The sequence below is a fragment of the Megalops cyprinoides genome, chromosome 6 (assembly GCF_013368585.1).
Source record: "Megalops cyprinoides isolate fMegCyp1 chromosome 6, fMegCyp1.pri, whole genome shotgun sequence".
NCBI classification, from domain to species: Eukaryota; Metazoa; Chordata; class Actinopteri; order Elopiformes; family Megalopidae; genus Megalops; species Megalops cyprinoides.
The window spans coordinates 16,196,710-16,257,502 of NC_050588.1; the positions used below are offsets into that span (position 1 = coordinate 16,196,710).

General features: G+C 41.3%; 3 protein-coding genes across 3 annotated transcripts; all 3 read left to right on the forward strand.

The window, feature by feature from the left end:
• The first annotated feature begins 7,436 nt into the window (after positions 1 to 7,436).
• On the forward strand, positions 7,437 to 9,377 carry LOC118778975 (adenosine receptor A3-like). The gene is made up of 2 exons (XM_036530778.1): positions 7,437 to 7,768; positions 8,621 to 9,377. The coding sequence occupies exons 1-2, from the start codon at positions 7,437 to 7,439 to the stop codon at positions 9,375 to 9,377; spliced, it is 1,089 nt and encodes a 362-aa protein (XP_036386671.1).
• A 1,875-nt stretch (positions 9,378 to 11,252) lies between these two features.
• Positions 11,253 to 23,239, forward strand: LOC118778976 (adenosine receptor A3-like). The gene is given in 4 exon segments (XM_036530779.1): positions 11,253 to 11,584; positions 12,392 to 12,945; positions 17,667 to 17,712; positions 23,125 to 23,239. Coding segments are annotated over 4 exon segments (1,047 nt in total).
• Positions 23,240 to 29,777: 6,538 nt separating this feature from the next.
• LOC118778977 (tubby-related protein 1-like) lies at positions 29,778 to 57,513 on the forward strand. Its single transcript, XM_036530780.1, has 14 exons — positions 29,778 to 29,917; positions 38,473 to 38,608; positions 50,862 to 50,982; positions 51,507 to 51,611; positions 52,046 to 52,168; positions 53,666 to 53,779; positions 54,184 to 54,384; positions 54,489 to 54,574; positions 55,086 to 55,253; positions 55,660 to 55,772; positions 55,878 to 55,986; positions 56,233 to 56,331; positions 56,858 to 57,029; positions 57,380 to 57,513. The coding sequence occupies exons 1-14, from the start codon at positions 29,778 to 29,780 to the stop codon at positions 57,511 to 57,513; spliced, it is 1,821 nt and encodes a 606-aa protein (XP_036386673.1).
• The last annotated feature ends 3,280 nt before the right edge of the window (positions 57,514 to 60,793 follow it).

The window sequence follows — 60,793 nt, forward strand, 5'->3', positions numbered from 1 at the left end:
TGTTTAAAAGAGTATCCTGTGTCAGCCTAAATGGTTTGGTCCGTGTTCTTGGATCTGTGAAGTGAAGTAAAATGACAATGAATCACATTTGTCTTAAGCGTTCCCTGACAAAATGAACCACAGCCTTGAACTACAATCAACATATTATTCAGGTGTAACTATATATGTATATATTATTTTTTTTGTACATCTGAGTACATTGTTACTGAATCCATTGCATTGTTCATTTTCAATTGATGGAGTCTACGATCTCTGAAGGAATTATAGTGTAATCAAAAACGGTATAGTATAAGATCAAGAGGATCGATATTTTACATGACTTGACCTAGATCATTTAAATTAGCACAAAACCTTTCTGCACAAACCAGCTGTGAAACATTTCACTTTGTGATGTTTTTTCTGTCCTCAGTTCCCAAAATTGGGATGTGAAAACATCATACACACAAGTGTGTGACCTTCGAATTTTTCTGAAACAATACATCCTCTGTGCATAATAACATGAAACACTATTACAGCCAACAGTCACCTGTACCAGGAGACATTGACCTTTTATTTAAATAAGTTTGGTCTAACCAGACCTTCACTGATTCCCTATGAAGAAGTTAATAACTCAAAGACAGTTATTCATTATTGTCTTTCATATAATTTTTTGCATGTGACACAATGTGTTGAAATAAAAAATAACAATATTAGAGATGTTTTCAGTATGTCTAAGATATACTGCATATATTATAATATTAGTTCATACTTACATATCTAGTGTTGCATTTATGCAAATCTGTATGCAAGGGTGACTGCAAAATGGTATGCACTGTAACTGTAAAATAAAAATGTAATAAAATAAAATGTATAATAACACATAGAAGTGACAAAAACTGACATGTAAATTCTTAAAAATGTGTTTTTCTAATTTTACCACATGTGGACAAAAACAAGGTGACCTGTGTGTAAAGTATATTGTGGAACAAGGGAACAATGGCTCTTGTGTTGAAAATACTACTTGAAGTGAGGTGGTTTTGAATTCTCACAACAACTAGTAAATAATCAAATAAAATATATAATCCAGTAGTAAATCACAGGAATCTGTAAACTTTTTACAATCAACTTGTTTAGAATATGGGTATTTAATCTGTCTGCAATTCACTTTGAAACCTAAATATTATGTAAATATACTTTGAATTTACATGAATTTATTGCCTATTTGTACACACACAGTCATGCACGTGCCATGAATAAAGCACTGTTTCCCAGTATTGAAAGTAACATAGGATTCACCCTGGTGGCAAACATGCCGCTATGGGGGTGGCAGTGTGGTGAAGTGGCAACGAGCAGGACTAACCAAAAGCCTGCTGGTCCGGTTCCTCGCTGGGGCGCTACTGTTTTTGGTGCAGGTACTTAACCCACAATTGCCTCAGTAAATATCCAACTGTATGAATGGATAAAAGTGTAACCTATGTAAGTTGCTCTGTGTAAAAGCATCTGCTAAATGACAATGATGGTGATGATGATAATGTGGATGACAGTGATGCCCTAACTGGCAGCACCTAAACGTGTCCTGCCTAGGCTGGGCCCATTTACAATAATACGGCTAGTAAAGACCCGTGTCTTTATAGGTAGACCTGGTACAAAGCTCCAGTGGCTTTCTGTGACATCTGATAGGCAGGAGGTGGTAAGGGCTTCGCTGTGATTACATTTTGCATATGCTGATAAGGGAATGGGGGTGCACTTCAGGGAATCTGAGAGGTGGGGGCGGGGCCAGGTTCTTGTGCTATGACATATAAAGCACAACACCCCAGCGCAGGTGAGTTTCTCACCTCACTCTGATTCTGGCAGCTCTCTTAACTTCGTGCCTTGCTCCCAGCTGGGTGTGCATGTGTGTATGTGTGGTGTGTGACTGCCACGCTTTTGGCTCTGTTGTGACTCCGTCTGCAAGCCTGATCCTGCCTATTGGGACTCTCCAAGGTACTCATACTAATACATCTCAATGGTTTACAGTACTGTTTGCCATGCAAGCTCTGTGTGGATGTTCTGCTGTGCTCAGGGCACATTGAAATCTAAATGCAGTTCAGTGTGACATCTGTGTAGGCTTGTAACTTTGAGGTTGTCTTTATGTTTTTTTTTTTTTTTTTTAGTGTCCAGAAATTTGTGTGATATACAAATTGTTGTCATTAGGATCATTCTTTCTTTGTTTTTGCTATTTTATATAATAATGTCTTGTTGCAATATAATAGCACTAAGTTGTATGGTACTGTATTGATCTACAGTATAACAGCATAATGTAGTACAGTATGGATCTACAGTATAACAGCTTGAGGCAGTGGAGCACAGTATTGATATGCAGTGACACAGCACCAAGTAATGTGGTGTCAGTATTGATCTACAGTGTGACAGCATGAAGTCTATCTTGTTGGTACTCAGTGTTTTTGTCTCTGTGTTTACTTTTACAGATTTCATAATCAGCAATGCTGCCAACCCTTGACTCAGTGAGTGTATCCACAGATGTGTATCTGTAAATGCAGCTTTAATAATCATATTGAGAACCTTGCCACTGATTACGCTATTTACTGTATACTCGTGTGTTTGCTCAGCAGTACTCCATACGGCATGACTGCAGGGGTTCCTTAAACTGTAGGTTATTTGATCTTGTCATTCACCTGGATGTGGTTTTGGATCCTCTTTGCCCATGGGAGTTACATCAGTAGCAATGTGCCCTAACTCCCTATCCTGGAAATCCCCAAAAGGTGTACTCTGTGCCAGATGCAGAGAGTGAAATTGATTGAACAGAGAAACACTTTTAGATCCACACCTGACAGCAGAGTTTGTCTAAAAATTCTCAAAAGTAACTAAAAAAAATCATTTGTATTGTGTGTGGTAGAGAGATACATTTTTTTCCCTTTTTTCCCTTTTCCAATAGTAATGTTGGAATCACCATTAGACTCGTCTCACAGTGATATCCTCTGCTCTTGCCTCAGGTCACAAGGACATAGCAATGTAAATGCAATCTTCCAATGTGCACGTATGCCAACCATGAATATTTTTCACACTTCAGGTTCCACGTGTCACCAGGGGAGCAGGGTGCCGAAATTGTGCCAAAATCCACCTTATCCTAGCAGAACAAATCTAATTGTTTTGTGCCACCGCAGGCTCCTGGGCTTTGTCGGTGAATGACACAGCTCAGATTCAAACACACTGTCTGAAATGTAGGCCTAGAATACTTAAGCCAATTGAGTCACTTGGGAGCAGAAGCCACCACCCACTATAACATACAGTTATATCCCTGTGACCTGGTCACACACTCGTCAAGTCAGTGACACAGGTTTCAAAGTGCTTATACTCCTCCTAAATAAATGACCCCATCCCCACTTAGAAAAATGACCAGAAGGACCTAGTTTGGCCAGATTGTCTAATGAACTGGCCTGTCCTCCATCACCATTCAGTCAGGCCTATGCTTACATATGTGCTGCTGTGGGTTTTCAGATGCAGTGCTTCCAGAACTGTGGGCCTTGGGGCTGGGGCTCAGAGGTGGATCTTGATGTGATTGAGGAGTACCTTCAGGAAAATTTAGGTGAGGTCCAGCCAGACCCAGAAGCACACTGTTGGAATGAGGAAACACCCAGCAGCACAGGTAAGGGGGTAACATGCGTGACTTCCAGCAAGTACACATGCACGCGTGCACGCACACACACATACACACACACACAGTTAAGCACGAACCCAGTGACAAACACATATATTCAGCATGTATTCATGCACACACAGCCACAGACACACAGCCATGAACAGCCCTCTTATACTTGGAAATCCTTATCATTTTGTTGCTGTACCAGTTGTGGTATCCACTTTTTTCTGTATAAAATAGAAGCAATAGGGTCTTGAAGCTGATTTGGAACACCTTTCACTCTGATTGCACATTGCAGAGAAACACTCTCCTTATATCTACTTAAAACACTGGATATGGGCCAGGTTCCTAATGTGTACTGGCTCCTTTCCCAAAATACTTCTTCCTGAATCAACTATAGAGCTCTTGTTGACAAAGTACCAGAACTTCTCCTAATCACATTACACTGCTCAATTCTGAATTTAAAGAGTAACCTCTTTCACCCTATTGATGAAACTGCAGGATCTGGGTCTGGTCTGTGTGTGTGTGTGTGTGTGTGTGTGTGTATATGTTTGTGTGTGCGTGTGCGGAGGGGTAGGCTGTGTATGTGTGTGTGTGTGTCTGTGTGTGCTGGATGGGAGTGTTGCCTTCTAAACTCTCTGCAACACACACCAAACACTGTTGTCCGTAAAAGTATAATTTTGCTATTTGCCTCACACGCAGAGAGTGGCTCGGGGCAGTTCACATGTGAGTGGCACTACTGGTCCCCGCCTGGCAGTGAGGGGGAGTCCAGGGATCACTCACCGCTGCAGCAGGCAGCATGGCTCAACCCCTCCAGCACTGACCATGTGAGTCCGGATTCTCTGTACACAATACACACATCCATGCATCTCTGTCATCATCACCATTTCTACTGTAACTCTGTGTATTTATCATTCACCTGCACCATTACTGCAACTCTCTGTGTATTTATTATTCACTTGTGTCATTATTGTAAAATGTGACCAATGTAATCAGCTGGCACCATGTTTAGGGGTATTACCAGTGCATATACAATGGAAGCCCCAGCACTGACTCTGACTGCCAGTCCACCAGCTCAGGGTGCACTGATTACCCTTCCTCTCAAGGCACGGAGGGAGCGAACAAGTGTGACAGCGATAGCCGTCCCCATGCACCCATCAAAGGTACTGGATGCTCCATTATGTCCAAAGTAAAGCCAGATGAGGAATTTCAGTGCTGTCCGTGGTATAATATGAATGCTTCTGAATGTAATCTGCGTCATTGGTTTTATCACCTGGTATGAATGAGAGCATATACAAACTGTGGGCCTCCCGGGGGCACTTTCATTGATTAAGGCTCATTGCCCACGGATACAACAGTCCTGTAGAACTTAGCAGTTTCGCTTACAGGCCACATCCTTCACTATAATGCAAAAAAGGAACGATAAACTACAAGAAAAAATGTATTACTGTCATACATAATAATAATAATAATAATAATAATAATAATAAGAAGAAGAAGAATAGTAATAATAAAACTCATATTTGGTTACATAATACATGAGAAATATATTGAAAGAGTAAATGAGGAAAATAATAAATGTTTTGTAATAGTGCAGTCTTAGTATCTGAGCCACCCATTCATTGTGCCCCCTCTGGTGGTCACGTTCCCCTCTCTTCAGGCAGGAAGAAGAACAGGCTCTTCCACTTCCTGTATGAGATGCTGCAGGACCCCAAGATGCGCAGCTGTATCTGGTGGCTGCAGGCGGGTGACGGGACCTTCCAGTTCTCCTCTGAGCACAAGGAGAGGCTGGCGCAGATGTGGGGCTGCCGCAAAGGCAACCGCAAGACCATGACCTACCAGAAGATGGCGCGTGCCCTGAGGAACTACGCACGCAGTGGCGAGATCTGCAAGGTCAAGAGAAAGCTCACGTACCGCTTCAACCAAGGCACCCTTAGGGGCCTCCGGGGTGACAGAGAGCATTTGGGCAACGTTTCGCCGCTGTTGCTGTCATCCTCAAACACAATGTGCTAGCATTGCCTCTGGCCACAGAGGAGTGAATTTAAATACTGAGTATTTATAAGATGAGCACTTTGTGATGTAAATTCTTGTGGAACATTTTTTTTATTCAATTGTTGAGTAATTATGGATTTCATAATTCGGATTATGTGAAGTATGACAAGAGAATCATGCCTAATGGTGTGAATGTCACTGTTATTCTGATAAAGGATGGGTCTGATAGGAGAGGAGGAAACTAGAATCACTTAAAGGAAGTTTGGTGGGATTTGGTCCTACATGTAAATGTAAGGATTATTATCTAAATTCTGCTTAATAAGTAGAAGATATGTTCCCCTGGAACATCTGACAGCTTTATTTAATATGATGGAAAAGGACAATGTAGGTTTGTGTTACCATGTGCTATGATGATCTTTTCTTAAATGCCCATGTATTTATAATAAAACTCACAGACACAACAGCCCTTAACAAAGCAGCTAATAAATAAGTCGCACAAGTCAAACGGTAACATGTGTTCTATGCACTTCTTCACCGCTTCCAAGGTGCTCAGAATAGGAGCTTACTGACAGGTGTATTGAACAATGAAACATCAGGTGTGACAATTGTTATTGCTTGTTGTCATTATCATTATCTACAAAAAAACAGCTTTATTAAATATTTGATAAATGGTGTCTGTTCATGTGAAATGTAGTAAGAATAACATTCTCAATTGACTCTAACAAAAGAATTTTTCTTCTTTTCTGTAAAATAAAGTTTGAAGGGTTTGAAAAAAAATGGGTTGGAGAAAAAAGAAACCAAATAAGGTCTTTGTTTTTGTTGGCAGAATAAAAATTAACTAACTTAAGAAGATTTAAAAAAGGAAAGAAGGAGGTTTTGCTCCATCAGGTGATGAAACCAGGAAACTACATCACGAGTGCTTCAACTTACAGAGTATAAGACCAGCTAGGTCAATACCTCATCAAAACAGTGGCCACAATATTGGCAGTCTGCTTACATTAACTGGAAGAGACAAGTAAGGCTTCATTTTACTTTCAGATTAGTGATCTGAAAAAAAGATGGAGAGGGAATGTAACAGGTCACATAGTCAGTTCACTTTAGAAGAGGGATTAATTGAACGGACTGTTACTTTGACCAGACCACTGGCAGTGACACATATACAGGACAATAGCAGTGATACATCATAAGTGTGGTGAGATCTATAACGTCCACAGTGAGTCCTGAAATTGGTGAAAAGTCAAATATGAAGAATGGGACCCCCTACATATCATGCACTCTTCTGGGATACTGCATTTAATTGCAGGGGGAAGAGTTTCTCTTACTGGCCCACTAACATGATTTTTTTTCTTTTTCTGGGAGTTTTCTATTAAACATGCAAGATATCTGCTGGCATTCATGGAATACGCTTCGTATAAAATTAGGCTTTTACAAGAAGCAACTAGCAACTTCCTATTGTGGTTATGATATCATATGAACCTTTTTAGGTTTGCAGCTGACACATGCTGCCCTATGTCCTGTATTGAAATGGCAGTGCAGATTCTGTGTGCTACCACAGGATGTCTGTCCAAAAAAAAAAAAGGTGTCAATAAACCATACGCTGCCCTTTGCTGTGCGAATATAAACCAGCAGTCAGTTCAACACGTAATGAGACCTAAGCAAAACTTACACCTGAGTGATTAATACAGACAGGTATAGTAGCCCCAGGGATATATTTAAGTTCACTATATTCAAATATAACATGTGCTATTGAAGAGCTTCTTCAAAAGCCTGAGGATCTTTGACTCACTTTCTCTGAGGCTTTGACACTGAAAGGAGTCCCTTGCACATGGCTGATGAGGCGGGCGCTGTCTACGTGGTAGTAGAGGTGCTCATCGCTGTGGCGTGCTGCCTGGGTAACGCACTGGTCATTTGGGCGGTGTGGGCCAACAGCTCCCTACACCAGCCTACCTTCTGCTTTATAGCATCGCTGGCAATCGCCGACTTCCTGGTAGGCGCGGTGGCCATCCCAGTGGCTGTGTTGGTGGATGGACGGGTACAGATGTCCTTCCACGGCTGCCTCTTCATCAGCTGCGTCGAGGTGTTGGTTGTCCAGAGCTCCGTCGTCTTCCTTCTAGCCATTGCTGTGGATCGCCACCTCCGTGTCCACATCCCCCTCAGGTGAGATTTACAATATCAGTGCTTCAATTACCATTGAATTACCATTTCACTTGCATGTCTGACTGTAGCTGATGTTTCCTCATGTAAGGCCATAACAACAGCTATAATGCACGTGCCTTTTGAATGTAGAGCAATCAATGCCTGAAGTGTGTGGCACTTTGCCCCTAGTGAGGCTGCTTGTTAACATTCAGCTCTGCTACCTACAACTACCTTTTTATAAAACACCAGGGCTATAGGTTTTAATGTATAATTGTAGTTGCTTCACCTCCTACACGGAGAGCTTTTGAAAATGTGTTAGCAAAAAAGTGCAGATCCTTTCAATACAGTTGCTGTGTAATACGTAGACCATCATTCCATTTTCATCTACTGTTCTAAAAAGACAGGAACAACATTTGACCACTCCCCAGTCTTCATTACTAGAATGCCTATTTCAGCATTCCTTGTGAGTACTTTGAGTTAATTGCAGTTTATTCAGCCATATTTGTATTTCTGTGATGGCCCATTATAACTGTCCTATTCTGCACTGCGCACTGCCATACAGAACATATTTACTCTCGATCTGTTCAATATTTTTTGTGTATTCCATATTTTTCTTCATATGGGTGTTTTGACTTAGCTCTTGGCTCTAAGCAATGTTGCCATGTGTTGAAAAATTATGTTCGCAAAATAGTATTGGCAAATGAGAAGTGGTGAGTAATCTAGTGAATGAAATCAGACCTTTATTGATTTATAGAAAGCTCCTGCTTTCCCTTACAGATCTTTCTACATGCAAATTAAAAATCGAGGATGCAAGCGAAACTACCGAGCACATCAGTGCGAGGTTAGTTAATGACAACCCTGTGCATTTTACAGGTACAAAGGGACGATCACACAGAAGCGCACCTGGGTGGCCGTGGGAGCATGCTGGCTGGTTTCCTGTGTGTTGGGGCTAACCCCCATGTTCGGGTGGTATAACCACGACACCCTGGCCTCGCTGGGCAACTCCACCACCATTGTGTGTCAATTCATAGCTGTGATCCCCATGTCATACTTGGTCTACTTCAATTTCTTTGGGTGCATCTTGCTCCCCCTGCTGGTCATGGTGGCTCTGTACGCCCATCTCTTCCACACCATCAGGATGCGCCTTATGGAGAGCAGGGCTCGGAATGCTGAATCGCAGGCCTACTATGCCAAGGAGAAGAACCTGGCCAAGTCCCTCGCACTGGTCCTGCTTCTCTTTGCTGCCTGCTGGTTGCCGCTGTGCCTCATGAACTGCATGGCGTTCTTCGGCAACCCGGTCAACATCCCCCATGCCGTCTTCTACGTTGGGATCGTTCTGTCTCACGCCAACTCAGCAGTGAACCCCATCGTGTACGCTTTTAAGGTCCCCAAAATCAGCAAGGCGTACCTGCAGATCTGGAGCAGGTGTCCTCCCCATTTGGTCCCTCAGAACCACTTGGGCCCTGAGAGCAACACCTGCGGGGACGCCACCAGTGCTGTCCAAAATGACAACGAAGTGAAGACAATGAAACAGGCATTTTCAACAGTCTGGATAAATTTCAGAGCGAGCCACACCTGGAACAGTGATCCACATCTTAACCCCCACTCACAAACCAGCATGCAGAGTTAGAAAAGTCATTATACCATGCATTGTAAGGAGATAAAAAAAATCTGCTATTTTCTTATCTGTAGCTCATGCACAGGGATGTGAATTGTCATACCTTTATGGTACCAGTAAAAGTAGGATGTTTGTTTGTACTATGATGAATATTAGTTGAATGTTGTATTGAGCTTTGTGTGCCTGTACTTTCTGGTGTTATGTTATGAAAGAGGTAATCTTGAAGCAGTCAAGACATGTGTATAATGTCTACGTGGCATTGCTGGTATACTTTTAAACTAGTCCTGATGCACCTCTGCCCGCATGAACAAGAAGATTTTATATTCATTTGCTTAAAGTGTGAGTGCCTTGTCTGTCTTAGCTGCAGTTTTAATAACAAATATAACAAATATTTGTTTTAAGATCTATTGCTGATTACAGTAACAGCCCAATATTAAGGGCAAAGTCAGAAAAATTGGTACAGGAAAAAAATCTGAAAATCTGAAAAAAAAAAACTGCTTCTTAAGTTGAAGATATGTTCCCCTGGAACATCTGTCAGCTTTATTTCATATGATGGAAAACGACAATGTGGGTTTGTGTTAGCATGTGCTATGATGATCGTAAATGTCCATGCATTTATGATAAAACTCACAGCAAACATGACCCCCATATGGTATGCAAAATTCCCTTTCCAACAGCCCTTAACAAAGTTGCTAATAAACAAGTCACACATGTATCACGGTAACATGTGCATAAGTATGACTGTGGCTTTCAACTTTGTCAAAACATGCTTTCAAAAAAGGAAATCCTATATGGATCTATCTGTCACTATTTTTGACATGTTTGTATTTTTGAGATATTATTTTATCAGCTTTATTAAATATTTTGAAAATATCTGATAGTGTCTGTTCATATCATAAGATCTTACAAAATAAAGAAGAGTTATTTTGTGTAAGAAAAACATTCTCAGTTGACTCTAATGAAAGAATTGTTCTTCTTTTCTATAAAATAAAGTTTGAAGAGTTTGAAAAAATATGTTGGAGAAAAAAAGAACCTACTGAAGTCTTTGCTGTTAGAATAAGCCAATTAGTTAAGAATTATTTAAGAACATTTAAAAAGGGAAAGAAGGGGTTTTGTTGCATCAGATAATGACACCAGCTTGATCAACACCTCATTAAAACTGTGGTGACAACATTGTCATTCTGCTTGGATCAACTGGAAGAAACAAGTAAGGCTTCATTTCACTTTCACATCAGTGATCTGAAAAAAAAGATGGGGAGGGAATGTGAGAGGTCACATAGTCAGTTCACTTTAGAGGAAGGATTAGTTGAACAGACTGTTACTTAGACCCCAACACTCGCAGTGACACACATACAGGACAATAGCATTAATGTACTGTACCTGCATCATAAGTGTGGTGAGATCTATAACAACCAAACAATGCATTCTGACCTTGCTGAAAGATATATGTAAGATATACATGCAAAATATATGTTGGCATTGCCGCAATAGGCAAACAAGTCTGGCTTTCCTAAGAAGCTTCATGACCAGCGACTTCGTACTGTGGGTATGATTTCCTGTGAGCTGACACATAATGCTCCTGCATTGAAAGGGCAGTGCAGCATCTGTGTGTCACCACAGACTCCTATAAATAAAAAAGTGTTAACCCTCATGCTGAAGCTCCTTTGCTGTACAAATGTTAATCAGCAGTCAGTTCAACATGTAATGAGACCTAAGCAAAACATATATTTGAATTGTTAACAGAGAGATGTTTAAGTAGCCCCAGGGGATATATTTAAATTCATTATACTAAAACATAACATGTGCTATTGAAGAGCTTCTTCAAAAGCCTGAGGATCTTTGACTCACTTTCTCTGAGGCTTTGACACTGAAAGGAGTCCCTTGCACATGGCTGATGAGGCGGGCGCTGTCTACGTGGTAGTAGAGGTGCTCATCGCTGTGGCGTGCTGCCTGGGTAACGCACTGGTCATTTGGGCGGTGTGGGCCAACAGCTCCCTACACCAGCCTACCTTCTGCTTTGTAGCATCGCTGGCAATCGCCGACTTCCTGGTAGGCGAGGTGGCCATCCCAGTGGCTGTGTTGGTGGATGGACGGGCACAGATGTCCTTCCACGGCTGCCTCTTCATCAGCTGCGTCGAGGTGTTGGTTATCCAGAGTTCCATCGTCTTCCTTCTAGCCATTGCTGTGGATCGCCATCTCCGTGTCCACATCCCCCTGAGGTGAGACTCTGCCCAGGGGCACCTGTGCTCCTGCCACCCACATCACCTCAAGGGTGAGCCTCATACTTATAATATCAGTGCTTGAATTACCACTGAATTATCATTTCACATGCATGTCTAACTGTAGCTGAAGTTTTCCTCATGTAAGTCCATAACAACAACTTTAATGCACATCCCTTTTAAATGCAGAGCAAGGAATCAAACTGGCAAGCTAAATAGGTTTATGGTATCACTTTAATGTCTGAGGTGTGTGGCACTCTGCTCCTTGCGAGGCTGTTTGTTAACATTCAGCCCTGTTAGCTATAGTTAACTTTCTGTAAAACACCACTGCTACAGGTTTTAATGTATAATTGTAGTTGCTTCATCTCCTACACAGACAGCTTTTGAAAATGTGTAAGCAAAAAACTCTTCACAGTCACAGTCTGTAAAAAGTGCAGACCCTTTTAATAGAGATACTGTGGAATAGGTGGCCCATCATTCCAAAAATTATTAATATTCATTTGCTGTTTCATAAAGACAGGAATAAGATTTGACCATTCCCCAGTCTTCATCACTAGCACGCCTATTTGAGTGTTTATTCAGCCATGTCAGTAGTTCTGTGATGGGCCATTATAACTGTCCTGTTCTGCACTGTGAATTGTCATGCAGAGCGTATTTACCCTTGACTTGTGGTTGAAATTGGACTGTTCTAGATTTATACAAGGCTTCTTTTCTTTGCAAATCTGTTTACATGCAAATTAAAGTGTAGCAATGTGATCAAGCTTATCAGAGCAAGGCTAGTTAATGACAGCCCCATGCATTTTACAGGTACAAAGGGATGATCACACAGAAGCGCACCTGGGTGGCCGTGGGAGCATGCTGGCTGGTCTCCTGTGTGTTGGGGCTAACCCCCATGTTCGGGTGGTATAACCACGACACCCTGGCCTCGCTGGGCAACTCCACCACCACTGTGTGTCAATTCACAGCTGTGATCCCCATGTCATACTTGGTCTACTTCAGTTTCTTTGGGTGCATCTTGCTCCCCCTGCTGGTCATGGTGGCTCTGTACGCCCATCTCTTCCACACCATCAGGATGCGCCTTATGGAGAGCAGGGCTCGGAATGCTGAATCGCAGGCCTACTATGCCAAGGAGAAGAACCTGGCCAAGTCCCTCGCACTGGTCCTGCTTCTCTTTGCTGCCTGCTGGTTGCCGCTGTGCCTCATGAACTGCATGGCGTTCTTCGGCAACCCGGTCAACATCCCCCATGCCGTCTTCTACGTTGGGATCGTTCTGTCACACGCTAACTCAGCAGTGAACCCCATCGTGTACGCTTTTAAGGTCCCCAAAATCAGGAAGGCGTACCTGCAGATCTGGAGCAGGTGTCCTCCCCATTTGGTCCCTCAGAACCACTTGGGCCCTGAGAGCAACACCTGCGGGGACGCCACCAGTGCTGTCCGAAATGACAACGAAGTGAAGATGATGAGAGATGAAACAAGCATCGGATTATCGTCAGAGTGAGCCACATCTGAAACAGTGATCCTCAGCCTACCCCCGCCTCATCACAAACAAGCCAAGATGCACACCTGCACATGCACAGCTAGAAAAGTGACTATACTATGCATTCTACGGAGATAAAAATAAATAAATAAATAAATAAAAAAAAATGTGCTATTTTCTTATCTGTAGCTCATGCACAGGGATGTGAATTGTCATATCTTTTTGGTACAAGTAAGAGGAGGATGTTCGCTTGTTTATAGTATTATGAATGTCAGTTGAATGAATTATTTAGCTTTGTGTGCTGGTAGTTTATCAGTTGCATCTTATGATAATTGTATGATGTGTATGTGGCTATTGCTGGTATACATTTAAACTGGTCCTGATGCACCTGCCTGCATAAACAAAATATTTTTATATTCATTTGTTTAAAATGTCAGTGCCTTACCTGTCTTAGCTGTAGTTTTAATAACAAATATTTGTTTTAAGATCTATTACTGTATGGATTACGGTAACAGCTCAATCTTAAGGGCAAAGCCTTAGTCAGAAAAAAAACATTGGTATTGGGGAAAAAACCCATACAGTACCAGTCAAAATTTTGGAAACAGCTTTTATTCTTTAGTTTTATTATTTTCCACAGTTTAGAATAATAGTAAAGACACCAGAACTATGAAATAACACAAACGGAATTATGCAGTGACCAAACAAGTGTTAAACGAATCAAAACTTCAATTCTTCAATCCTGCAATTCTTCAAAGTAGGCAAAAAATGTTTACTGTTTTTTGGAAAGACTGTCTTGGATTGTGTTTGATATTAGATTCCAACGTGATACAATGTAAAATATGGCTTATATAAATTTGTATTTGTTTTACTTGCAGTGCATTGCTGTTATTCTTCACCTGTGACCCTAGCCAACACTCAACATATTCCTGTTATTGCAGTCCAATTTTATTGTAATAGAGCAGTGTTATACTGAGCTGTGTGGTAGAACCATGAAGAATCGCAAGGTATGGAATGTATTGTAGCTTTCCTGCCCAAAATAACCTCCAAAACTGAACTGTTTGAGTTTGCTGATATTACATTTACGAGTGCGGTCACACATCGGTCAAAGCGCGTTGTAGTGACGAAAAATGCAGACAGGTCTTATTGAGTCATAGTTGCACTGTTTTCAAACCGAACCGCTTTCGTGTAGCATCTACTTTTTCGTGTACTTCTGTGGGCAGTCATGTTTCCGCTTTTTGTTTCTGGTTTACGGGCGATCTGTGGCTGCACGGCCTCGCGAGCCCCAGATTTAAAGTGCTAAAAAAGGTTGGAATTGTTCATATAAAATGGGTATTCGTTTAGCTGTGTATTACGCGTACACAACCTAGTATTTTTAGTTTCTCGAAGGAGTTTTTAACATATAGCGTAATAGTTTAAGGTGTATTCCACTTTAAATTAGCCATTGTTGACAAAATCGTCTTACTAATGTCTTTAAGATCCAGAGTTTTGACTTTTTAACGTTTTTCCATCTTGTATCATAGGTGTTTAGTTGTTTTTACCCAATGCAAAATTTGCCACTTGGTGGCGCTTCAGTCATACTATGGAACAAAGTGAGGTTAAAAACACGTGCAAAATATATTTACACGGTAAAAAATATGCATATATATATATATTTTTTTTTTTTTCTGTCACAATTCACAGTAACTGTATCACACTTTTCATATTTTAAGCGTATATCCCTTGGACCGTTGTGACATTACAGGCTTTCTCATAATATACACAACTGGAGCAAACTAAGTATGTGAGGTTAAAACAGGACAAGCTGTGTACTATGCAGTAAAACAGTATGCTGTTGTCGGGTGTGCTGCTACAGGAAGGTGACAGTGCAACCAACCCAACTGCTGATTGAACAACATTTGCAAATGTTTTGTTACTAAGGTATGACTGTGGCTTAAATGTACCTATACAGACACATGATTGCACCAGTGTGCCAGGCATGCTTCTATTCTGATCTATGTCTCCAAAAGGTTAATAGTGTATTAATGAAGAACATGATGAAGATTACAGTGATGAAGATTAAGTACCTCCAGGAGGTTCGGGACTGGCTAATGTATGTTAGACAGTTAAATCTCAGCTGTTTTTATGTCTTTAGCTTGCAAGTGGAGATATAAACACACGCACCCACGCATGCACACACACACACACACACACACACCTATCAGTTAGTGCCAGTTCTTACCACAGTGTTCCATGAGAATAAAAGAAACACTGGCAATGAAATCAAGTTTTACAGCTTACACATACCACTCCTGAGTCACCTGCTCCAGTGAAGAGTTTGTTACCTTTATCAAGCCATGGCTTATCGTTATCAGACCTTTCTGTTGAGCACGGACACTATCTGGAGTTATTTCTGTTTACTTTACCCTAGGTTTGAGAGGGTTTGTCCTTGTTTAACCCTCGGGCTCTGGCGCTTTGTGTTGAACTGGTACAGGTCGTAAGGAGATTGTGTAGTCATGTTGTGCGTTGCTACTTGCCCTGTTGGTTATAAATATAACTGTGTTACCAAGACACCTGGTAGTGTTTAGAGTCCTCTCTGGAAGCACAGCTTCACTTTCAGCATTTAAGAGTGAAAGTTTATTTAGGGGCAAATGGTCTTAAAAAGGCAGATTTAATCAAATTCTATGGAAGCTGTTCAAATTAAGAGTCTAAAATTACAATGTGTCAGACAAAAAGGATGTAGGTCAGTCACTGGTGGTACATTTACACATCTAGGCAAGGTCTGTTAATCTTTAATTAAGGAAATGTTTTAAATTGACAGGAGAAATCAGTATAAAATACAAGAAATGTAACAAATTCTCTGTGATGTAGAATAAATGCTGACAAAATTGTATCTGCGTTATGATGCTTCTTAATTACCTACTGATTAAAGCATTAAAAACATGGTGAGGCACAGGTTGCAAATTGTCATTAATGAAAAAAAGAAGTGTAGTGCACTATAGCAACCTGTGATTGTGCAGTGATAATGTGTATTTGCCTTTTGGGGTAACTTCATGTGGCATTAAATATTGCACATAATGGCATAAATACCTGTCTCTGTCAAGCACTGAAGAACATGGTCTGACCAATGCAGTTTTCCTGCATATTAAGGTGTCAGTCTACTGACAGATTTAAATGTAACGCAATTTATTGGATAAGTAAACACATATTTAAATAAATCAGATGAGATTATGTGTACATATGTGTGTATATGTTTGTATGTATGTATGGTATGTATGTACTGTATGTTTCTGATTGTGTGTCCATCTGAGTGTACATAAAAACATGTCCATGTGTACATGTCTTCTTGGGCAGTAATCAGGAAGTCACACAAAATCTGTCAGATAACTCTTGCAGTGCCTCCTGCTGGCAACATGCCCAACCACAGACACTGACACTGGCACAGGCCTTGCTACTAAGGTCTGTCTGTGTCTGTGGGCCTGTGTCTGTCTATGACACTGATGTCCTGATGAGCAATCTAACCCACACAAACTGATCCACAATCAACAGGCCTTATTTGCAAGTACAGAACACGTGTTAAGATTAAAATGACCAAAAAATGGTTTTGATTCTAGACACATTTCTGTCAACTTTCATTAAGTTTGTTTTCATTATTGTGACAATCTGTGTGTCATTATGTGTCAGGACTATGTGACATGACACTAAATGTGTAACACTATGGCTTTACTTGTAACAGGAACCTGACTTCATTCTGGGAAGTATTGTGTCCAGTGCAAGCTTTTTGGTGCATTGCATTTTTATTGTGGTAATTTCATCATTTTGACCAATGAACAAGTGAGTGCCATTAAATCCAATGATCATAATTCATTTATCGCCCTTTTGATTGAAACATCAAAAAACGTAACACTTCTACACATTGCAAAAAACCAGCACCTCTTAGATTCCGATTAGTATATATTGTTAGCTGTAGCACTTACTAGGACTGTATCTCACAGAAGTAGCGGTAAACATTGCCATAACGTACAATCAAACCCATTGAAATCTAGACATTTTGTACTGTATGAAGGCTATGTCCAATGGCTGCATTTCCAAGGGATTCCGCTTGCTTCTTGTAGCCCACCTTGCAGTCAGTGTGTCCCATGAGGAAGGCAATAGACTGTATAGTTATCACCTGAACAGGGTGCAATCCCTCCCACCAAACTATACAACCTACTACCTCACGTCATGAGGGCACGGCAGGACCTGCTGACCTGGAAATGAAGGCCTCACACACAAATACCAAGACATCTCGCTGGACAGGTCTTCTCTCGATCAGTGGTCACACTGCAACGCTCACAAAATGTTTAGTAGCTTCGGAATGAGCCAGTATTGCTTCATCAGTGCCTTGTGCAAAACAATGAGGAGAATGAATTAACCCCGCAGAGCTGAATACATGAGTTCCAGAGGTGTGGATGAGCTCAGTCCTTCGCAGCCGGGACGATTTGACCGTCTCCTTAGGAAAGACAGTAGATTGTATAGTTATCTCAGAGGGAGGATACAAACCCCACAACTATTCAATCTACTACCTCAGCCTCAAGGACAGTGTCTACAGCATGGCCACATGAGTGACGACAGAGCGGGATTTCTGAGAAACAGAGAGAGAGAGAACATTGAATATTACATCAGCTATAACCCTGTATGTATATATGTTTTTAACTCTACATAGTTACACTTAACTTTCTTAATTTTTGTTATACTATTGCTTTAGCACCATGCATTTGTCTGACCTGTCAGTAACACATTGACCTAGACTGGACTGAACTGAGAGAGAGACTACAGAATTGTCGACAGTACATACTACAATAGGTAACACCAAAATCAACAAAACAATAAATAAATCAATCACTTCATCAAATGTAGCTGAACAAAATGTCCTTCCCAATGAAAACTGTCACAAACCACAAGAGATTATAAGCAATTAAATACAGAAGCCAAATACAAAATTGTTTATTTTCTGGAATAAAATGGCACAGATACAAAATGATGATAAAAAAGCTTCAACTTGTGGTGCTATAGATTGAAGTTGACCTCATCCATAGAGTGGGAATGAAGGTACAATTAAAGTTTGATATTTGGCTTCTGTGGTCTCAAGGAATGATGGCACATGATGAGGGAGAGTGGGGCCTCATTGTTGACCACTATTGGGAGTAGTTTGCTGAAGTTAAGCCCCAATAAGGAATTGTCGTGACCTTGCTGTGATAGCTCAAATGTGTGCAAATGCTGCTGCCAGCACTTGACTTATCTGAGGGTCAGTGTTTTTCAGCGAGCATCATTTCAATAATAAAACCAAGACAAAAAGACAAGTACGCACAAGCAGCAAAGATGGCTGTCATTTTGGAATTCTTTCAGGCAACATTCGCTAGTCCAATACACAAGCATGGCTCGTCCAGCTGACATGGCCCCAGAGCAACGGAAGGAGGCTTTTGGCAGAGACTTTACAAGGAATTACCTCAAAGGCTGTGATTTTCCTTTCTTTTTCCTTGCCATTTTTTACTCCAACCCTCGGCCCGGTTGGTTCAGAACAGCAATTAAAGGATGAAAGCTATGAAAGCTCGGCAACCACCTTTCGGTCAACTACGGAAGAGCTCAATAAATAACTACTGTCGAAAGAATCAGTGTGGACTGTAATAAGAAAAAAAAGACCCAAGCACAGGTGTATCATTACCAAACCAAAAAGTGGGAACAGGATAGCTGTGGCTATTTAGGAAAGAAGAATTTTCAAAAAAGGCAAAACAAACACAAAATGCAACACAGCCGCCACAGAAACAGCGATAATTTGTGAAAGCCCAAAGCGTAACTCACTGGCATCCAGGAAGGCTGGCATGTGATCGAGGGAAGCTGCTCGAATCTCTGCCAGGAATTAGTGCCCATTTTTGTCAAAAAACCTGGTCCCATTCCAGCCTCGCGACCCTGTGTGCGGAAACAGGCTGTTTAACAGAAGTATATAGGCGAATTTAAAAATGGCTTCCCCCAGCTGCCTCCCATTGCCTACACAAAGCTGTGCAGAGTCTGCTTCACGAAGGAGAAGAAAAAAATGAAACAACAAAATGGCTGCCCTTCAGCCATTTTAGGGTGCTGGACTTGGCACTACTCAACAGCATCATCTGGGGGACAACCTGGCAAATTCTTCTTTTCTGTTGTAAGTGGTCAGAGCGTCTGGCCAAAATGACATCTGTTTTTTTTTTTTCGTACAATAAATAGGGAATGACAGGTTAATTTTTCCACTAAATTACTTGATCATTCATTCAATTAAGGAGCTCCCAGCTCCGCATAGCTATCATTTCTACTCACTTGGAACACAAGAGACACATCTGTAGCTTCTTCTTGTGCCCTCCTGACGCATCAGGAGTGATGAAAGCATGTTAAAAAGCATGCCAAGTATTATAGTACCCATAAACTCTGGTAATTTCACTTGAAATTGTGGTGTCAATTTACGATCCTCAGTCAACCTACTATTTGAAAAGCAGGGTATACCTTTGTCACAGTGGCATAAATGGTCAACAACAAACCCTATTTTCGGTGGAGAAGCTCTTGGAAAAGCAAAAATGGTCAAAAAATTGAACAAAAATCACTGTAGTTTGAACAAAGTTATTCAATTACTCAATGCAAACTGTCAACAAAATGCTCAGATGTGATGTTTTAGGTGGGAAAAAAAATCATCAAACCACTTGAAGTCTTAAAAAATCATCAGTCCACTGCAAGAGTTTAAAAAAATCATCAAACCACTGCAAGACACATCTTGAAAGAAGCTATTAAAATAGAGTGGGGCTATATACGTACTGTATACGCTGTATATACACTGCAAATGATCTGTATTCTGCTGTTTTACAGCCCAGTTGATTTCTCTGTATAATGAGACCTATACATGATCTAAAACCTTATTTGTCTATATCTCTTACAGTGTAACAAATTAAACAAAGTTCTCACACAATCACACAGACATAAGACTCTATCTCTAAGAACTACCAACCTCATGTGGTAAACAGTATGTGTTGTGTTGATCCCTGTGAATGTGCGCCAGTCAACTTTCCAGCTTTTAGGGCATCTTGTCTCCTAACCAGATGGTACAAGAATATCACGCAAATTGTGACTCTGACACCTGCCATATCTGTTAAAGGACAAAAGAAGGATATAAGTTGCGGGCACACTCAGCCTGTCCTCTGTCAAGAGTAACAGCCGGGCAGCGAATGGCAGGCACTCATGGCAGGGTGCGTGGAGGGTGAGGAGGGTCAAGGTTTGAGGGTGAGTTAGGGGGAGGGTCTGCTGTGGCATCATAGCCGAGGGGGACTTGAAGGAATGGGTCAAGCTCCACAGAGGGGCATGAGGGGATGAGAGGGTCTCGTTTTGCATAAATTAGCATGAGAACCGAGCACACTGAAAGGCAGTCGTGCAGCTCATTAACATTCAGGATTCCTCTTTGGCCTAATTAACACGGACAGTGATTGAAATGTTTTGGCAAGGAATTAGGCCCCACAAGAGCCAGAGCCATGCGCAGTGGGGCGGAATGAAAAGGAGGGGGACGGGGCAATGGGGGTGCGGGGCGGCCCTTAATTGAGATGTTGAATTAATTAGATGGGGAGTGGCACCACAGTCCTCTGAGTGGCCATTACACGGCAAGGGGATGTACACGGGGTGGGGGCAGAAACTGATTTATCTTTTATTCTGAAGAGATGCATGGAAGACTGTGAGACCAACGCTCAAAAAGTCAGAGAAAAGCTATGTTTGGGTCATTTCTACAGAAAACGTTTCAATTTGTTTGTTTCTGTAGTGCATTTGTAACAGCATTAAAGCTGAGCCACTATTATGGTCATTTCATTTACATTTCAACAGAGCTCTGTTTATGAATGGCAAATGGAAAACTAATGCGTTTTTAGAGAAAAATACTCCAACATTATGTTTTCTCTTGTATTTTAAGAAAAAACGATGCATTTGTTAATGAAAAGTACAACACCTGAATAAAAAAAGACTTCCTCATTCATTCTCTTTCTCACCTCCAAGGAAAAATGTGTTTTGTGTTAGTTTACGTTTACATTGCATCCGTACTTTGGAAACGGTAGGTTTTTCCTCAGGCTGAATAATTTCAGTTAATATAATAGTAATTCTATACAAATATCGATTGAGTGTTTTGACTGATATCTTGTTGCTTATTGTACATAATGGCATATACATTGCAAATTAGCAAGGGGGTCTGTGCAGGGCTTTCCAGCTGTCACAGCTCCAGAGGGAGCTGGTGGTGTTTTGTCAGTGAGATTGTGGATTCTGTAATCTGCCCTGCCACCTAACAGTCACGCCCACCCCAGGCACACATGACGAAGTGGGGATCAGAATAGTGCCCATGGTATGCACCGTCACCCCCACGGGGCGAGTCGGTTCAACTGAGCTGGCATGTAATCCTGGTGAAAAACCGGCCCTGCAACCTTTCTGTGACCAGGAATTCAAACAGAGAGCAATGCTGCCTATGGATATCCCTAGAACTATAGATTATACCTTACTGCTGCTTTTGATCAACCATGGTCGTTCCGTAAAATCCTCAATCCTCATCCATCGGTAACAAGGATTTTATCAATTATGGATTTTATGATAAATTTGATCAAGATGAAATCAGGAGCAAAAAGAAAACATGACTTTACAAAGCACAGGTGAAAGTTCATTCTGTCAATCCATCCTTGGATTATACAGTGTGAATGCGATTTCATTAAACACACAAATCATTGTGCATTCAATTCAAGACCACCTCTCATGAATAAATAAAAGAGGCCGTTTAAATACAGAATGTTGGCTATAATGCTAAAAGGCAGCAGTGAATGAGTTAGCCACAACGGTCACCATTTTGGCTCAGCCCGCCTGAGTGGCATAACAGGAAGTTTCACAGAACAAACATCCTTTTCTCTTTTGCTTTGAACAGCACTGGAAGTGCCTAGAGCCAACACAGAGTAATGTAAGGGGATACGATGAGACCTACATAACTCTCTATTGTCCTTGTGGACTTCAATTTAGGGGGAACCAAACAGTTGTTACATCTTCAGAGATTTGAATTCAGTTTATAAATAAATATTATTAGTTTACTGTCAATTAAATAAACTGTGACTCTGTATTATATATTTTCCTTTCTAATATTTTACTTATATGGTTACAGTCTAAAAAATCAAATAGACCTTGTTTACTTAAGATTATAATATTGCATGTATGTACCATACATATTAGACAATCCACACAGACAAATCTGTGTGCAGTAACTAGATAATGTACTGAAGAGAGAAACAGCATCGCACCGCAGAGAACATGTGTAATGTCTGTTACAGTCGGGCAAAGTGTGAGTGTGTTCCCGAACTCTTGAAATGTGTCAAGCAAAGCAAAATCTGAAAGAAAATGTGCAAAATGACACAGGAACCTAGTCAAGCAAAGGCAAGCAGGACTCAGCCAGAGGAATACCTGTGATTAAGAAAGAAAAAAAACTTTCACAATCACCAAATCACCTGAGAATTCTGCTCTCCAGGAGAACAGCCTGTCCCCCAACAAAGAGTACTTACCGCCCACCCCCACCCCCAACTTTACAAGGTGTGCTTATTAGAAACAAAATGGCTCCCATGTTGAATTCCAAGGTCTCCTTTACACCACTCTTCATCTCAGCTTTGCCAAAGCCTTTTCTCAACAAATCGTTCCAAGTTTCTTCAGCAAATAAAGCAAACGACCTCGCTGTTTCTTTCGGCATTACAGAAACCGAAGCGAGCGGGGAAAAAGTAAACAGTGCAAGTCAGACAAACAAAGGGCCGTCTTTCAATCTGCTCCGTGAAAGGAACGCCGCAGACGGCTCCCCCCTGGTCGCCCGGTTAAAAGCAAACGCTTGACTCAGGGCAGCCGATCCCCCCTGAGCACGGAAACCGTCTCCTACGATTTCTCTGGCCGCAGCAATCAGCGAGTAAAATGAACTCACAGAAACACAGGTAGCGCCGGGGGTTTGTTGGTGGGGGCCAGACGATTATTGGGTTGCGAACTGCGAAGAAAAAAAAGATTGGTACGGATCTCCCCCTCGGATGCTGGTGCCAAGGACTGGGCACTGCCTGCGTGCCAGGCTGAATCTCAATGAGGGAGCGCAGGGGAGGAGGGCGTGGAGACTGTGGGCACTGGGGGCGGTGGAGGGGGGGCTGGCAGAGAAACAGTAGAAGCCTGTTATTAAAGAAGAATCTGAGACAATGACTCCGCGTCGCTTAATTCAGGGGTATTCCCTCCATTAACTACCCTTGACGCGACAGCACACCAAAATCAACATCCGTTGAGGCGCAGATATTGCTGTCTAACCTTCCTATATTCATCGCTTGTAGCAGTGATTGGCCACATTCTGATTTTTTTTCCTTTAGCACCATAGGAATCATTTTTTGCTTTATTCAAAAGTGTGGTAGGAGTTTGGCTAGGCCTATCATCAAACCGTTTGCGGCACACACTGTTTTTGCTGTCTGTCTGTTTTCTCGGCTGCCTAATTAACATGAAATTCTAATTGTTGTTTGGTTTTTCTAATTGAGAACAGCTTGAAACCCCAGGTTTTGATATGATAATGGAGAAGACAAATGCACCATTATCATATTAAGCCCACTCTTTGTTAATCACTTTCAGTTGTATCTTCCTCTCCACTTGAATATAGAAAAAAATGAATGGGCTCTATTTCAAAGAGGTCTTATACTCCATAAACTTCATTTGTTTAGAGCATGCTTACAAAAAAATATTAACATTATTCCAGGTGCTGTCTGTTTACCACAACACCTTCCATCACCCACATCAAAGAAAAATTCTAAAGTAAACACCACAATTTCTTTTCCCACTGTTTTTTCCACAAATAATTAAACACAAACTAAACACCGGTGTTGTAATTTTTTGATACATGCTGTTGACAGTACCACATTTCTCTCAATAGAGTATTAGGCTGTCATTTTCCAGTTGTTCAACATCCGGTTTCTAATGTGCATATGCACATAAAAGTTAAATAACTATGGGCCATATGTCCAGCCATATGTCTGTGACATAACGCACTTGGCTGGAAGGGCCTTGTTTGTGGTGTGATAATTATTATTCAGTCCTGGCATAAAGCCCTTGTCTCTCCCAAGGTATGTATAGTATATTAGAAGTAGCTCACCCACCAGTGAATAATTAATGCAGTGTAATGGTTTGTCAACCTTTGTTGTTTCCTTTTGAGCCAATGCATTGACCAGCAGATCAGAAAAATTACAAAACATTTTGTGTAAGCATGCTCTGATTAGAAATTACTGTAATGGTACATTCGTTAGCAAGCAAGCTGAAAGGCTGAACGGTTTGCTAGCAACAGTAGCCAGTTGGCTACCCTTCTGATGGCCTGAAACAAAAGGTTATTGCTTCAGAAAGATCCAAACAATAAGCCATTTTTGGAGGAGGGGTTTTAGTGCTCCAGTGGCCTCAAGCATTGTGCTCAAAGGTTGGAGTTAACACACACCCTAAATAAACAATTGATAAATGTTCACACATTACCTGCTGCAGCTCCCGGATTGGTTATCTATACTCATGTATGATTACAAAAATATTTCTGTTTAGTGTCTAAGAATTCAGTATCGGTATGAATATTACTAGAAATCATCAACAAAATCATTCCACACAATCTATGCATCTATGCTCTATGATATCAGAGAGAAATTTATTATTACTGTGTTGTAAATAATGCATAATTATATTATACATATATATATATATATATATATATATATATATATATATATATATATATATATATATATATATTTTTTTTTTTTTTTTTTTCATATGTGCATTGTGTGATAAACCTTTGTATTTTGGCTTTGTAAAATAAATAAATACATTTACATATCTTATTGTTTTAATCACACATTTCAGCTTCAATTTGGAAGCCAGTAATGTAATAATATCTATTAAATTGAAACAGACAAATCTGTTTCCATCTGACATGCGGTATCTCATTTAAATATGTTTTGAAAGTAGGAAATTCCCTGTTAGTCATCAACTACAACTTTGCCTTAAAATAGCAGTTAATACCACAACAACCTATGCTAGTTTTGGGCAGTTTTGCACCAGGAGTGCATGTAACACTTTATATGTGAATTGTATTTACATTTTATCCTAAATGTAAATGAATTCTTCTCTGAAATCGTCTGAGTTGGCCAGAGTATGGGCATCTGCTAAATGAACAATATATGTGTAATAAAGTACAGTACAGAAGGATATCCTTATCTTTGTACTACAAGTATTTAATATTCATTTACGAATTTATTTGTGCATAACTGACCATTCTGAAAAAGTTTATATCAGAATATCTGTCCAAGTTTTTCATCTGCAATCCTTTCTTCCCCTAGAAACCAGGCCTAATCTACAAACCTGTGTTTCAGTCATATTTCAGTGGTTACATTAGCAGAACAAATTTAGCCAGCTGTAAGGGAAAATATTAGATAGTGTTACAATGCTATGAGTTCATCTCAATCATATAACCATCTCATTATTTTAGTAAAACAAAACCAAAATTGCAAACATGCAATTACTAAGTACACATTCTTTGGTAGCTTGGTTGATTAGATTTCAACTGTAAAGTTGAATTCTCAAGAATGTGTCTGTAAATACAATGTACAATATCAATGTGCAAAAATACCATCACAGCAAGAAGAAATGGTCTTCTTTGAAATAATTAAAAGTTAAGCAACCTACCTCTGCTTGAATTCCCCTCGTCATTGTTTCATGCATGGTTTCAGAAGTGTCACTATATGCCCTGCTTGGTTGCACATGTCTGGCTGCAGAAAGGGTCTTTTTGTGTGCTCCCATCTCACAAACAGAAGTCAGTTGCACGTGTTTCAACTGCTACATTAAAAACTTTTTCATGTGCCGCTTAGCACCAAACAGACAGAACATAATAAAACCACACTGGAAATAATGTCTCTCTAGTATTGTTTCATTTTCGTTGTTTCTTGTCCCCTTAAAAAAAAGATATTATTCATGTTGTCTGAGGTCTGTGTCATCGAGCTAGCCCAAAAGCGCCCTGCTTGCAAAAATAGCGGCCCCGAACAGGAAGTGTGTCTGCTGGTGACCTTGTTTGACTTTATCCTGCGGTCTCCTGAGGGCTTGCTTTGGCCTGCCCCTTTCGTGATAGCGCTGACAGGCCTGCCTCATGCGTCCACAAACAGTACAACAGTGAATTAAAATATTTGACTTCCTGTTTGGCTGTTTTTTATGGATGTCATAATTTAGTCCAGCTCAGGAAGTTTACAGATATGACTGAATCACATCAGGCTAAATCGTTATACTGCAAAACATCACTAGAATTTTCACACTAGGTGCTAGTCTGAGTTATTTCATTTAAGACTTATAAGAGGAGAGAAAATAAAATAAATAACAATTTGAAACATTTTAATGAATTTACAACACTTTTGTTACTCAGGTTTTATAACATGCTTGTTAAGGCATTATTACAAAAACATAGTTAAATGATTTCATATTTAAGTTGCATTTAGCAACTGTGAGTGAACTAATTCATGCCCCAGGCTTTCAGTTCAGTTTTTTGGTCCCGCCTGGTCTTCCCTGAGTGGTCACGTTAAAAAGTTCCACAAACTACACCTGGAATGGCATCTTTTCATTGATACCAATCCCATCAGCCATTATTCACACGATGCTGAGAGATGGGCATAAACCACCGCATCTGACCTAACCATGCCCAGAACAGTGGTCATTCAGCATGTGGGAGAGAGCAGGAGGAACGTTTACTGTACGCAAGACCGTGTCACTCAACGCACATGGCCACAAACTGTATTAGAAGTGTGTGTCTCTGCCAGTTGTGATGTGCAGCCCGACCTAAAATGGGATGGTCCTTTCCTAGTGGTATCAGATATGTCCCAAACAGGAAGGAAAAGATGGGGTTCAAGTTTGTGGTCTACCCTTGGTCAAGTCTGGCGGTCTCAAAATAGGTCACTAGCCATGTGCTGGGCTATCACTTTACCCTGAGAGATGTATTACAGTGAAATATGTGGTAAACATTCCCAGTCTTAAATTAACTTAATTTGACATGTTCCTCATTTTATGTATCTCACTCTGAACAACTGAATTCATGGTGGGACTACACATAACAAATGTTTCCCCACCGGGACTTTCCTAAATGCAACATACAGTTTTCAAGAGATGACTGCAGATTCCTTCTAGCAAAACTAAATCAAATAATCAATCTAAAATAAGTGTATAATGCCCAGTCTGTTGATTTTTTTTTAATCGTATTGCATATCTGATAGTTACTGAATGTACTTCAAAGAAGTCCATTAACCTAACTACTGTAGGACAATTTTCCAAGTATGTTTCTGTATTTTTTAAAATCTTTTTCTCTTGCTTCTCTAAATAAAGTCACTTTTGGAATTGCTCTGACATTGAACAGCAGGCCAGCGTATTTAAAGTCTGTCCCTGCTTGATTAAATGTGAACGCTTTATCGCTGGTAGCCACCATGTCACAATGACCAGGAGATCAAAGACATGGTCACATAAACAGAAACACTGTAAAGACAGGAAGTAGGATTGGCAGTCAAGAAAAAAAATCTTAATCGAGCAACATGATAAGTTCAAATGAGGAGAGCAAAGGGGAGGAGGAAGTGCTCCCATTTTTTCTCTGTCCCCTCCCTCCCTCTCTCCCCTCCCCCTCTCTCCTTCCCTCTCTAACTCGGCAAACACACACTGTTAAATGAAATGTTGAGCACTGTAATTTTGTCCGGACAAGTCCACTGAAACGTGCGCCTTCCTAAAGCAATGAACTTAAACTGTTCAATTATTAATCGAGGCAAGTCACAACGACACAATGGCTTTTAAACCAATGGTTCATACCGTCCACATGCAGCAAAATAAAAATGAACTTGGAGTGAAAACATTATTGACCAACTACAAACAATAATTTCAAACTGTCATTAATGGTGATTTAGAGTTCTTAGTGAAAAAGCAGAAAACGAAAGTATACTTTAGTAAGAAAGTGGGCCCGTTTCCGTCTTTAAATATGGCGAAAATCCATTTTCTTCTTTTGTGTGTTCCACAGGATAGTGCAAACACGTGGCAAATATGCGCCATCTTGTATAGCACTTGCTTTAATAATATATAAAATATTATGACAAGAAAATACCATGATTTGCTCTGTGTCGATTTATTTGACATATTATTCTACAATAACTAGACTTTCATTCGTTTTTAATTGGGTTCTCATGCGTTAATCTAAGAGTCAACGAAAAGTATTTCTATTTGAAATATGAAAGTCTACTTCCAAATTTAATCTCTATGGCTGTCTTATGTACTCGCTTGTTCTGCATTTTCAGATGGATATCTGCTTTAAAGGTGATGTCACTCTTTGTCTCGAGCTTTTATTCCGTTCATACAAATTCGCGCACATGCATATTCTGTGTTTGTTTGCAGCCACAATGTATGTACGCTATGTGCTAAAATATCTGAAAACGTGTTTGGAATGACAGTATTGTTCGTAATGTCACGGTAAACATGGACAAAGGGCCAAAAGGAGGTGGCAGTCAGAGAACGGAAAAGGGGCGACGCACTTGGAAGGACATGGGCTGCTCCACGTGTAGTGACAATCTGCCTCAGAACAACCAACACAAGTCTTTTGAGATACACTGAAATAGCGATATATAACCATGGTGTTAATGTATATTATTACTGAAAAAAGTACTGAAAAGGCTGACCTGGAATCTTCAGCACCTGTGGCTCTACAGCTTTTAGGTAAATTAAAATAAAAAAAAAATTGTGACTCGCATGTATTTCAGCATTTCTGAATATTATGAATGCTTATTTATTTATTTTGTCACTGTTATTGTTAAGAGTCATGGTAATGTAACAGGCAATGTTCGTTTTCTAACACAGAGTCCCACTTATAAAAAGGGACTAAAGAGTCACAGAAATACATGGGGGGCAAAAAGAAATTTGTTTGGTCTTCTTGCCTGTCGTTGCAGTTTTCGCCCGTTCTAACTGATGTATTTCTTCAAGATTGTCTTAGAAAATATGCAGCAACACATGTAAGTATTTACCATTATGAAGTAATTCACAGTGTCCTCTTTTGAGGCCAGTGAAAAGTCTTTTTAATATTTTTTTTCTACAACAGACAAAGCTCTATTTTGACTTTTGAAATGTATGATTTTGCAAAGAAATAAAGAAACTATGAAGGCAAAAAGACGTACCTTGTTGTTAGCCACAGAATTAGTCAAACAGGTCAGGAGTAGGCGGGGAACAGAATTTGGTGCAGAGGTCTGTGTCTAGGCCATCTTTTTCACAGGTTGAGAGATTCTTGCTCACCCCAACCTCACAGCCCCCAGGTTTATAAAAAGCACTCCGATCACAAGCAAGCTTCCCTTTTTCAGTTCTAGTATTACTTGCAGTTTTGTTTTAAAAGCTTCGTGGTCATGAGATGCCAGGAGACTGCAATCTGGAATGCCTGCGCCGTGCCCCCAACGCCAGTGTCTTCGCTATATATTAAAACCGAGAATCCGAACAACCAGAGAAATTTTTACAACTTATTTCGCATCGGAGTACGATTGATCAGTCCGCGGTTGACAAAGCTACCTCTCCTCGGCCATCCTGTGAAGTTTTCCCTGCCGTTTTCTTGAGAACAGAAAAAGGCGTAGAAATGGCGGTGATGCGGGGTGGGGTGGGGGGCGAGGCAGACACGTTTGCAGGAGGAAGGTGATAATGAGGAGGAACGGGGGGAAAAACAGAGAGAAGGTGCGAAAGGACGGAGAGAGGAGAGACCCCGGGCAGCGAGGCGGCACCGAGAGACTGAAATACCTGAAATCTGTCTGGAAAGGGAGCGGGCGAGGACCTTCGGTAAGGTGAGCGGGGAGGAGGCCCGCCGCCACGGGAGAGATCGCGGAACAGGGAGACCACGGCGGCGTGTCCCCCCCGGTTGCCTGCGAGGCGAGAAAGAGACAGAGGGGCGCGCTCGCGATCAACCTCACTCCAACAGGGGCTGGGGCTCGAGACTCAGCCAGCGCCACGGCCTCCAGTTTACCCTGTGAGCTGCCTTCTCTCCTTTCTCCCAGCCCACTTTGGCCTGTCTGCCAAGGGGGGGCGGGGTGCAGAGGATGGGGGGGGGGGGGGGGGGGGGGGGGGGGAGAGCGCGCGAACAAGTCGGATTCTGAGAAAGAGCAAGAGAGCCCGGGAGCTTGGAGCTCGGGCTGGGACAGACACACAGGACCACTGGAAAGCGCTGTCCCTGCCACCACAAATGCACAGAGCCCTGGATGTGTTGAGTCATGTTTTTGGCAAGGTTTGCACTGCACTTGGAATATCTTTGAGGAGAACAACTCAGTCAGAGGCTACTCTCACTCGATCAGTGGGCCTTGCCCAATTAAGCAGTCAGCCAGAGGATGACAGACACCCACTCCAAAGCTCTTTCAGAAAACACGTTGCAACTCTTCCTCAGTGAGCACAGAAATACAGAGCGGGAAAATACACAGACAAGAAGAAATGATGAAAGCGCGCGGGGGGGGGTACTTACGTGATTTCTCGCGCCTCTGCCAAGAGCACTGCGAGATTCATTACGGCGAGACAACACACGATTAGGGATTTCAGATGGTTCTTGGGAAAAAAAAGGGGGGGGTTAAAACGCTCTCCCCAAGCGTGCTGCAAAGGCTTTTGTCAGGTTTTGGCATCGGTCCCAGGTAGAACATGCTTCATCCTCAGCAATCACTACACACGTCTTTGGCTGCTCTGCATCTGCCCTTGTTTTCATTTTGATTCGGCCCCGTTATTCAGAATGAAAAATAAAAACGCCACGTTCACTCTTATGTGCAGTGCACCCGCTTACGTACCTCGCTGGGATTTTTTTGTTTGTTTGTTTTGTTTCAAAAATCAGGAATCGAGGAATATTGGGATATCAATTCCCTCACCTCTCCCCTGTTCCTGTCAGCCATGTCACATGACCCTCAATTCACTAACACGTTTTCCACAGAAGAAAGAAGCCCTCAGACTCTGAACACCGTTTCTGTGTTTGTTGTAGAAATGTGGAAAGCGATAAGCTGTGTCAACACTCAAGAAAGGTAAAAAGAAAACAAAAAGAAAAGGTTCAGCTCCTGCCAGTGGCCACCAAGCAGTCAAATAAATCCAGCGCGGTGCTTTTGGTGAACGTAGAGGTCCTCGGGACTCCTGGACACGAGAGGGGAAGTGACCAAAAGATCCCGAGTCACTGTGCCCGATTTCACCTCTGCTCCTCCTCTCTGTGGACGCTGGCTGTGAGAGGGCGTGTCGCACGCACACAAGCCCTGCGATCCCGTCCTTCCTGTCCTCCTCTTCTCGCAGGCATTGTCCCAGGCAGCGCTCAGACTGACGTCACCCCCTCTCTCTCTCTTTTTTTAATTTATTCATTTATTTCGCCTCCCCCCCCCCCCCCCCCCCCCCCCCCCCCCCACCAAACTCTCCACCCTCCCCAGCGTAACTCCACCCTGAGAACAAACAAACAAACAAGAGAAAAGAACTCGTGTGACTTTTAGACATGTCTACAAATAAAAGTTGAGCAGAAAAAAAAATGAAGAAAATAGAAAAGGACAGAGTATTGCAGGAGCAGAGGACAGAGTATTGCAGGAGCTCTACCGATCTCACTCTCACTCTCTGACTCTCTCTCTCTCTCTCCTCTCTCTCTGTCTCTTCCTGCTTGCGAGCGGGGAGCCTGTAAAAGTTTCAGCTGTGATGGCTTCTGGGCCCAGCCTCCCTTGGCAGTGGTTCAAAAGAGCGCTTGCCTGTTTCAAAAAAGGGAGCAGGGCATGTCTGAAAGGCGCCCGGCGCACACCGCCCCTTGTTTTGCGAGTCTGGGGCAGTACCCACCACCAGGCATCTGTTCACCACAGCCCCCCAAGCCTCCACGAGACAGCAGCTTTTCCAAAGTTCGGGGAGGGAATGTAGGTCAGGCCCCGCGCCTGCTGAAAGCAGAGCCAAATAAGAGCACGATCTCGCGCGCAAGCCCGAGGGGGACGTCATCTGCTTCCTGGATGCCTCGCCTGCCGCTCCGGTGCGTGACCCACACCCACAAGGTCGCCTGCAGTTTGTTTTGGAGTTCATGTGAGGATTCTCAGGGCGTCGCCGTCACAGTTTTCGTCTCAGCGTGCCGTTCATGTGGCTTGGTAGCTGTTGGTGATTCTGGAAGTAAATTATTGTGGACCAGTTGTCTGTTACTTTTTTGTCCCCTTATACTCAGGATTTCATCTTGTTTCTTCCTGACACAGCATGCTCTCAGAAGCATGTCAAACGCTGCTCAAAGTCATGTTTCTTGCATGGATATCTTTCATCTTTCCACTTTCTTTTCCTCGGCTAATTTGCAGCACAGATGTTTATAACAAAGAGCACAGTGCATGAGAAATGAAATATATATATTTTTTTCCTCTCTGAAAAAAGTAAGTTAATTTGCAGTAGATTCAAACACTATGACTGTAGTGAGCAAATAATGGTATTAAAATATAACAGGAAAAAAAATATTTAAAAAAACAACAAGACCACCACTGATATTTGCTGTCAGTGTAACAGATTCTTCCTGATTGGGCAAAATTGCATTGTGACATCATCATAAATTGCCCAACTCTCTTTATCCACAACCTCAACCATTTGCTCAAAATGGAAGAGTGAGATGTTTCTGTGCTTTCCTCTAAGTGCCTATCAGTGATTGAATTACTTCTAATGACCGTCAGTGGGGAGCGGCGGGGAGCGAGTTCCCAGGTCCACTCATGAGTTCTCATTAGTATGACGGTTAGGGTGTTCCAGCGACGGCCGGGTCAGGCCATGGTCTTTGTGTCTCTCTTCCCCCTCGTGGCAGTCGACACGTTCTGAAATATGAGTCTGCTCCTCTGAACTGTACTGAATGTCCTCCTGTGAATGTGACAGATGTACACACCTTTCATTGAGATCCTCTCTCCCGAAATGCAGTTTTTGTGTCAATAGCCAGGCGAACCTGATCCACAACTGCTGCCCCCACCGCTTCCAGCAACAAGCCATATGTGTGTGTGTGCGTGTGTGTGTGTCTCAACACTAAGGATTTTCACTTTATTTTCACCCACCTTCAGCCTTCAACTGTGACATCACCGTTTTGAAAGTGAACTAAGAGATTAGCAACCTATTACTCTTTTCATTTTCTTATTGGTTAGAGCTAAAAAAAAAATACTCATAAAGTTTCCTGGGAGGATTTGATGAGTATTGCAAAATGAAATGGGAGAGGGACTGGTCTGACGCACTCAAGGTAGGGCTAATGCGCATCAGGTAGGTGGCTGTTGAGAGGCTTATTTTCAAATGCTGGGCTTTTCTAAATAAACAGTATCCCTGGGTTGATTGTTATTCTGCAGAGCAACCTGGTTTGCCTTTATGTACGGTATATGCAGTGAACCGAGGGACACGCGTGACTTCTACGCCAAGATCTGATAGAGGAGGTGCCACGACACACTCCACTGGGTCCCTGTGGGTGGTGACAGAGTGCATGCTCCCTGAGCCCAGGTCATCGGCATGAACATGTATTGGTACAGTCACACCCTCAGGCAGAGTCATGTCGGCACATAAGGCCCTGGCCTAGATAGCACAGGGAGGGGCTCACTCCATTAGCGGCAGCAGTGCGGCATAGTTGGCTTCTTGCTAGAAGCTTGCAGGTTCAAATCCAGGCAAGGGCATGACTGCTGAAACCTTGAGCAAAATATTTAACCTGAATTCCACCAGCAAAAACCCAACTTTAAATATGGACAAAAATATTAGGTTGTGAATTATGGCACCTGCTAAGTGAATGTAATGTTAGAGCACGGCAACACTCACACCCTTGATCCAGCTACCTGTGGAAGGAAGAACACCTTGACTTTCACAAAGAGTGCTATATCTGCAAAACTGAAAATGAGACCTGTCAGGGCTGACTGTGTGGCCATTCCCTTGAGGAAAATCATCACCTGTCTTTCAAACAGTGAACAGTGGGGGCAGGGAATGTGTGCAAGCAAAAGGTGAGGTTTATTTTTGCAGTGGAACGATTGCATTTTACTTTGTAACTGCCCTCAGTTCACTCTAAACCTTGTTAAAGACCGAAATGAGGTCAACTGTAGGAGCTATGCGCTTTTCATGAAAACAGACCAAATACAGAGAGCCTTCGTTACTTAGAGGCATACACCCCTTTGAACCAACAAATACAGTAGACTTGTTGTTTTGTTTGTTTAGATTGGATTTAAGTCAGCTGGACTGTTAAATCATTTTATGCCTCTTTTACTGTAGTATTTAAACTGGAAACCACAAACAGCCTATTCCCAATATTCTCGATGTCTATTATGAAATGTAATTTCCAACATCAGCTTATTGCTGATGATGCATAGTACATATGTGTAAATAATAAAAAAGAATGAATTTTTATGTTTTCCTTTGTATTGCTTTACCACTGAAGCCAGAATGCAGCATGTGGGGTGCTGCGCTGTAGCCTTACAGAGGTGGTAAGCATGCCAAAACTGACCCCCGCATTTGGTTGGACACTGCAGAGTGACCTCAATTGCTTGCATGGCGTTCTGCTTTGCAGATTACCATGTTTCCTCTTCAGATACAGACGGCCATTTGACAGTTAATTACTATGCATGCAGTTGGGGGGTTTGGCTGGGTGGGGGGTGGGGGGGGGGGGGTTGAGCAGTTGTCCACCGTGTGGGTTAGACAGCACAGGGAATGTGAGGGCTTAATCACCGCTGTGGCACCAGAGTTGTGGGACTCGCACGCTCCTCAGAGACCCTCCATTAGCTGCTGGCTGTGGGGCCTGCTATTGCAGAGAATGTAATTCAAGGGATAATTATAGCTTGCGGGAATATCAGTCCTTCTTTTTCAGAGCTTCAAAATGTCAACTCTACTCCTCTCCTCTTTTTCTCTCTCTTAACTTGCTAAAAGTCTTCCAGATTTTTTTTTTTCCCCTTCGTGAGACCCCCCCTGTTCTCGTAGTTTGAGGAATGTGCAATATTAGCCTTCTCTGGAGAATCTCAGATATAAGCCTGCAGCGTATGGGAGTCTTCGGTGAAAATGACAGCGTCAGCATTCAACCTGCATCCCACTCCTCTGGGTGGAGGTGCTTCGATAACCTCTCCGCGATTTCGCCATCCGTCTCCTTTCTGTTTGTTATGCTGAATATCACATGATAGCGCCTTGGGGAGGCTGCTCGACATACAAATTGAGTGCACCGAGGCCATCTTTTCTGAGAAATATGACTCCACGTCTCGAGGAAACCGAGGATCTTGATATTGAACTTAACTCATTAGTGGCCAATGGAGAAGGGCGGTGAGTTCTGTTTCTTGCTTTCTTGTGTGATTTTTTTGGCATGCCTTGCTTCAAGTAAGATTAATAAGTACCGCACATGGCAGCCATGCCCACCCCTCCCCCCCCTTTCACTTTTTTAGCATTACATTACATTTTAGCAGATACTCTTATTCATAGGTTACATTTTTTTTATGTGTTAGCCATAAATATTTACTGAGGCAATTCTGGGTTAAGTGCCTTTGCCCAAAGGTATAACAGCAGTGCCCCAGCGGGGAATTTGAACCAGCAACCTTTCATTTATAAGACCTGCTCATAACTACTATGCTACACTGCTGTCCACTGTATACTATACACTGCCGTCCAGTGTACATTGTACATTTCTTGTACAGTGAAAATACAGGTAAGAAAACTGGATGGGTTCAAAGAATGATCATTCATAACACTGAATAGTCTTGTCTTGAGAGCCCTAATCAGTTGTAGAACCCCTTAGGTGTCTCAGGCCCGTTTATGAAATTCGGGTGGTGTTGTCTCATGGTAGTGATGTTGGGAGAGATTTAAACTTGCCATACCATAATGGCTCTGGCTGTCCTGCAATGCTTTGACCTCCATGTTCCACATATGTATAAAATAATGAGAGAGTGAAAACATTTTTAAGGTAATTGGAGACCTCTTTTTTTGGGGAAAATAATACCTGTCTACACTGTTTCGAGAGAGAGCAGTAGGGAGATGCAGTGAATCAGCGCTCATCCCCTAGACTTCAGCCATCAGTCAATCACAGTGTCTTCCCTGAGTCAATAGCCTCTACTTATCATTGCCCCATTGCCCATTTCAGAAAGTGACAGAGAAAATCCCTGCGCTTGCAGAAAAATGCTGCTTCTTTTCCTTAACAAACTTGGTAATCAAAATGTCTTTTCTTGTAGAATATTTTGAAGAGCGTGAAGCTAACATGAAAATGGATACAGACTTGAACCTGAACCATAGTCAGGTATGTCTATCCACCTGAAAATGGATACACTCATACCTGACCATGAACATATAGGACGTAGGGTAAATAGCTGATCTAATTCTGGATGTGTGTGGGTTGGGTTTTTCCCCAAAAAGAAACCCCTTGATGAATCGTTTTCTATTCTCTAATTTTCTATTATTTGCTCACAGGGCGTCACCCCACCCACATAGGAGAAAATGCTCTGTTTGCTTTCTATGGACTGCAGAACATTTCTTGTCTGCTCTTTCGAAACACGGGCAAACCGCTTTCTTCATGTGTGCTTTTGAAACACAAGCAAGTCATTTTCCTTATGTTTGCTCTTTTCTTTGCCCCTGAAGGGTCTTTAGTCTACAATGTGTCCAACCAATCAGATAGAATCAGCGCCCCACCCACCCATTACAGTTTAAAAGGAGCCGCCATGAACAGCTTAGTTATTTTAAATGTTCACTGAAACTCCACATTTTGTTGAAAGAGGTGGGGGTATGTCTCCATGAGTCTCACAAAAGCATGAAGAGCATTTACACTGACAATGAGAGATAAGCTTAAACCACAGCAATAATGTCACACGGTTTTATGGTCATACCGTCATTTGGCTATGAGGGTCTCACGTTCATATGATCAGTTGGCCGTAACGGTCATACAGGCTGTTGGCTCTGTGCTAGTGGTCTGAGATCAGCGTTTTCTGAGATTGCATTCTCCACACAGCTGGTTTGGTAGGGAACACCACATCGGTTGTTTTGTTGCACTACAACAAATAGTCCACATATCTGCGGGAAAGGGAGTTTCAGATGCACAGGGGGCCTTTGTTTTGATCCACGAGGTGGCTTATTTTGAATGGAAAAGCCTTGTGCCATTGTTCCTGTTTGTATGCAGCCACACACAGCAGTGCCTCCGGGGGGGTGGCCGGATATAATCCCCATTTTCCTGTTTTGTCTCTATTGTTCCTGCTTTCCTGTATGATTCTCTGCGGTGTACAGGGCACTGGGTTCATGTCCTCATAGAGGTTCTGAAGGCAATAGTGGATTAATGCGCTGAGAACAGTGGTGACAGAAAAGTGTCACCGCTCTGTCATGCAATGGCAGGTTACCGCAATGTAACCACCACCTTTGTGAACCTGACACACTTTTCTAACCTCTGTGCTAGGGCACCTTGGCTTTTTTTCATGGAAAAACAGGGGAAGACAATTGTTTCCTGGGATATACCAGGAAATTTATAGATCAGCCTTGCAAAGGCCATCTGCTTTGTGTCTGCTTAGTTTATCCAACAAAACATTGTCCCAGGGTGTCAACTTCTTATTAACAAGTTTCAGGAAACTTTAAAGCTCATTTGAAACATCTACTGCTATATATAAACACAAGGTAACAATGACTGAGAAAACCAGTGATAATCTTCCAATTACTATGGGTACACTTCAGAGAAGTTTTCTTTTTCCATTTTTTTTTTAGAAAAATAAAGGTAAAAAGAGCAGTAGGTTCGGTACTAATGTATTATTGCTGCTAGTCTTTTATAGTTTATTAATAATTTTTCACCTTTTACCAATAAAGTTATATGGAATAGCTATCTTTCTATTTTTCTCTTTCTTTATATATATATATATATATATATATATATATATATATATATATATATATATAGATATATATGTATATCAAAGTCTATTTTAGTGAATAAAACAAACAAAAAACTGAACAGACCCTGGCCAGGAGCTGTGATTGCAATTGCAGTGATGGCCTCTTCGCCCTCTTGTGGTAAAATGTTGTTACTGCTATTACTTTCGTGAGGAGCCACTCGGCAGAGAGAAAGACAGTGATGTGTATGGAGAGTTTCTACAGCTGCTTCCTCCAGTCACAGCTTACAACGACAGAATGTTCAATGCAAAGACGTTTTCTGTTTGCATCAAAACGGCAGCTATATAATAACCCAGAACACCATATCCCCAATCTATAAAAAAGACATGTTGAAGGCACACAGCAAAGGAAAAAAGCAGCTGTCTCCCTGGTGAAGTGGAAATGGACGCTATCTCTTTAAGACCGCGAGTCCCTCTCCCCGAGCAGCAAGTTCATTGGCCTTCCTTAGGCCCTCTGCCAAATGCTGTGTCGCTGTCAAGGGTTTGCAGAAATGCCAGCAAAACTATTAGTCTCGACTCTCTCTCCCAATCAGGGACATGGTCACTGCATCTCGACTCTCTCAGCCAATCGGGGTGCTGCTCCATGTGTCCTGGCAGCTCTGGGGAGGAGGAACGGGTAGTCTGGCTCTGTCCCCTGAGCGGGTGGGGCTGGACTCTGGCAGGATGATGGTAAGGGTGTGGCCCGCGGGTGGGGGGGGGGGGGGGTGTTGGGGGAGGGTGGCTGGGAGTGGAAGCTGAAGTTGCAACATTCCTGCGATTAGTTTGGGGCTGTCCCTCCACTAGCTGCACGGTCTCCCCTTCCAGGTCTTCATCAGTTCATTAACTCTGCAAGTTCTCCTTCGAATGAACTCACTAAGCCACTTTGAGAGAAACATATATTTATTTACAAGCAGATAACAATATTTTAAACATACTGATTTCTATGCAATTAATATGTGAATGCCACAAGAGTGAATAAGGAAAGTGAAATGAGGAATGAAGTTTCTTTATTTGGACCAATAGGTTTCAATTCACAAACATTTTTCATTTTGCTTGCATCTCCCCTTACAGACACACAGAGTAACTATTTTCATTTTTCTTTTTCCAAGGTAAAATTCTAGATAATAAATAGAAGATAAACAGACCATGGAATCATGTATGGGTCTGTTGTGCATTTCTGTTCATCTTGTGGTCACACACACACACACACACACACACACACACACACACACACACACACACACACACACACACACACACGTGTGAAATCATAGCTACCTGTATAAAAACAATGTAAGATTGTTTTTTTTTTTGTACATGAAATACATTCTTACAAAAACCATCAGGACAAGTTAACATGCATAGACTAGGTTACTGGGAACATGCATTTAATTATTTTGAACACAGACACAAGAGCTTGAATAAAAAATATTTGAATGAATTATCTCCAAAAAATGAAAGCATGTCAAAAGCAGGGAAAATATACACTGTGTAACAAAAAAAATCACCCCCTTCCCAAAAAATTAATCTTCCAAAATAAATGTACAGTAGGTTATTAGAGTATACTGCATGCTGAACAAATACTTAGCTCACAGTGGAAAGGATAGCAGTTTTGGTTGCAATTTTAGTTCTCAGTTCTGGACTGCATACTTTGGGAAAATAGGATATCTGCAAAAGTTATCATCCCTCTCAAAAGAGGCAACTAGTTATTTTGGCCTTTCTGTTACATTGCAACTCCCATCATTCCTTGCACGCCCCAAAAAATCACAAGAGCAGAATCAGCCAGCAAAAAGTGGGCGCTGACTGGCTGCCAAGGAGATTTTGCAAGAAAGACGATAGGAAAGATGTGATGATGGCTGCTTTGTTCATAATAGTAAAGACAGGGACTGAGAACAGGGCATTTTCAATGTAGTAAGACAAGCCCTTGAAAGGCTGATCTCTGTCTCACTGACCAGTATTCTCCCAAATTAGTTTGCTTAAACCCTTACAGATAAACACAAAGTGGCACTAAAGGAACTGTGACAGGAATGGACACCATTCCATTCCATTTTAGTTACGCCTCTGAATCTCTGATGCTATTGTTTGTGATAGTAATCAATACAGAACCCTTCATAATGACCCCCACCTCTGATTTCAGCAGCAGTATTTATCATTAACAGAACCCAACAGCGTACACTGACCTCTTGTCCACTGGAACCCCTTGCCAAGATCTTTTGGACTGAATCAGACTAATTGAGTCAATCTGCAGTTTGACATACCCCCTCTTAATCAGTGCAGCATTGGACATTTTGGTAGATTTTGAATTGTTGTATGAAGGGATATACATAAATTGCTTTATGACATCTTACACATGTCAGTGTCATGCTTTCGATTTTTGCTCAAATTCATGTTTTCCTGTCCAAAGCATAAAATAGACTCTGCAACATACAGTACAACAATCTGTCAGCTGAAACTTATAGGATGCATTCGGCTGCAATCTGTGGTTTTGTGACCTGCACGTGTGCAGGTTTGATAGCTTGATGATCAGTGCAAGGCACTGTATCACCCAGCTACATGTAAATTAATTAATGCAACTCAAACTCACTTATCACAAATGATGAACATTGAGTGGGTCAGTTGTGCTCTTATATTTTATATACTATTTAGATTTGTTTAGTGTATTTTTTGTCTTCTTCTGCCACCTACTGGTCAATATAATTATTGCAGCCACACCTGGAAATTCTTACTCCCAATGTAGTTTGCTAGTTTGTTTTACATACATCTATAGCAATCATGACGTATTAATATGAGTTTCACAGAAAGGTTCTATTGGACACCAGACTCACATTGTTATGTTTAAATATGATCTATTCAGTAATCTGTATGCCATCTTGAACATTCTAGAATTTGTTAAGAGTTTTGTTGGACATGAAGCACAAACCACAATTAGAATTATTTTCTGTTAGAATAAGACGATTCAGCCAGCAAAAAAATAAAATAAAATAAAAACAAACACTGTCATCTAGAAAGTCTAAAATTTAGGGAGACTACAGCATTATACATTTGTACCGGGCAAAGTGACAGGTGTTGGAAAGCTGACAGAATACAGGGAGTCCTAAGTCGCTGTCTGCTAACTTAATTGTGTGTGGGGAGGGTGACATGTTAGGGATTAAACAGAATGGAATCAGACCCTTGAGGTCATTTGTTTTATCCAGTCACAGCTGATGCATCAAGGGCGTCAGTTGGTTTTGAAAAGTGCTGGGGACAACAACGGGTTTGACATGTTCACACCATTTTAAAGTGGTGGGGACGAAGTGGGCCATGACAAAAAGTGGTGGGGACATGTCCCCAGCATCCCCAGCGTAAATGACGCCTATGCTCAGCATTGCTGTTACCCTATGGCATGTGTTTGCTGTGCATGTAAGTTACACATACTTAACCCTATGTAAGGATTTGTCAATTATCTTTGTCACCATTTTAAAAGTCTTCATCAGTTTTTAAGCAGTTACACATTGCCAAGTGCTTGGAGCTGATTTTATTTTCTGTGAAATATTTAACTCAACCAAAATTGTACGAAATCAGCTGTTTTGCTTTGTCTAACACTGTCAGCAACTTTGCCCCGCCTTCTGCTATATCATGAGTGTTCTGGACCACATTGGCCAGCATGCAAGGGTAGCAGACTCGGCGCCAGGAAAAAATACAGAGGGGTGCAATTGCAATCAATGAGGGGGTACAAGAAGTCGTAAATACTATGTAAGCATCGGGTTATAAGGAGACAACTGGGGGTGCACTGAGGGCTGGCTGGGCCCCCATAGCACCTGGCCTGATGGGTAGTGGTGGAGCTGAGTTTCTCACCTTCTTTGCAAAGCAGAAACAGTGATACATGTTACAAAAACTCAGGTATGGGTGACTGCACCCCTTCCATGAAAGATTGTAGGTCTAAAGTTGAGTAGGACTGGCTACTGATGGCTGGGGGGAGGAGCTGGTGGTCTGTCTGAGTGTCTGTTTTTTTTGTATTTTTTTTGTGGGGTGGGGTGGGGGGGGTTGCTGTCACACTGATGGCGATCCTATTAGGAGCGTGGGATTAGGCTCCTGTAAGCTGTCACGCTGGGCTGGTAGGAGCTGCCTCTTCTCTCTACAGGCGGTTAAAGAGGAGACAGAACGGGAATCTCTTTCTCTACCTTGCGACTGACCCTCCGGCTCCAGGGACCAAAACCCTCTCCTCATCTGTCTAAAGGCTTGGAGAACATTGCGTAACATACAGGTAACGCACCGAGCTCTGTGCGTGTCACTCAGAAGCCTTCATGAGCCTGTGCACATGTGAGTGTGTGTGTATGTGCATGTTTCATGTTTGCGTTTGGCAGTCTGTGCATGCATACACACACGTGTGTGTGTGTGTGTGTGTGTCTATAGGCTATGTACTTTTCTGGATGCAGACTGCGCATGGAATTATTGGCCGTGTTTGTTCCAGCTGGGAGTGTATTGAAAGGTGTGCTTTTGAGGACAAACACATGGTGCACTCTCATCAAGTTCTCTCCTTCTCAGATGACTGGCATCTCCAGTCTGTGTTCCTCCAACCTACCTGGGCAAACAGATACACATGCTTTCCTTTGTCATTTTGCATTTACACTTTTACATTTAAAGGCCAGTGTGTATAATGTGACAGCTTCATTTGGACTGTTTATTTCTTAATGCACTGGCATGGATAATCAGATTTGCAGTGTTGGCTTGTTTATCTCAGGGTTTCTGCATTGATTTTCTGTGCTGTGTTACGTTTTCTGATTGGAAGGCTTTGTGTTCAGTCAACTGGTATCCAAAAGAACATGAAGTAAATTCTATTTACATTTACATTTACATTTATTCATTTAGCAGACGCTTTTATCCAAAGCGACGTACAAAAGTGCATATAGCATATATACAGGCACAGGCACAAGGGCAAGATGTGTACATGTCATACAAAGCAGATAGTGCTGAAGCTGAGCACAAGGATATTTAAAAAGAGACCTGTCAGAATTACCATGAATCTGCATCAACAAGGTGCCTCTTACTGTGGTTAAATCTGAGACTCTGCTTTTGTTTAATTATCCTCTCAAGTATGTAATCAATCGAGGTTACTGTAATTTAAATTTTAAATTACAGTGACCTAATGCAAAAAAATGCAGTTGTATATATGTAACAAACTCTTTCAGAGGCTCCTCTGGTAGGATTCCTGCTTATGTTCTGGAGAAAAGAGTTGGTATTGCTCCTGTGATTGGAGGGAGCAGTTCACTGGGATGTTTTGCACAGTGTCAGAACTCATGTTGGAGAATTCCAAGAGGCTTCCATTTCATTGTTGGCTCTTTGGGTTTTTGCTCCAGGATCCCCATGCCATTACAGAAGGAAATCCTGAAGGAAGTCTGGACTTCAGACAAGTGAGTCTCTCTGAATATTACTTTTTTATGTATCTTTTTTCCTTCCTAAGCTCCAGAGGTACACACAGCAATTGGAACAGGTTACAAACAGTGACAGTCGCTGTGGATAAGAGCGTCTGCTAAAATGCGTGTCGTGACATTCACTTTAAGATAAAATATGGACACTAAGCAGGGCCCCTGAGCTTCAACTGCATAAAAGTGGTAAATTCCAAAATATCTTTATCCTCCTCACATGAAGAAATAATATCTTGCCAATAACCCATGGCCACTAGATATAGGTGACATATAGCTGGGCAGTTAGCTTTTCTAAAGTCAACTGTAAACTGTGTTGACGTGCAATGATTGCCATTTGCTTTGAAAACATACCCCAGACAGGCAGTGGTGGCCATCCTTATATCTACAGCATTGAGTGCGTGTGCATGTGTACGACACCACATCTCCTGCCTAAAGGAGACCACACTCTCCTCTCACAGTGGTTATAAATACTGTAGTCTGCGTAAGCCGACGGCAGCTAAAACCCCTACGTGTCAAAGGAAAGTTCCACCGCCATTACATATGGCTGTTGGGCACACTCACGGCAGACACCTTACAATGAGCATTAGAGCTGTCGGATAGCCACCATCTGTCTTGCAGAGTGGGATGTGGCTGCTGTAACACATTGAGTTAGGGTTCTGAAATCCAATCACTGTCACTGATCGAGTACAGCCATTTCTGTTGATGTAATTTTACGACCTGACAATGGTTGTAAAATACAGACTCACATTTATTCCAGATAAACATATTACAGTCTCATTTCAAAGGGGCCATCTTATGAAGGTTTCATAGAATATGTTTCATCAGGATTTATAGCAATATTTCCAAATGGTGTGTTTCCTTTTACCATTAACTCACAGCTATCATCATATCAAATGTTCCTCATATATTTTCTGCAATTTGAATGTTTCATGTTTAACTCATAATATGGGATTATATTCTTCATCCATGACATATCACATAAACGTTGTACATTGGTGCTGGTACACTGAAATGGTACATACAAAAAATGAGAGGAGGTGTTTCCTCAAATGTTTTTATTATTTTTTCTTAGTATGCAAGATGACTCCACCCCACAGAAGCTGCAGGTATGTTTTTTGGGTGATCTTTTCTTAAAGAGGCAAGGTGATCAGGGTGCACATGTGTGTCTGTTTGTATGAATCACAATGAAGCCACACAATAAGTCACACAATTGAACACAACAGTTAACTACAGACAGGGGTTGCTGACACACACATGTTGACTTCACCACTGCAGTGGCATGTATTGCTGCTAAAGATGTGCTTGTATTTGACAACAAGATATTAACAGAACTCCTCTGCTGCGTGCACATGCAGGCACACATACCCACCTACACACACACACACACACACACACACACACACACACACACACGCACACGCACACACACACATACACATACACATACACACACACACACACGCACTCACACACGAAAATACACATAGAAACACCTGCATATACAGTATGCAGACACAAATACATGCGCAGACACAAATATTCTCACACACACATAGTGGTTTGGTACAGTCTGTCCACGTGTCTCTCTACGCCAGATGGGCTTACAGAGAAAAATCCTATTAGCACTTCAACTTTCTGCTGATGGGGACTCATTGAGCAAAGCTTTCGCCACTCTTTCTGATTGCCCACATCGGTCTTGCTTCCTTGCTTGTTCTTATTGGTGCATTTTGCTTCACTTGAGTTCCAAGCGGAACTGATTCATCCATTTAGCAGATGTCCTTGGCCTGACTATGTCTACAGAAAAGGTAACATTTGGGGGAGCTATTGGTCACTTCCACCTCTGAACTGTTCCAGTAGTGATGTGATTGTATGTATGAGTGGTACTCAAACTAGTAGTGATAGCTTAAAAGGATTTTTCTGTTAGCATTTTAAGAATGCATTTTAACTGCATTTATTTTGGAAGATGTGTGAGCATTGCCGTGTAGCACTTGGAGGTATAAGACTCTGAGCTGATTCATTGATTCCTTTTTCCACAATGTCTTCACTCTTTTCCTTAAGCTTAGCATTTAATTGCTGTGCACTTTAGGCTTTTAGTTTTCCTCAGGGTCTCTTCTTTCTTTCATATGTGCTTTAACATACCTGATGAATATGAATATTGTGTTGTGGAAGTGATCCAGTATCAACCCTACACAGCTGACACAAGCCATTCACGCAATGTTGCTGTAATTTTGAAGCAACATTGTGGAATGCCCCATGTTTGCAGTTTACAGATTGCATTTTGTACATGGATTTACTTGTTCCAAGCTGTACTGAAATGTGACAAGGGCACCGCATTCTGAATTATTAAGGGTTAGCCATACAGTATCATTACATATCTGTATAGATATAGATATACAGATCTAATTTGTACTTAAAATTTGTTAGTCCAGAAAATGTTAAGATGCGAAGATGTGAAGATCTGAAAACAAATCCCACTTTGTCTGGCCGACTATTGAAACTTGGTCATGCAGCATTTCTAATATGGTATCCCTGTGTGGCTTTTGCTTGTGTACTCTGCCTCACTTGTAAGTCGCTTTGGATAAAAGTGTCTGCGAAATGAATAAATGTAAATGTAGACAAGTAACCAGCATTCTCTAAAGCATTTTGTACAAAGATGTCTGATAGCAGCCTGGACTCTGACATGACACAGCCATAGCTATGATGTAATAACACGTGTCTTTCCATGCACCCATAATCTACTTGATGGCATTAAATTCAACATCATGGGCATGGTCATATTTGCCATGACTTACCTTCTTATGCAAGGAAGAAATGTGCATGAATCAGTTTTAAAACCCATAGTACATTTGATACTTAATGATGAAACTAAAAAAATTGCACTGTAGCTGTTTTTTTGTATGCATGCTCCTTGGCTTTTCAGTTAAAAATCAAAGATGAGGTAAACTGGATTTAGACCACTTGTGATGGCTGCAACAAGTATTTGTTTCCTTGCCATAGTTTTAAAGAAACAGCAATTGACTATTGTCATGCACTTTATTTAACTGCATGCAAAATTAATGACAGAAAACTAAAATACTTCCATGAGCAATGCCAAATTGTTTTCTGCCTTTTTTGTTTATTCACATAGAATACGTCCAACACATCCTTGCTTTGCAAATCAGTTCCCACACCGAGCTTGTAGCTACAGTGCTAGCCTGATCGACTTTAACAGGAGGCACAAGGCTACGGCATTTCTTATCCTGAATAGCCTTGCTACATTTCATATCCGCTGATGAACATTTTCACAGGCCCTTTGCTTAACAAAAATCTCAGTCCACACATGGGCCAACTGCTCATTCCTAGGCAGCACATGATTCATCATGTCCAAGAAGACAATATGCGCATTTCTTTCTTTGGAGCGGTGCCAAATGGAGGCGGGGCCATCCACCAGAGTTGACTGCATCAGCTCAAAGAGAGACGAAGATAAAGGAGCCACAGGAAACCGTCCTTTCAAAGAGTATGAGGTCTCTAAGAGGACCATGGCGATGCAATAGTGGGGAACATTAATCAGAGCTGGCTGAGGACCTTTCCCCTCCCGGTGAGCAGTGACAGGGATGTCTCCCGGTGAAACCAATTCATAACTAGAGTCCGTCAGACTGACCCACCCTTATCTGCCTGGGCAGGGATTGTCTGAGGTGAGGCTATAAATAGAAACACAAGAAGGCCCCTTAATTGGATTATGCGTGCCATCCCTTCCAAAGTGCCGGGAAATCACAGTGACCTCATTTTTTGTTTTCCTTCTTGTTAGGAGGAAAGATGTTTTGTTTTAATTTTTTTATCAGTTAGTCTTTCCATAAGACTTAACCTCAGCATTTGGCCCAATAATGACCATGTTGCATGCAACATTCTGACAGCTCACAAGGAAGGCCAATGAAGGTGAAAAATGACAGTGTTTTCAACTGTCATCTGTTTGACAGGTTGACCTCATCATGGTGCCAGGACATCTCTAGATTTAAATTTACCAAGACATCTTTCTGGTGAAATATTTGAAGAGGGGATTTATTTATATGTGCAAATGTTTTAAATCATTTTGTAGTTGTGTTGATTTACAATGAACCATTTACATGTGTATTGTGTCTGTAAAAATATAGGTCAGCCAGTAACAGCATTAGTTGAAAAAGATTAACATTATTTTTATTATACTAACATTATCCTGCAACACTACGCTCAAATCATCTAAAGTTGATGATTTATTAAGGCTGTTAGTTGATCAAAAAATAAGATTTTCTTTCACGATGATCAATAGATGCGTGTTCTAATCATAGGTATTTCTAAACTTTAATTCATAATTTTTATTTTCATTTTTAAAGGTAGCCATACTAGCACAGTGGTATTCAAACTGAGGGGGGTTGAGGGAGTTACAGGGGGTCATGATGTGTGCTGTATTTCATGAATGATTTTGTAATTGTGCATGAAAAAATAATGACATAAAGTATGACAAATGAAGAATCTGATGACTTATAAGTTCACTATAGTAACACTTGTGAATGGTGACCTTTCCTTCCTTTACCTTGCTACCAGCTACCTCCCCTTAACAGAATCAGGTCAAGGTGGCAATTCCTTTAACTGCAGTCGACAGACAAACCCCTGTAGAGGTGTGCAGCTAAGATTGCTATCTCTGATTCACTCAGCCTCATGGAGGTAAATTGCAGACTTTTGACAGTATAAACTTAGACAGTACAGTATATAGCATATCTCCAGTAAAACACTCCAGCAGGAGCAGCTTTTCTTTCCTTTATAAGCCCAGACTCCCTTTGTATGGGCTAAGTAACCTATACCCTGCTTCCACACCAATAAACATGCACAACACAACAGCAAGGGGTAGGAGCAGGGGACAGTGGCCAGATATAGGGGGCTTAATTAGGGTCCCTTCAATTATACTGGCTCTGTGCATATATGCAGTGTTACATTACATTACATTACATTACTTCATTTAGTAGATGCTCGCACTTAGAGCTACTTACAAATAAGTGCATCAAATGTACTCAAAATGTATTCAAAAATGGACTGTCAATTGAAGTTTACATTAATTCGCTCCTTTTTGCCGTCTTGTTGTTTGTTAATTCTGTGTAGAATATGTGTAGAAAATAATGTGTCACTTTTTACAATGAACAAGATAATAACTCCAGTGATTAGTTTGAAGAGGTAAATCACCGGAGATGGAAGGCATATACTACCACATGGTATGGGTACAATAATCTAGTTAGTGGTGGCCAAAATCCAGAAACCTTTACAACATTTTGCATAAAATATTCCTGAATTTTGTCATGGAACTATGAATTTGTCCATAACCTCATCTCTGTATCTGTCTGTGGTTGTTCAATAACAGTGAAATAATATCCTGTAAACTGATTTAATGAATTTCATCAATTTGCCATTGTTTCAACTGGGCATGAAATTAATGTTACTTTTGTTATAATATGCAGAACAATTTGAGATTTTTGGCCTTGAATTATTGCATGGAAGGACCAATCTTCTCACAAGAACCACCAAATGAGTGAGGTGGTTGCCCATGATCTGTTTGTCCATAGTTCTTTACATGAGCTTCCATTTCCAGCCCTGGGGTTACAGTAGTTACACCTTCAATAATACATATGTGATTGCAGGTTGATGGTAATGTGTCTGGTCAGACTTGGCTGTCAGTTTAGTGTGAGAAAAGGAGGGCAAGGTTGCAGTCACGCAGTGGCTATTAACGCTTGTAAATGGGTCACCCCTCATTCGCACACATATACACACACACACTCACAACAACAGTCTCAAATGAGTACCAGTGACACTTGTATAACGTGGCATCAAACGTAGATCCCAACTTGGTATATCCAGCTGAACACTTTCCATTGGCCTCATTCAACACCTGAATGCCTTACTTTTCAGTCAGATAATAATTGTAATCTATCATGTACATGGTGTTTGATTTTAGATAAACAATACACTATAGTGTATCTATGATTAAGTAATTATTGCAGGCCATTAAAACGTACACATGCAGTAGCCATGTAGACAAAATGTATTTACATTACATGCATTTAGCAGGTGCTCTTATCCAGAACGATTTCCATCACAACAGAACATAAGTGTATCCATTCAATTTAAACAAGCAACAGTGTCAGACCAGGCTCACAATTAAGTTTGCTACAGTTTGCCATTTAAAGGACTGCTAGATCATTAGGATGCTAGTGACTGATGCTCTGACAGATTTTTAGTTTCACATACTCTAGTAGTACAGGTATTTTTCGTTGTTTGTTTTGGCAAAAGGGGTAAATTATTGTGTATGTTTGATATTCTGCTTTTGGCCTGAATGAACATAACCTATCTGAACAGGTTTTAAATACTCTGTCACAAAGTTATTAGCTATTGTTAGTTAATTTCTCATAAGAAAGCATTGGCCATATAGGCAGTGACCATTTAACATGAGAAACTAATATTGGAATGAAAGCAGAGAATTGTCTCTCTTTTTTGTCTTTATCAGTGTTCTGTTGCACTATTGGGAGAACAGAACTCAGTGTTGAAAAGATCAGTGGGAATAACTGGCAGCGTGGCAGAATAAACAGCTGTAGCAGACTAACACTCACTGACAGATGAATCTGATGGGTTGCCTGTGGTCTATGCAAGACAGATGTAGGGGGGGTCACATGACACCCTTTGGGGAGCAGTTAGGGGAACAGGGAGCTATCAGGGAGAGAGGATGGGGAAAGATGGAGTGGAAGATATACTACATAACTTTTTATTCATTTCAAACATACGTCTACTACAACTGCTTTTGCTAATCTCACTACTCTCCCAATACATATTGTATTTGAAGTTTGAAAGAAGTGTTGCTTTTAATAATGAAGAGGAATGGAGAAAAATATATGTTGTTGTTAGACAATATTTCCTTTTAACACTGTATCCATCAGATTCACACATATTACATTTGAATTGCATTCATTTCAACCTGTCCTTTTGCCTTTATATCCTTGCTTTCCCCTTCTGCTGAATACTGAATTGGTGAGTTACTGAATCTTAATGCATCCTTTAATGTTTCTCAGTGTTTCCTTTTTCTGTCTGAGACCATCTTTCAAATGCAAAATGAAAAATACACAATGAATATATACTGAATGTAGAATATCGCAAACCTCATGAAATAATGATAAAATTCATCCTTTTATACGTTGGCTTACTGCTAAGACTCTCAAAGCAAAGTTTAAGTTGGTGAGATAATTCAACCCAGTCACCACGAAGCTGTAGTATCATCCTACATGCATTGAAAGAAGCATCCATTTTACCCCAGGAAGCTCCCATGCTCATCATGAGAAATTTCTGTGGTAGAAAATCTTGAGTGCTCTAACTGACTAACTGTGTTACCCTGTGAGTGTGATTCTGTGTCTGTAACTGTGATTATTTGTCTCTGTAATGCTTTGACTGCAATTCTGTGAATCTGTGACTGACTCTGTGACTCAGTGGTTCTGTGACTTTGTGGAGTCTCTGACGCTGTGACTCTGACAGGATGGACATGCTAGAAACCCAAGAAGAAGAAGCAGGACCCAGTCCAGACTAACGGTTCTGATGCCAAGCCCAAAAAGACCAAGGCCAAAAAGAGCGAAGATCTGTCTGAAGACGAGGAGAGCACGCCTACACAGAGTATGGGCTGAACCTCACCCATCGGCAGCACACTGCATCACACTTTACAGTATCAGTCTTCCACTGTACCCACTGATACTACTGACCCTTTTGATACTGCTGTACCCACAGATACTAGTGCCCCCTCTAATACTGCTGTACCCATGGATACTACGGTGTCTTTTGATATTAATATTCTCACAGATGCCATGCTGTTTTTTGTATCCTACAATGTATTTAAATTCCCACTTAATGTGTCTTTCACAAATAATTAATGGTCTACTGCCAGAAAATGACACAACCTTCAGCAGAAAATGTAATGTTACAACATTTTCTGAAAATATACTGATCTTGACCAGTATATTTAAAATCTTTAACATGGTTCCAGACTGACTGAATAAAATGTTTTTGGCCCTCCTGCAGTGTTTTTAGCAAATGTTGCTGTACTAGCCACCCAACCATGCTTTTACGCAAGGTATTGTGAGTGTTTTTAAGTGCTATAGTGTAACCCCACTGGGTTTGTCTTTTGATGCCTCTCTGAAAAGATGGGAAGAAAGTGAAGAAAAAGAAACCAGAGAAGGAAAAGGAAGACCTGTCAGATAAGACTGAGCCAAAGAAGAAGACCAAAAGTGCACCTAAGAAGAAGAAGAGTAAGGGTTGCATCTCAACAGAGTATTGGTTCAAAGGGCTGAAGAGGCCCAAAAGATGATTCTAAGAACTGCAGTAGATTCACTCAGTCAATAGCCTTGTTCAGGGTACATTGCCCATTTACACAGATGGATGCCGTGCTAACAGACTACAGCAATGTCCCATGTGGGATTCAAACCTGCGATATTCCAATTACAATACAGTATATAATGTTTCTGTTACACAAATCCAATCATCAGTGGTAAAATTCTGCATCCATGTTACCACAGAGCACACCACCACAGGCCCATATCACTAGCCACTGTGACACACATCACATTGTATACTGACCCTTGTTCAGCTGCAGTGCCTTGGTCTTGTACAGACTTGCTGTCTTAATTGTTCTAACTCCTTTAGAGGCAGAATTTAAACACAGCTTTCCTTTTAACTGGATCAGGCTCAGATGATGAGGATGATGATGATGACGATGAGGATGACACCCCCCAAAAGAAAACGAAGAAAAAGACCACAAAGGAAAGCACAGCGGCAGATGCCAAGGAAAAGAAGTCAAAAGCCAAAGGTCAGTCTGAACAATCTCCCAGACTATTTGCAAGAGCCACTTCTGTACACCAGCCCTGCTGGTGTCACGTTGCATATTCTGTGTTGGTTGAGTATCTGCAGTATTCAGGGATGGGGAGAGGTTCCCACTAAGCATGTGACACCCTCACAGCTTCACTGTAACATTTCAGCAACACAATGATGATGGCCAAATGGAACAGAATGTTGACATAACATTATGTGGTAGCTCGTTTAGAGCCTTTGACCCACAGTGGTATATTTTATTTCAATTGTATAACCTTAATTCCTTCTTTGCAATCCAGCCAAAAAATGCACAGGGTAATTGTTCATTTGTTTAGCAGATGGTCTAAAAGGGTGTTTTTAAAGACTTTTCTACTTAATTCAAGTACCTACATTTAAGTAATTTCAATCTGTAATTTCCAAATCATTGTCAATGGTCAAGATGATAACTGACTTTATAAACATACTATTGACTGCAGTGCAGTGATTAAAATGCAGTTCCTTTCACAGCAGACATGATTTCCTTTTAGTTTCATCTTAATGTAAAACATTATAATGACACCTGTACTGTCTGTTCCTTTCACCCTCCTGTCATACATTTTGTTCATCAATATCAGATGGCAGATTCATTGTTAGAGCTGTAGGACACATTGACACTCTGGCAGTGCCAGAAAAAAAGACAAACAACCAGATACTCGTCAGAATCTGAGTGCTAAGTGTTTTTACTCTCGACTATCGTGACAGCCAAACATGTTTTTTCTGTTTGTGAGTTAAGAGGATTATCCTGAAGATTTCATTGTACAATGAGAAGCAAGGGGAAGCCTAGTTAAATAATCTAGCACACAAGATTTTGGGAGCTGAGATTAGACCCATGGATCTTCACAAAGGTAAAAATAAATGCCTCAGGGACTTGTCACAAGTTACTAGAAGGTACTTTTCCTGGGAGTCCAGCATGCTTCACTTAGACTGTTTAGAATTGGGTTTGGGTTATAGAGCAGGAAAAAAAAAAACAAAAGAGGTTTTACTCACTTAATTATTACTATGTACCACAAATTGTCCAATGTTCACCCATCTCAAATTCACTCTTTGCTACACCTTGTTGAAATTTCAAAATCTTGACATGCTGTCTGAACTGCTTAAATCATAAAATAATTGTGTTACTCACCTCTTCATGTATAATGTGCACTCTTCTCTGATTGGTACAGCTGTGTCACATGGTGCAAACATGAATCTAAGAAGAGTGTGGTTCATGTGTGAAAACAAATGCAACATGACCAAAACGGTCACTGTAGCAAAGGGTGAGAGAAGTCACCTCAGCTGGCCTCAAACCCAGGTCTACAGGGTGTTAAACCTGCAGCTTGGCCACAATGCCAAAGAGGCAGGCTCGTTAGTATGTCAGTCAGAGCGCATACTCAACCGTAGTGACAGCACTCTGTCACAGTCACATCTTGTAGTTTTCAGGATTTCTTTGCTTCTGTGCTGTTTGTCTCTTGTTTAGAAGACAAAAGTGAATCATCAGATGGTAAAGGAAAATCATCCAAAACCAAAAAAAGTGAGCCAGCTGCCATGTTCATGATAAACGGGGAGAAGCCAGAGAAGAGCAAGAAGAAGGGTGAGACTCTGTTCATTCTGGTATTCTTCTTTAACAGTGTTTATATGTGTTACCTTAAAAACACCTATGGTGGCTCTGTGAGAGCCAAAACCCGAAAGAAAAATGGTTGATTTGACTTTTGGATAAGTCTTGTAAAGGCCATTAACATTGTGTAGCATGTTCAATGTTCAGTTTTTTCTGGGAAAATCACATTAAACTGAAAGTAATTTAAACTTGTAAAGTGCAAATTGGATATAAGAAGGAAGTATTTCTTCTTATTTCTTTGTATTTCTTCCTGTAATCACTTTTTCTCTGAAACGTCCCAGTTTTAGTTGACACAAGAGAATTATTTAAAGGTTAGAAATAGAAGGTACAACAGAGACCATTAGTCTAACACGGGCCTTGGGGTCAACTGTGTGGGACAGCCTCCAAATCTGACAGTGATGACAGCGAACCAGAGTCCAAGACCGGCAAGACGAAGAAGAAGGCCAATGCCAACCCAGCCTCCATGTTCCAAGCATCAACAGATAAGGAAAAGGACAAGGATAAAGACAAGGATAAGGATAAAGACAAGGACAAAGATAAAGACAAAGACAAGGACAAGGACAAAAAGGGGAAGAAGAAAGGTGAGTCTTGTCACACTGAGGTATTTTTAGGGAAAATGGATTCAGGAACTTTAAGAGAATCTAGTGTGAGTGACAGTTCTCCTCACTCAATCCTTTCCTTTCAGGGTCCTCAAAAGCTGAGGAGAGTGAGGAGGATGACTCAGAGGTGACACAGAAGAAGAAGAAGGGAAAAGGGAAGAAGGGAAAGAAGGTAGGTTGATGTGGTATGGCAGGAAATTGCAGCTCAGACTGGACTGGAGCCTTATACCTGAGTCGCTTAGCCTAGACTAGGACAGGCAAAGTCTGCACCACTGAAGCTCATACCTGACTGGTGTTTTGGGTAATACTGGCAATATTTATTTATTAAACAGTCAATGAAATGAAATGAAAGTTAACTAAATAAGCTTTCGTTGCAAGAATCTGAAAAACAATAAATTGACATTGAAGTCCAGGACAAAATTAAATATGATTAGGCTGACTAGAGGCCCGGTATGCTAAAATAATGATTAACTATTTTTATATCTCATCTTTACCTTCAGTGATATAATGAACCATTATCAACATTTATTTAGTCTATACACCACAGCCACTATGACATTTTTCTTTGCATGAAGCCAATAACCAACAGAGCTGTGCCAGGCCAAAAAATACCTTTTTGATTTGCTCTTGTGGGATATCTTGCAAATGGCATGGAGATACTGACCTGCATGATGTGTCTCTAGGAGGAGAGGCCCCCATCACCCGTAATCGAGTTTGACAACCTGGAGCAGTTCGTGCTGCAGCCAGCGCCACAAGGCGTTACGGTGAAGTGTAGAGTTACCAGGGACAAGAGGGGCATGGACCGCGGCCTCTATCCCACCTACTACCTACATCTGGACAATGAGAAGAAGGTGAGGGGTGAGCGATGTGAAGCTAATAGCTGTCATGTATTTTTGCATTTCATAATGGATTACATGTCAAATAATTTTTAAAAATGATTTCCATAATTCATATTGGGTGGTTTGTGTCAGTCTTTTCCTATGAAAGAACACTTTTTTATGTGTGGCTTCCATTTGTTACATTTTTTGTCTTAATTTAAAAACCACTATATATTTATGGGACATCATTACTGGCTTTTTTGTGCAGATTTCTGTCATCTTCTGAGCATTGAAAATGGAGCATATGGAGTTTTAAACAGTATTTAATTTGAGAAAGCATTGTCAGGGAATTGAGGATAGATTTAAATGAGGGATGGTGATGAAGGTCAGCAGGTCTTCTCAGCTCTCCAGACTCACAGATGTTCCTCTGTCTGCCCAGGTCTTCCTGCTGGCTGGGAGGAAGAGGAAAAAGAGCACAACCTCCAATTATCTGATTTCTGTAGATCCCACAGACTTGTCTAGGGGTGGTGAGAACTTTATTGGGAAGTTAAGGTAAAGCACACAGTGAATACGGTCTGACTTTTGGACAGCCCATATTCTATAAAGAAACATTGTTGATTTGTAAAGGCTTGTTCATTGTGTCTGCTTGTTTTCCAGGTCAAATTTGATGGGGACCAAGTTCACGGTTTACGACAATGCACTCCACCCTGACAGAGCACTTCCTGACATGTCAAACGCCCGGCAGGAGCTTGCTGCCATCATTTACGTAAGTCATCAGCCACGCCCCCACAGGTGCACAGCAAGCGGAGATTTCATGCTTCAATCAGATGTTGCCTGTAAGTGCTGATGTAGGACCAATTTTGCTGTTTATCTTATGGTTGAGGTTGAAGATTTTGTGGTTGGGTTACCTGCTCCTAGATGTGCACTTCCAGCCAACTTCTGCCTCTACCAGATTTCACCCAGTGGACTCTGCCCTCAGACCTCAGCACTCACTCTGGCAAATTCCTTTCAGGAGACAAACGTCCTGGGCATGAAAGGCCCCCGGCGCATGACAGTGATCATACCGGGGATGAACGAGGACTGTGAACGAGTGCCGATTCGACCTCGAAGCGTAAGCAGAACACCTACAGCCCTAGCTTTGTCCTATGAGCTGTTTTGCTTTTGTATACCAATTACACTGGACCCAGCAGCGAGCCCTCTGACCCTCTTATCATTTAGTGTGGCACTGCCACCCTGTGCTCCAATGGAGTATAGCAGGCGGACACAAGCACTTGCTTTAGGCATACTGGTCTAACAGCCATCTAACTATGAGAAGGTATTTAATTTAACTTAGCACGGAAGCTACATTAAGGTCTAATTTGAATTTATTGAATTGCGTAGCAGATACCTTTACCTAGTAATTGGTATTTTCACCTGATGTGGGTCTCTTTCATAAAGCATGGTTCCAGGTTTGTTAAAATAAATGCCTTGAAAAATTCAGGCAAAGTACATAGGTCATAGGTCAAGCCTTAATAATATAGTACTAAAAGGTTATCAAAGGTAAACATAAACTTGAATTGTCTCTTTTCAATGTGTCAAATGTAACAAAGACTGAACATTGATGTGCTTTTCGCTCACACTCTCTCTCACACTCTCAGGAGAACGATGGCCTCCTGATCCGCTTTCAAAACAGACACATGGAGAACCTGATCGAGCTTCGCAATAAGACACCCGTGTGGAATGAGGAGACGGCGTCCCACGTGCTCAACTTCGCGGGACGGGTCACCCAGGCCTCCATCAAGAACTTCCAGATCATCCATAGCCAAGACCGTGAGTGCAGCACCTGTCCTAACACCAGTGTCCCTATGTTGTTATTACATAATTCATATCAGGGCTACTCATCTCTGAGTTTGGAGGCCCCTGTGTCAACAGGCATTCATGCCAACGAAGCAATTAAAACTCATACAAATCTCATACAATTGTTGATAATCTTCAGTGGACCAATTCAGCCCCACTCCTTTTTCCTGAGAATGCTTGTAGTGTAAAGAGGTTTGATGCCCTACAGAACCAAATTTGAGGAGCCACAGTTCCTCTTCTCATTTATTGTACAGGTAGATAATTGGTAAGAGTTAATTCTGTGGGCTGCCACTAATGTCTGTTCTCTGCTCTCCCCTTCACAGAGGACTACATTGTGATGCAGTTTGGGAGAGTGGCAGACGATGCCTTCACGTTAGACTACAACTATCCCCTGTGCGCAGTGCAAGCCTTCGCTATCGCCTTGTCAAGCTTTGATGGCAAAATAGCTTGCGAATAACGGAGGCCAGGCAATCTGTTGATACAAGATGCCTTCACAATGCATACCCAGCGCACACAACAAAAACACAAAAAGGTTGTGTTCCGCTCTCCATGTGAAATACCCAGCACCTACAACCGGGTTTATGTCTGGACCAAGAGAAACTGTTGTCTAGACTCTTTGTCATCATTGTCTAGACTCAGTACTTCAGGGATAGTTTTTAGATACTGATTTTTGTTATGATGTTTGGGCTCTCCAAGTTTTTTCCTGGAAGCGAGACTTCATGAGGGGAGTATTGGGTAACTGGAAGAGCTGAGGTGAATGCAGTCATTTCCCCCAGTGAGTTCTGGAATATGGAGTCCCAAAAAAAATCCCCTGAAAGCCATTTTTAGGGCGGGACACAGACTGTTAAGAACACCATAGACTTTTCCAGCCAGGGTGCCCCATGCTGATTGGGGATAAATGCTGCATTTTTGGTCTGTGTCCACATACAGAATGATATGGCCTAATATGTGGAGGTTTAAAGCCTTGTGGCTTGTACTAATGTTTTAACAAAAACATTTCAGGCAGTTCATTCTGTATATATAAGATTAATAATAAGAAAGATTAAGTAATTATATAATAATATGGGTACAAGAGCTATAATTTCCTATTTTATGACAATGACCGTCATTGAATGAGGTTTTATGGGTCATTTATAGACCTGCTGTCGGATGGAATTCAAAGAATTTCTACTTTGCCATTTGAATTAATTAACGGAATGGAAGTCTCCCTTCAGTATCTCCACATACACATTGGTTAAACAGTGCTCTCTCTTGTAAAAGAGTAGCATTGATTCTCAGTGTGCTTAGACAAATAGACTATTCTTTAGTGCATCTTCAAGTATATTTGTGCAGTTTGGTGACAGTGCATTCAACTATTTGGTCAAACCCATGACCACATTGTTTTTGTTCATGTTGTGCAGAAGTCCCTGTACTGGGAATGCTAATCTTTGTGATTCTATCACAAATGTTTCAGCTTTTTGCTACTGAGAGCATATTCATTGTTGTGCTAGTCTAATATTTGTCATAAAAATCACACAAATGTAATGAAAACAACATCATTGCTCATTGTTGCAGTGTAGCTCCTGGCTTCAGTGAGGGTTTTTTGCAAACATTCTCTTAGTGATTTGGTTTGTCGTCTGGGTACATCATGTGTTTTTATATGTTCTTATTTAGCCTTTCTCTGATGATGGCATTGCTGTATGAGGTCATTGCATACCCATCACCCAATGTTTCTTTTGAAGAATCTCCAATGTTCCTGAATTTATGAGTTCAAGATTATCAAAATGGAAAATTAAAGCATCACTATCCATGTTGTAATATTTGATAATGTTACAGGGAGGGGGTTCAAGGGTTTGTGTTCAGAACAACATGCTCAAACAGAAATAAAGTCCATATTCAAAACAGTTTTGATGCAGTGAGTGTGTTTCTCTTCTTGACACAGTGTACATGTTAAAATGCTAACCCACACTAACAAGGATGTTAATGCAGATCCCTATGGCAAAAGTCTTGGGAAGGCTCCCCTTATATTCAGCTACCCTGCAGACATTGCTGGAATTAACAACATTGTGGTGATTCTTAAACAGCATATTCAATATGACCCTCCATCTAGTTTTGCATATTAAAAGTTCCACAAGATAGGGGTAATTAGTATGACGTTCTCACTATCTGCAGGGAATCCCAGCTCTTGCTCCATACTTCAGACAACATTGAACAATCTCCAGTGTTAAATTTCAAGTAAATTAGATAAGGTGTCAATGCAGAGAACTACACAGGATCACAAATTACACTAATGCACCAATATAGTCATCATCCAAGACTAGAGTGGAAGAGTGGAAAGGACAGAGTTGGGACCAACAATTTTACAGTTCTTGTTTGCAAAGATGAGGAAAGAGAAGGCCGAGGAAAATCCTGTTGTGATTCTTGAGGTGGAGAGAGATTGGTGGGTGTGTGGGTAACCATGGTTTCTCACCGCTGGCTGAACCTGGTACTGAAACCGCACAAACCTTCACTTCTCTTTGTGAACTTCTGTGTTCACCCAGACAGCCACTCTCAGAGGAGAAGCCAAGTTGCCAAACATGATTTAAACCACTTGGTATATCACCAAGTGTTTGTCTTTTGGGCATCATGGTCCAGGTAAATTTGATTACATGACAATAAGTGCTTTGCAGACACTCTGGAGTGATTTACACATATTAAAGTTTTACATATTATCCATTTATATGGTTGATATTTACTGAGGCAATTAAAGTACCTTGCCCAAGGATACAGCAGCAGTGCCCTGCTGGGGAATTGAACTGGTACCACTACACAACACTGCTACCAGATGAAATCAGCTGGCCACTATGCATTTATAGCATGTAAAAAAGTAGGGTAATTAAAGTAATGTAAAGGGTAATGTAACTAGCATGCATTATTATGTGGTGTAGCTTTAATCTAACCAATAATATACCCCACAAAATTATGGTAAATGCAAAACAATTTTTATTGCACTTCTCTGTGCAGGAGATTCTTACATGTAAACCTATACATAGAAAGCTGCATGTATTTTCACGTTATGGTGATGTCCAGTTCACAGCTACCGAAAGAATTGTGATCCCAGACAGAATACATAGTGGCGAGGACGCTAGGTCAAATCATGGGGTTGCTCTTGCTGCACCACTACACGCAATAATGAGTTTAGCCTATGGACGTCGCTATTGTTAGAGTCTCGAGTCTATTTAAGGAAGTTGAGTGACACTTTACGTTAGCCAGCGTCATTAACCCTACTGGGCTCACCGCCAAGCGAATTACATCATATAGTTTGATTTATGGAACAGGAGGATTGGAGGGCAGAGCTGTTTCACGATTGACCCTTTGTGAATTCATGAAGAATTTCTGAAATTTTATGCCATATTAAAGTTTGGGAGAAGAATGTTTAAGTTTATGTTTTAGCTGATTACTAGGACAGCTGCAGTAGTGGATACATTTTCACTGAGAAACAATGATATCCTTGTAGAGTGCATCAGCATTGCGTACATTGTGCATTGCTTTTTGTATTTTCAATGAAATTACCACCTATCGTGTATAAATGGGAATAAATACTGAAAATCTATAATCAGTAATTATCTGCAATTATCTACAATATCTAGCATATTCCCGAATGCTTTACATTAATAAAACGACTATAACAAACATGGCCCTTGTTGCACTTCACAATTTCGTTCTTTAGCAGTTTTGTGTGTAACAGAAATAAGTTATTTGCTGTTTCATTTGTGGCA

Bases quoted from the DNA above. Each gene is read 5' to 3' on its own strand.
- LOC118778975 (XM_036530778.1), top strand. From the start codon at position 7,437: ATGGCTGATGAGGCGGGCGCTGTCTACGTGGTAGTAGAGGTGCTCATC. The intron at 7,769-8,620 runs GTGAGATTTACA...TGCATTTTACAG, and splicing joins CGTGTCCACATCCCCCTCAG to GTACAAAGGGACGATCACAC.
- LOC118778977 (XM_036530780.1), top strand. From the start codon at position 29,778: ATGAGGAGGAACGGGGGGAAAAACAGAGAGAAGGTGCGAAAGGACGGA. The intron at 38,609-50,861 runs GTAAGGGTGTGG...TGGACATGCTAG, and splicing joins TGGACTCTGGCAGGATGATG to AAACCCAAGAAGAAGAAGCA. The intron at 56,332-56,857 runs GTAAGCAGAACA...TCACACTCTCAG, and splicing joins TGCCGATTCGACCTCGAAGC to GAGAACGATGGCCTCCTGAT.